The sequence below is a fragment of the Marmota flaviventris genome, chromosome 3 (assembly GCF_047511675.1).
Source record: "Marmota flaviventris isolate mMarFla1 chromosome 3, mMarFla1.hap1, whole genome shotgun sequence".
In the NCBI taxonomy this organism is placed as follows: domain Eukaryota; kingdom Metazoa; phylum Chordata; class Mammalia; order Rodentia; family Sciuridae; genus Marmota; species Marmota flaviventris.
In genome coordinates, this window is record NC_092500.1 from 127,271,457 (window position 1) to 127,343,545 (window position 72,089).

Sequence of the window (72,089 nt, forward strand, 5' to 3'; positions counted from 1 at the left end):
CCTCCCACCTGCATGAGTGTGGAGACTCATATACAGCTGCAGCCAGGGTAGGGGGAACTAGCCCCTCTAGGTAGGAGACCCCTCCCACCTTTGTGTCTGGGGGAGGTCCTTTACTGTCACAGCCAGGGTGGAGGGGACTCCCCCTCTAGGTGAGAGATCCCTCCCAACTTGGTGTTGGGTGTGGGGGCCTCTTACCCTGCTCTAGTCAAAGTAGAGGGGACTCGCCCTTACAGGCCGTAGACCACACCCACCTGGGGGTCTGGGGGAGCTCCTTTACCACAGCAGCCAGGTAAGGGAGGACTCGCCTCTCCAGGCGGGAGACTTCTCTCACCTGGGTGTCAGGGGAGCTCCTATACCTCAGCAGCCAGTGTAGAGGGGACTCACCCCTCCAGGCTGGTGACCCCTCCCACATGGGTATCGGGGAGCTCCTTTACCACCGCAGCCAGGTGGTAAAGCCAGAGGGGATTCGCCCCTCCAGGCAGGAGACCACTCCCACCTAGGTGTTGGGTGGGCGGGGTACTATACTGCCCTAGCCAGGGTAGAGGGTACTCTCCCTTCCAGGCGGGAGACCCCTTTTACCTGAATGTCAGGGGGAGCTCATATACCACCGCAGCCAGGGTAGAGGGGACTCACCCCTCCAGTTGGAAGACCCCTCCCACCTGGGTGTCTGGGGAATTCATATACTGCCACAGCTAGGATAGATGGAACTCGCCCGTCCAGGCAGGGGGCCCCTGCCTCCTGGGTGTCTGGGGGAGCTCATACACCACCACAGCCAGGGTAGAAGGGACTCTCCCCTCCAGTGGGAGATTCCTCCCACCTGGGTGTCAGGGGAGCTCCTATACCACTGCACCAGGGTAGAGGGAACTTTCCCCTCCAGGCGTGAGACCCCTCCCACCTAGTTGTTCAGGGAGCTCTTATGGGGCACCAGCCAAAGTAGAGGGAACTCGCCCCTCCAGGCGGGAGACTCCTTCCACCTGGGTGTCTGGAGGAAATTTTATAATGCCAAAGCCAGTGTAAATGGGACTTGTTGCTCCAGGCTGAAGACCCCTCTAACCTAGGTGTCAGGAGGAGCTCCTATACCACCTCAGCCAAGGGAGAGGGGAATCGCCCCTCCAGGCCAGAGCTGTCTCCCACCTGTGTGTTGGGAGAGCTCCAAACAGCCACAGACAGGGTAGAGTGGACTCGCCCCTCCAGGCAGAAGAGCCCTCCCACCTAGGTGTCAGTGGGAGCTCTTATACCTCCACATCCAGGGTAGAGGGGACTCACCCCTCCAGGCGAAAGACCCTTTCCACCTGGGTGTTGGGGGGGGAGCTTCTATACCATCCCAGCCAGGGTAGTGGGGAGTCGCCCCTCCAGGCAAGAGACCCTTCCCACCTGGGTTTCAGGGGGAGCTCCTATACCGCTGCAGGCAGGGTAGAGGGGACTCTACCCTCCAGGCGGGAGACCCCTATCTCCTAAGTGTCAGAGGGGGCTCTTATAACCCACCACCAGGGTAGAGGGGACTCGCCTCTTGGGGCGGGAGACCCCTCCCACGGGGGGGGGGGGTGTGGGGAGGAGCGCGTATACTGCTACAGGGAGGCTAGAGGAGTCTCACCTCTCCAGGCTGAAGACCCCTCCCACCTGGGTGTCTGGGGGAGCTCATATACCCCTGCAGCCATGGTAGAGGGGGAGCTCTTATAATGCTGCAGACAGGATAGAGGGGACTCTACCCTCCAGGCGGCCAACTCCTCACACTTGGTTGTCAAGGGAGCTCCTATACTGCAGCAGCCAGGTTAGAAGGGACTGGTCCCTCCAGGCAGGAGATCCCTCCCTCCTGGTTGTGGGGGATGGAGCTCATATACCACAGCAGTCAGGGTAGCAGGGACTCGCCCCTTCAGTCAGGAGACCCCTCCCACCTGGGTTCTGGGGGAGCTTGATTACCGCTGCAGCCACGGTATAGGGGACTCGCCCCTACAGGCAGAGGACCCCTCCCACCTGGGTGTCAGAGGGAACTCCCATGCTGTCACAGCCAGGGTAGAGGGGACTCGACCCTGCAGGCTGGAGATTCCTTGCACCTGGTGTGCTGGGCGCTTATATCTGGCACCAGACAAACAGAGGAGACTCCCGTTCCATGTGGGAGACCCCTCCCACCTGGGTGTCGGGTGGAGCGCCTATACCCCTGCAGCCAGTGTAGAGGGGACTCGCCCCTCCAATCAGGAGATCCGTCTAACCTGGGTGTTTGTGGAGGGGCTCCTATACCTCCACAGCCAGGGTGGAGGGGACTCGCCCCTCCAGGGTGGAAGACCCCTCCCACGTGGATTTCTTGGGGAGCTTGTATACCTCCGCAGCCAGGTAGAGGGGAATCGCCCCTGCAGGCGAAAGAACTCTTCCACCTGGTTGTAGGGCAGAGCTCCTATACAACCGCAGTCAGGGGAGAGGGGACTTCCCCCTCCTGAATGAAGACCCCCTCCTACCTGGGTATCTGTGGGAGCTTGAAACAGCCACAGATGCCCCTCCTGGCGAGAGACCCCTCTCACCTGGGTGTCCAGGGAAGCTCCTATACCACCACAGGCAGGGTAGAGGGTACACTACCCTCCATGCGGCAGACTCCTCCCACCTGGGTGTCAGGGGAGCACCTGTACTGCTGCAAACAAGGTAGAGGGAACTTGCCCCTCCAGGCGAAAGACCCCTCTCTCCTGGGCGACAGAGGGGGCTCTTATACCCCCGCAGCCAGGGTACAGGGGACTCGACCCTCCAGGCAGGAGACTCCTCCCACCTGGGTGTGGTGGGGGAGTTCCTATACCGCTGCATCCAGGGTAGAGGGGACTCGCCACTCTAGGCGGGAGACCAATCCCACCTGGGTGTCTGGGGGGAACTCTTTTACCGGTGCATCCAGGGTAGAGGGGACTCGCCCCTCCGGGTAGGAGGCCCCTCACATCTGGCTGTGTGGGAGAGCTCTCTTACCACTGCAACCAGCTTAGAGGGTACTTTTCACATCAGGCGGGAGATTCCTCCCATCAGGGTGTCAGGGGGAACTCACATACCACAGCAGCCAGGATAGAGGGGATTCGCTCCTTCAATGTGTGAGACCCCTCCCACCTGCGTATGAGAGGGGAGCTGGTATACCTCTGCAGCCAGGGTGGAGCAGACTTGCCCCTCCAGGCCGGAGAACCTTCCCATCTGGTTGTCCGGTGGGGTGGATTCTATACTGCCCTAGCCAGAGTAGAGGGGGCTCGCCATTCCAGGAGGGAGACCCCTCCCAACTGGGTGTCATGGTGAGCTCATATACTGATGCAGCCAGGGTAGAGGGACTTGTCCCTCTATGCTGGAGACTCCTCCCACCTGGGTGTCAGGGAACCTCATATATCACAGCCAGGCAGGGCACAGGGGACTCCAGTCTCCTGGTGGGAGACTCCTACAACCTGTGTGTCAGGGGAGCTCCTATAAAGCTGCAGCCAGGGTAGAGGGGACTCACCTCTTCAGGCAGGAGAGTCCTCTCACCTGGGTTTCCTGGAGAGCTCTTATAGTCTGGAAGCCAAGGAAGAGGGGACTCTCGCCTCCAGGCAAGAGACCCCTCCCACCTGGGTATCAAAGGGAGCTTTTGTACCTCTGCATCCAGGGTAGAGGGGACTTGCAGCAGTACAAAAAGACCCCTCACACCTGAGAGTCAGTGGGAGCTCTCCTGCCACTACAACCAGTTTGGGGGCTACTTTTCACTTCAGATGGGAGATCCTTCCCATCAGGGTGTCAGGGGGAACTCTTATACATCAGCAGCCACAGTAGAGGGGACTCGCTCCTCCAGGCGGGAGACCCCTTTCACCTGGGTGTCAGCTGAAACTCATATACCTCAGCAATCACGGTAGGGGGGACTTGCCCCTCTATGCGGGAGACCACTCCCACCTGGGTGTTAGGGGACCTCCTATACTGCTGCAGGCGGGGTAGAGGGAACTCAATCCTCCAGAAGGTGACAGCTTGCACCTGGGTGTCCTGGGGGGCTCCTATACCACTGCAGGCAGGGTAGAGGGGACTCTAGCCTACTGGCGGGGGACTCCTTCCACTTGAGTGTCAGGGGAACTCCTATACTGCAGCAGCCAGGGTACAGGGGACTCGCCCCTCCAGGCGGGAGACCACTCTCACCTGGGTGTCCAGGGGAGCTCTTATAATCTGGAAGCCAAGGAAGAGGGAACTCACCCCTCCAGGTGGGAGACCCCTCCCACCAGGGTGACTGGGGGAGCTCTTAAACCCTGGAAGCCAAGGAAGAGCAAACTTGCTCCTATAAGGGGGAGACCCCTTCCACCTGGGTGTCCTGGGGGGAGTCATATACCACTGCAGCCAGGGTAGCATGGACTCGCCCCTCCAGGCGGGAGGCCCCTTTTACCTGGATGTCTGGTGGAACTCATATACTTCTGCAGCCAGGGTACAGGGGACTCGCCCCTCCAAGTGGGAGACCCTCCCACCTGGGTGTCGGTGGACCTCAGATACTTCCACAGCCAGGGTAGAGGGGACTCGCCCTTCTAGGCGGAAGACCCTTCCCACCTGGGTGTCAAGGGGGAACTCCTTTACTACTGCAGCCAGGGTAGAGTGGACTCGCCCCACCAGGCAAGAGACCCCTCCCACCTGGGTGTCATGGTGGGGGCTCTTATGCCACTGCAGCCAGGATAGCATGGACTCGCCCCTCCAGGCAGGAGACCCTTACACCTGGGTGTCTGGTGGAACTCATATACCTCTGAAGCCAGGTATAAGTAGTAAGTACAGGGGACTTACCACTGCAAGTTGGAGACTCTCCCACCTGGGTGTTGTGGGAGCTCATATACCTCCGCAGCCAGGGTAGAGGTGACTCGCCCCTCTAGGCAGGAACCCCTCTCACCTGAGTGTTAGAGGGGAGCTCCTTTACTGCTGCATCCAAGGTGGACTGGACTCGCCCCTCCAGGCTAGAGACCCCTCCCACCTGGATGTCAGCTGGAACTCATATCCTGCCAGAGACAGGGTAGAGGGGACTCGCCCCTCAGGCAAGAGACCCCTCCCACCTGGGTGTTGTGGGTAGGGGCTCATATACAACTGCAGCCAGGGTAGCATGGACTCGCCCCTCCAGGCGGGAGACCCCTTTCACCTGGGTGTCTGGTGGAACTCATATAATTCTGCAGCCAGGGTATAGGGGACTCGCCCCTCCAAGTGGGAGTCCCTCCCACCTCGTGTCTGGGGAACTCATATACCACCACAGCCAGGGTAGAGTGCACTTACCCCTCCAGGCGGGAGACCCCTCCCAACTGGGTATCAGAGGAAGCTTTTGTATCGCTGCATCCAGGGTAGAGGGGACTTGCAGCAGTACAAAAAGACACCTCACACCTGAGAGTCAGTGGGAGCTCTCCTGCCACTACAACCAGCTTCGGGGCTACTTTTCACTTCAGGCGGGAGATCCTTCCCATCAGGGTGTCAGGGGGAACTCTTATACATCAGCAGCCACAGTAGAGGGAACTCGCCCCTCCAGGCGGGAGACCCCTCCCACCTGGCTGTTGAGTGGGGTGGACCTATAACACCCTAGCCAGGGTAGAGGGGACATTCCAGGCGGGAGACCCCTCCCAACTTGGTGTTGGAGGGAGCTCATATACTGCTGCAGCCAGGGTAGAAGGGACTTGCCCCTCTATGGGGGAGACTACTCACACCTGTGTGTCTGGGGACCTCCTATACTGCAGCAGGTGGGGTAGAGGGGACTCTAGCCTCCTGGTGGAAGACTCCTCCCACTTGGGTTTCAGGGGAGCTCCTATACTGCAGCAGTCAGGGTACAGGAAACTCGCCCCTCCAGGCGGGAGTCTACTCCCACCTGGGTGTCAAGGGGGAGCTCCTTTACTGCTGCTTCCAGGGTAGAGGGAACTCGCCTCTCCAGGCAGAAGACCCCTCACACCTGGGTGTCAGGGAGAGCTCGCCTACCTGGGCAACCAGCTTAGAGGGTACTTTTCACTTCAGGCTGGAGATCCCTTCCATCAGGTTGTCAGGTGGAACACATATACTGCAGCAGCCAGGTTAGAGGAGAATAGTCCCTCCATGTGTGAGTCCCCTCCAACTTGGGTATGGGGGAGGCTTCTACACCGCTGCAGCCAGGGTAGAGTGGACTCGCCTCTCCAGGTGGGAGACCCCTTTCTCCTGGTTGTCAGGAGAGCTTATATACCAACCATGGCAGGGTAGAGGAGAATCACCCCTCCAGGCTGGAGACGCCTCCCACCTGGGTATGGGGGCGGTGGGGGGAGCTCTTATACCACTTCAGCCAGGGTAGTGGGTAGCGCCCCTTCAGAAAGAAAACTCCTCCCACCTGGGGTGGGGGAGCTTATATACCACCTTAGCCAGGGTAGAGGGGACTCGCCCCTCCAGGCGGAAGACCTCTCCCTCCTAGGTGTCCGGTGTGTGTGTTGGGGGGCGCTTGCATACCGGGCTAGCCAGGGTAGAGGGGACTTGCCCTTCCAGGCGGGAGACCCCTCCACCTTGGTGTCAGGGAATGCTAGTATACCATTGCAGCCAGGGTAGAGGAGAGTTGCCCCTTGAGGCGGGAGACCCCTCTCATCAGGTTATGGGAGGGAGATCTCCTATACCACAGAAACCTGGGTAGAGGGGACTCGCACTTCCAGGCGGGAGACCCCTCCCACCTGAGTGTCAGGGGGAGCTAGTATACTGCCCAAACCAGGGTAGAGCGGGCTCGCCCCTCTAGTCGGGAGACCCCTTATTCCTGGTTGTCTGGGGGAGCTCCTATACAGCCACAGCCAGGCTAGAGGGGACTCGCCCCTCTAGGCCAGAGACACCTTTCACCTGGGTGTCAGGTGGTGCTCATATACCACCTCAGCAAGGGTAGAGGGGACTAGCCCCTCCAAGCGCGAGACCCCACTCACCTGGGTGTAGGCGGGATCTCCTATACCCGCACAGCCAGCGTAGAGGGGACTCGCCCCTCCAGGAAGGAGACTTTTCCCACCTGGGTGTTGTAGGGAGTTTGTATACCAAGTTACCCCAGGTAGAGGGGACTTCAGGTGTGAGTCCCCTCTACCCTGGCTGTGGTGGTATATGAGCTTCCCCAAAACCCAGGTGAAGGGTTCTTCCGCCTGGAGGGGCGAGTCCCCTCTACCCTGGCTGCACCAGTATAGGAGCTTCCTAGGACACTCAGGTGGGAGGGGTCTCCCACGTGATGGGAGGAGTCCCCTCTATCCTGGCTGCTGGGAGGGGTCTCTCGCCTGGAATAGTGAGTCTCCTGTACCCTGGCTGCAGTGGTATACAAGCTCTCCCTGACACCCTGGTGGGAGGGGTCTCCCGCATGGAGGGGGGTGTCCCCTCTACCCTGGCTGTGGTGGTATATGAGCTTCCCCACCAATAGCCAGGTGGGAGGGGCCTGGAGGGGCGAGTCCCCTCTCCCCTGGCTAAGGTAGTATACAAGCTCCCCAAGAATCCCAGGTGGGAGGGGTAGCGGGAACTCACCCCTTCCAGCGGGAGACCCCTCTCATCTGGGTATGGGGGGGGAGCTCATATAACGCAGCATCCAGGGTAAAGGGGACTCACCCCTTGCCGCAGTCAGGCTGCAGCAAAATAAGGGGGGGGGGGTGACGAACAACTTATGTACATTGATACAACAGGAGTGGAAGCGTTTATTGTAGGACAGGAGTGGTATATATATACATTCCACACAGCTTATCTTAATTAACATAAACTAGATACAGCAGTCAACCAATAAGGAATCTCCACACTTAATGGCTGCTGGTGCCACCTCACAAACCACTCCCCCTGGCAAAATGCCAGGCGCCATCCTGACTTGTTTACAGACTCTAACAGCCCCTCAATGCGGGATACCCTCCTACCTGGGTGCAGCGGGCGGGGGAGCTCCTATACCATTTTATAGCCAGGGTAGAGCAGACTTGCCCCTTCAGGCAGGAGACCCCTCCCACCTGGGTGTCAGGGGGAGCTCATATACAGTCCCAGACAGGATAGAGGGGACTCACCCCTAAAGGTGGGAGACAACTCCCACCTGGTTGTCTTGGCCGGGGGACTCTATACAGCTGCAGGCAGGGTAGCAGGGACTCGAAACCCATGTAGAACACCACTTTCACCTGGGTGTCTAGGGGAGTGTCTATCCTGCAGCAGCCATCATAGAGGGGACTCACCCCTCCAGGCAAGAGTCCCCTCCCACCTGATTGGGGGGGACCTCATATACTGCCCCAGCCAGGAGAGAGGAGACTCAACCATCCATGCGGGAGATCCCTCCCATCTGGGTGTCTGCGGGGAGCTTGTATACTGCCTTAGCCAGGGTGGAGGGTACTCACTCCTCCAGGCGGGAGACCCCTCCCATCTGGCTATGGTGGGGGAGCTCCTATATCCCTGCAGCCTGGATAGAGGGGACTTGCCCCACTAGGCGGGAGACCCCTCAACCCTGGTTGTCAGGGAAGCTCATATACCACCGCAGGCAGGGTAGAGGGAATTCGCCCCTTCAAGCTGGAGACCCCTACCACCTGGGTGTCAGGGGAAGCTCATATACCGCCCCAGCCAGGAGAGCTGGGACTCGCCCCTCCAGAAAGGAGACCCCTCCCATCTGGGTGTCAGGGAAATCTAGTATACCACAACAGCCAGTGTAGAGGGGACTCGCCCCTCCTTGCGGGAGACCCCTCCTACCTGGGTGTCTGGGGGGAGCTTTTACACTGCTGAAGCCAGGGTAGAGTGGACTCGCCCCTCCAGGCAGGAGACCCCTCCCACCTGGGTGTCAGGGAAAGCTCCTATACTGCAGCAGCCAGGGTACCAGGGACTCACCCCTTCAGGCAGGAGACCCCTCCCACCTGGGTGTCCTGGGGGCGGAAGTGGGAGCTCCTATGCAGCTTCAGGCAGGGTAGCAGAGACTCGTCCCCCAAGGCGGAAAACCACTTTCACCTGGGTGTCCGGGGAGCTCCTATCCTGCTACAGCCATGGGTAGATGGGACTGGCCCCTCCAGGCCAGAGCTCCCACCTGGGTGTATGGGGGAGCTCTTACACCGCTGCAGCCAGGGTGTAGGGGACTTCTTCCTCCAGGGGGAGACACATCCCACCAGGTTTTCAGGGGGAGCTCTTATGCCGCTGCAGCCAGGGTAGAGGGGACTCGCCCCTCCAGGCCACAGACCCTCCCACCTGGTGTGGGGGGAAGCTCCTTTACTGCCACAGTCAGTGTAGAGGGAACTCATCCCTCCAGGCGGGAGATTCCTCCCACCTGGGTGTCAGGGAAAGTTGGAATACCACTTCAGCCAGGGAAAAGGGGACTCGCCTCTTCAGTTGGGAGACTCCTCCCACCTGGGTGTCACAAAGAGCTTGTATAACACCTTAGCCAGGGCAGAGGTGACTTGCACCTCCAGGCGGGAGACTCCTCCCATCTTGCTAGGGTGGGAGGGATCTTGTATATCACTGCAGCCAGGAGAGAGGGGACTCACCCCACTAGGCGGGAAACCCCTAAACCCTAGTTGTCAGAAGAGCTCATATACCGCCAGAGGCAGGGAAGAGGGAACTCCTCACTCCAGGCCAGAGACCCCTCCCACCTGGGTGTCAGGGGGAGCTCCTATATCGCTGCAGCCAGGGTAGAGCGGACTCGCCCCTCCAGGCAGGAGACACATGCCACCCGGGTGTCAGGGGGAGTATTTATATCGCTGTAGCCAGGGTAGAGGGGACTGGCCCATCCAGGAGGGAAACCCCTCCCACCCGGGTATCTCAGGGAGAGTGTATACCACATTAGCTAGTGTAGAGAGGACTCGCCCGTCCTGTCGGGAGACCCCTCCATTCTGGGTGTCAGGGGGAGCTCCTATACCACTGCAGCCAGGGTAGAGGAGACACGCCCCTCCAGTAGTGAGATCCCTCTCTCCTGGGTGTCTGGGGGAGCTTGTATACCGCCTTAGCCAGGGTGGAGGGGACTTGCCTCTCTAGGCGGGAGATTCCTCCCACCTGGGTGTCAGGGGGAGCTCATATCCCCCTGCAGCCAGGGTAGTGCAGACTCGCCCCTCCAGGCGGGACACCCCTCACTCCCTGGTGTACAGGGGAGTTTGTATACCTCAGCAGCCAGGGTAGAGAGGACTCGCACCTCCATGTGGGAGACCCCTCCCACCTGGGTGTAGGGAGGAGCTCATATACCACAGCAGCCAGGGTACAGGGTACTTCCCCCACCAGGCGGGAGACACCTCCCACCAGGGTGTCAGGGGGAGCTCCTATACCTCAGCAGCCAGGGTAGAGGGGACTCGCCACTCCAGGCCGGAGACCCCTCCCACCTGGCTGTCCAGGGGAGCTTGTATAACACAGCAGCCAGGGGAGAGGGGCATAGCTCAAGCAGGCAGGAGACCCCTCAAACCTGCACGTCTGGGGAGCTTCTATACCGCCACCACCAGGGTAGTGAGGACTTGCCCCTCCAGACAGAAAACCCCTCCCATCTGGGTGTCGCGAGGGGAGCTTGTATACCACCTTAGCCAGGGTAGAGAGGACTCGCCCCTCCAGGCGTCAGACCCCTCACACCAGCTCCAGGCCAGGGGAGTGCAGGGAAGGGCAGTGCGGGAAGGCCGGGTTGCACTAGGGTACAGAGAAGCCAAGGAGAACAGCGAAGCAGCCCCACCAAGGGCGGCACAGTCAAAGCCCAGAAACTCATGGAGCAAGAAGGGCCACCAGAGGCTCAAGCTAGGAGCCAGGCCAGGGAATGGAGAGCCAAGGTCTAGGGTTGGGGCAGCAGGCTCAGGAAAGTGGACAAGGCTGGGAGAGAAGGCAGGCCATCAGACAGGGAAAAGGCAGGCTTACGTCCCAGTGCCACTGCCAGGTGTCAGGGTTATGGGTGCAGGACCAAGAGCACAGGGAGAGCAAGGGGCCCAGGCGAGTGGCAGGGCTCTGTTTCCCATAAAGTGCCCTGGCCCAGATGAAAATCCAGAACCAGGGACCCAGTAAATTGGGCCTGGATAGGGAAGGGAAACAAGAGGACTGTGATTGGAGGGCTCGGCTTCATGTTGTGGTGTGTTCTGAGAGGAATGAGAGCCAGGACCCAAGCCAAGAGCCCAGGCAAGGACCAACCCACCAGACCTAGGATGAGGAAACCAAGGAACAGGATACCCGCGAGTGCCAGGGGAAAGCATAAGTGGTAGGACAATAAGGAACTGCGTGAATATGAGAAGACAGAGAAAGGCTCAAGGGGCATCGAGGTGACCACACTAGGGAGCCCAAGCAAGGGGCCCCCAGGTCTCACGGGACATGAAGCAAAGCCATGCAATGCCATGCAACAGGAGAAGTGCTGTCAGGGGCTTAGTTGAATGGCCAGGCCCAGGAACTGGGGAGTAAAGGGTAAGGGTTAGGAGGGCTGGTTTGGGTTGGGGGCAGTATGCAACTCGAGAGGGCAGGAGAGGGAAGGGAGGGGATTGTGCAGGCCAATATCTGCACAAGACCCACATTTACTTCCAGGTGTCAGGATTCAGGCAGCGAAGGGGGCCCAGGTGAGGGGCAGTGCAGTGTTTCCCATAGGAAAACTTCAGGATGCAGAGGCCAGTCAATTCCACTCTTCTACTCCAGGTGAATTGATCCTCAGAGAGGGACCTGGAAAAAGGAGGGCCAAAGGAGGGCACTGTGAGGGGAAACCCTGGGTCCTGAAGAAGAGGCGGGGGCATCTGCATGCATGGGGAGCCAGTACCCATTAGAGAAACCCTGGATAGAAAGAAGCAGAAGGTTGGGAGTGTCCAGAAAGTGCCAGGATACCACAGCACAAGAGGAAATGAGGGGAGGCACAGGAGGGGACACGAACAAGGGCCTGATTTCAAGGGACAGGGACAGGGACAAGGTCCTGGAGTAGGGCGGCCTGGGCCTCAAGCAAGGAGCCAGGCCCAGGAATGGAGAGCCACGTGCCAGGGCCCCAGCAGGGCTGGGGAGGGAAGGCAGAAGAGAGAGGGGAGTGGGTGCCTCAGGGGAGGAAGGCTCAAGGCCCAGGTCCACTGCAGGGTGTCAGGTTTGGAGAGCAGGGTCTGGGCTGAGGGAGGCCAAAGAGCCCAGGCAAGGGGAAGGGCTACGTTTTCCCCTAGGGAGGAGGAGGGCCAAGGGGGCCAGGTCTAGTCCCCTGGCCTGGTGCACATCCTGGGAAAGGGATCAGGAAAGGGGGCCTGGCAGGGGCAGGGACAAAAGGAGGGCCAAAGAATGGCATAGGTGAAGGGTCGGAGAATGGGTGCTGGTGGGGTGGGGCCCAGGACCCCAGCAAGGAGCCCAGGCTAGTGACCTAGAGGAGGGTCCACCCCAGGGGAGACCAGGGGAGAGAGGGGCCAGTCAAGCAGATTGCACTAGTGGACTACAGTGCAGGGACACCAAGGGGAGCAGGGATGTGGCCCAAGTATGGGGCCCGTAGTAAATGCCCATGGTTTAGCTGGGCAACAAAGGCCACCAGAGGCTCAAGGGAGGAGCCAGGCCAGGGAATGGAGAGCCAAGGGCTGGGACTGGGGGAGGGGGATCAGGACAGTGGACAAGGCTCAGGAAGGAAGGCAGGGGATCCAGCAGGGTCTAGCAGGATCAAGGCCCAGGGCCACTGCCAGGTGTCTGGGTTCCAGGTGCAGTTCCAAGCACCCAGGGAAGCAAGGGGCCCAGGCGAGGGACAGGGTTCTGTTTCCCATAAGGCGCCCTGGCCCAGATGAGAATGTTGGGCCAGGGACCTGGCAAAGGGGGCCTGGCAAGGGACGGGGACCAGGAGGAGGGGACGGGAGGGCTCGGGGCAGGGTCACAGTGGGTGCAGAGAGGGGAGAGAGCCAGGACCTGAACAAGGAGCCAAGGCTAGGGACTGACCTGACCTAGGATGATGAGGGACCCAAGGAGCAAGGGGACCTTGCGAGGGGAAAGCTGGGAACAGGAGGAAGGGGTGACGTGAGGATGAGGAGACAGCAGGCGGGGCAAGGGGCACCAAGGGGAGCGTGGTAGGGGCCCCAAGCAAGGGGCACCCGGGTCCGACCCGACAGGAAGCAAAGCCACGCAACACCACACAACGCACGCACGCTACAGCATGAGACACAACAAATGTGGTTAGGGACCCAGGTGAGGAGACAGGCCCAGGGACTGGGGCGCAAAGTGTCAGGATTAGGGAGGACTGGGTTGGGGTAAGGGAAGCATGCAAGGGGAGAGGGCAGGGGAGGGAAGGGAGGGGATCTCGAAGGCCAAGGTCAGCTCAAGGCCCACAACCAAGGCCAGGTGTCTGTTTTCCGGCAGCAGAAGGGTGACCAGGTGAGGGGCAGGGCTGTGTTTCCCATAGGGAGCCTTCAGGGCGCAGAGACCAGCCAATTCCACTCCTCTGCCTCAGGTGAGTAGATCCTCAGAGTAGGACCAGGACCAAAGGAGGGCCAAAGGAGGGCACTGTGTGTGGAAACCCTGGTTCTGGAAGTGGGAGCAGGAGTGGCTGGGTGGGTTGGGAGCCAGGACCTATTGGAAGATCCATGGCTAGGGACAATCAGGGGTAGTAGAGGGTCTGAGCTGTGCCAAAATACCACAGCACAAGGGGAATAGAGGGTAGTCACAGGAGAGGGCATGAGCAAGGGGCCTGAAATCAAGTGACAGGGACAGGAACAGGGTCCTCAAGAAGGGCTCAAGTAAGAAGCCAGTCCCAGGAAAGGAGAGACACATTCCAGAGCCCTGTCAGGGCTTTGGAGAATAGGGAGGGGAGAGAGGGAGCTCATATACCACAACAACCATGGTAGAGGGAACTCGCCCCTCCAGGCTGTAGACCCCTCTTACCAGGGAGTCCGGGAGAAGTCTTATATTCTCCAAGCCAAGGAAGAGGGGTCTGGGCCCTTCAGGCTGGAGACCTTCCCACCAGGTGTCTGCTGGAGCTCTTATACCCTGGAAGCCAAGGACAAGCAAAGTCGCCCCTCCAGGCAGGAGACCCCTCCCACCTGAGTGTTGAAGGGAGCTAAAATAGCCACAGCTAAGGTAGATGGGACTAGCCCCTCAGGGCAGGAGACCCCTCCCACCTGGGTGGTGATTAGGGAGCTCCTATTATGATGCAGCCAGGGTAGCAAGGACTCACCCCTCCAGGAGGGAGACCCCTTTCATCTGGGTGTCATGGGGAGCTCATATCCTGCTGCAGCCAGGGTAGAGGAGACTCACCCCTCCAGTTGGAAGACCCCTCCCACCTGGGTGTCTTGGTGGCAGGGCTTATATACCACTGCAGCCAGGGTAGCATGGACTTGGACTTGCCCCTTCAGGCAAGAGATCCCTTTCACCTGGGTATCTGGTGGAACTCATATACCTCCATAGCCAGGGTACAGGGGACTCACCCCTTCAAGTGGGAGACCCTCCCACCTGGGTGTCAGGGGAGCTCCTTTACCGCTGCAGCCAGGGTAGAGTGGACTCGCTCCTCAAGGCGAGAGACCCCTCCCACCTGGATGTCAGAGGGAGCTTTTATACCGCTGCATCAAGGGTAGAGGGGATTCGCCCCTCCAGGCATGAGACACCTTCCACCTGGGTTCCAGGGGAACTCCTATAGAGCCTCAGGCAGCGTAGTGGGGACTTGCCTCTCCAGGCAGGAGACTCCTCACACCTGTGTGTCAGGAGAAGCTCTCCTATCGCTGCAACCAACTTACAGGCTACTTTTCTCTTCAGGCTGGAGATCCCTCACATCAGAGTGTCAGGGGGAACTCATATACCATAGCAGCCAGGGTAGAGGGGACTCTCCCCTCCATGTATGAGACCCTTCCCACTTGGGTATCCAGTGGGGAGTTCCTATACTGCTGCAGCCAGGGTAGAGCTGACTTGCCCCTCCAGGCGGGAGACCCCTTTGACCTGGGTGTCAGCGGGAGCTCATATGACACAGCAGCCATGGTAGAGGGCATCACCCCTCCAGGAGGGAGACCCCTCACACCTGGTTGTTGGGTGGGATGGATCCTATATCTCCCTAGCCAAGTTAGAGGGGACTTGCCATTCCAGGCGGAAAACCCCTCCCAACTGGGTGTTGGTGGGGGAGCTCCTATAATGCTGCAACCATGGTAAAGGGGACTTGTCTCTCTATGCGGGAGACCCTTCCTACCTGGGTGTGGGGGGACCTCCTATACCGCCGCAGTGGGGGTAGAGGGAACTCTACCCTCCAGATGGTGACCCCTTTCACTTGGGTGCTTTGGGGAGCTCCTATACAGGTGCAGGCAGGGTAGAGGGGACTCGCCTCTCCAAGCGGAAGACCCCTCTCACCAGGGTGTTGGGGGGAGCTCTTATAATCTCAAAGCCAAGGAAGAGGGTACTGGCCCCTCCAGGCGGAAGACCCCTCCCACCTGGGTGTTGAAGGGAGCTCAAAAGGGCCACAGCCAGGGTAGAGGGGACTTGCCCCTCAGGGCAGGAGACCCCTCCCACCTGGGTGCTGTGTGTGGGGGCTCCTATAAAGCTGCAGCCAGAGTAGCAGGAACTCGCCCCTCCAGGCAAGAGACCCCTTTCACCTGGGTGTCCACGGGGAGCTCATATCCCTCTGCAGCCTAGGTTGAGGGGACTCGCCCCTCCTGACAAGAGACCTCTCCCATCTGGGAGTCAGTCATGGAGAGAGAATCATATACCGCAGCAGCCAGGGTAACATGGACTCTGCCCTCCAGGTGGGAGACCCTTTCCCCTGGATGTCTGGTGGAACTCATATATAACTCCACAGCCAGGATACAGGAGGCTTGCCCCTCCACTGTAGGAGACCCTCCACTTGAGTGTCAGGGGGAGCTCTCCTACCGCTGCAACCAGCTTAGAGGGTACTTTTCACTTCAGGTGGGAGATCCCTCCCATCAGGGTGTCAGGGGGAACTCGTATACTGCAGCAGCCAGGGTACAGGGGACTGGACCCTAGATGAGTGAGACACCTCCCACTTGGTTATGGGGGGAGCTGGTATACTGCTACAGCCAGGGTAGAGGGTACTCTCCTCTCCAGGCGGGAGACCACTTTCACCTGGGTGTCAGTGGGAGCTCATATACTACAGCAGCCAAGGTAGAGGGAACTCGCCCCTCTAGGTGGGATAACAGCTTAAGTAAGACACACAAAAAGAAAGCATATTGTTGAGCACCCATGTTTTCAAATGAATCATTTTATTTAATTCTGACATAAATAATTTGTTAGACCTGCTGTTGCTGTTTAAAGATGAGAAAACCAACTAAAAAAAGTTTAAGATACATGTTGAACATCATAGTCAGTCATCAGGGGGTTGGAATTTAAACATTTGTCTATCTGAAAAAAAAAAAAAAGAGATTCTTTTCATTGAAATTTGGTAACCACAATGATGAAAGGGACATGTGATTAAATAGTAATTGTCAAGTTATAATGACATGAATTCACTTCATGCACACTTTAGAAACTTTATTTCCACACTATAGCTCACTTTATATCAATCATGTCATCTGAAAATTAATTTCTTTGTCTTTGGGAAGAAATTGTTCAATTTTTTTTCCTTGAAATGTTATCTGCTCTCAGTAAAATCACATAGCACTTGGGAAGAAATATACAATACAACAAGCCAGCAATGAAAGCCACAATTGAAAAAGTTTCCAAAGCCACCATGTTTTTGCTCTTGGTGCTCAGGTAGGTGGGTATGAAACAAACCCACACACTACAGAAGACCAGCATGCTGAATGTGATCAGTTTTGCCTCATTGAAACTATCTGGTAGTCTCCTGACCAGAAAAGCAATAATCAAGCTGAGAAGTGACAGAAAACCCAAGTAACCCAGAACACAGTAGAAGGCAGCCGTGGATCCCTCATTACACTGCATGATGATTTGGCCAAATTCTGACTGTGCATCCATGTCAGGGAAAGGGGGAGAAGTTCCCAACCAGATTGTGCAGATGCACACTTGAATGAAGGAGCCACTGAAGACTATGGCATTGGAGAATCGGGTCACCATCCACATTTGAAATTTTCTCCATGGGGTGACAGTTTTGAAGGCCACAAACACAATGAAGTCTTTGCCAAAATAGCAGAAATGGCTACAGAAAATACAACTCCAAAGAATGTTTCATTCTGTTAATTAAGCTTTCTTTTAATTTTAGAAGAATATTTAGTTATTTTCTTCACATAACTTGTTTAAATCCAAAGATCTGTAATGTTAAACACTTGGAAGAAATTTCATGACAAATACAGTGAAAGTGTCATCTATTAAGTCTTCACTTCATACAGGATGAAGGACACTTGGGTATGACCCATTTAAAATAAGAAAAAAAATACTATTTTTGCTAGGTTTATATACCACAAAAATTTTACTAAAATAGTGAAAAAAATATTGAACATTTTTATGCTGCTGAGTTTTTTTTCAGTCTGCAATTTATCCTATACCACCAGTATCCATATCACTACTAAAGAGCCAATCTAAATGTGATATCTATCCCCTTAGTGATAGGAACCAGTTGTTTTTAGGAAGAACGCATTCTTTATGATCTTCATCAAAATGTAGTAGTTTTGGTCATCAGCTCCACTCATTCTTCTCCCTCCTACTTTCTTATGTATTCTTTTAACATCTCATGTAGGCACTGGATCTTTCAAAATAAAGAACAAATAAGGTCTAACCTCAAGAGAGGGAGCAAGGAGAACTAGATTCATTAGTCTATCAAATGGTAGACTAAGTTCTAGTAAGCATATTAAAAATGATAAGCATTTAAGGAAAATCCTGTGGGCCATAAAAGAAGGCAGAATGTGTTTTCAAAGATATTTAAAGAAACCCTGTTGAATTTAAATCAGAAATACAATATCATATTCATTTTTTTTTTCATAAGATCATTTAGCTACATTGCAGTAATTTAGATTAGAAAGCTTGGAAAAAGAGAATATATTTAGACCTGTTTTTCAGAGGTAGATAAATTTTAGCCATTGAGTAAAAGCCAACAAAGCAATACAAAATGGAGGACAATGGGAAAACCTTCACATATTACTTATATTTAACTAATGAAATAGTCTTTATTAATGGATGTGGTAACAGTTCATTGAGGAATCAATGATGAGGTAAAGTAGGAGATGAAAGACAAAGATGCACACTACATCAGAGAAAAATGAGGTTGTACAATGTTGATATATGCTACATTTCCAGCTAGAGATATTTATATCTAAGTGAATCTCAGGAATTAATGCTAAGCTGAAAATTTGGAAATTATCAGCCTGAAGAAGGTGGTTGAAACCTGGAAATCAATGGGATAACCCATGAAATGCTGAATTTAAAAAAAAAAAAATGGAACCAAGAGAAAAATCCTAGAAACCCTAAATAACAATGAGATTTGTAATTTAATATGACTCTCAATTCCTCACAATTTAATTCTGCCTAAAATCAGGTATTAAGAAAGTAGAAGGAGAAAATTCAATGCTAAAATGCTTAAATACTGTGAACTCTTTCAGTTAAGGCACTGAATCTTATTCATGACTAAATGCTAGAAATGCTTCTTGAGGGAACAATATTATAAGATAATAATTAATGAATGTAATTGATTCTGGAGAATAACCTGGAATCAGAAATGAGTTTTCCTAAAGAAGTTAGAATCAGATGAATTCTTACATGGAAATTGTGATTTCCTTGATCTACTGACATCAGGAATGCGAGAGAACTTTGAGTTACCATACTTTTGCTCACAGGAACCTAAATTCTTATGCATATAAACAAACAATTGAAAACCCTCTGTTAACCTTGGTACATCAAAATTATTGAAGAGGACTTTACCCTTATACTCACTTTCCTAGTAATGAATTGTCTCATTTTCTTCCAATATTTCTTATGTAAAAAAAACACAGTTCTGCAATCTGCCTTACACCACCACTATCCATGTCACTACTGGAAAGCCAGTCTCACTATGTATATAAGTATTTCACAATAAGATGTAAGTAAAATTGCAATAACTTCTGCATTATACAACTATTCTCTTAATCTATGAAGATATGGGAAATTCTGCCATTTTTTTTACCTCTTTCAAAATTATTGTAAAGAAATTACTATCATGTTCTCTACCACTCGTTTTGTTGATAGGGTCTTACTTTTGGTGAGTGTATATAAGTCCAATTATTATATAAATTTTTAAAAACACATTTGGTCACAAAGCAAACAAATTAATTGACATGGCTTTATTGGTATTAGAGCAAGTGTTCTATCTTAACTCTGCATGATTTTTTAATTGGCTTAGGTTCAATAGCATGCAACTTATTAGTATTTTTCAAATCTTCATATTCCAGTAGTGGACATGGAAATTTGTCACCCAGAATACTTTTCATGAAAAACTTTGCTTTCCACCTACTAAGCATGCTCTCCATGGCCTGTCAGCTCATTAGGGTTTATCTGAACTGCAGAATCACCTTGCAGAGAGTGCACTCTCACTGGAACAACCCACATGGAATGACAAATTATTTGAGAGGCTCTCAAGGTTCAGACATGATGGCCCATCACCATACGTGCAGCCAAGTTCCCCACAAGGTTTGCAGAGTTTCAGTTGGATTAATCTCAATTTGATTTCCCTCTCTTGAAAAGTAGTGGAGTGGATCCCTAATATATATCCTGAATGCCAAAACTACCTAATTTTAAAACACATGCTTTACAAAAACTGAACCTATGAAAGTCATTTAATAATCAGAATCCCGCAATCCAGTTATCAAATGATTGTTTTTAGTGTAAATCTTTACAATACCATGCACTTCTTCCCCTTTCCTCTTTAGTAATGGTAATGAAACTAAAGGCCTCAGAAATGCTAGGCAAGTGCTCTCCCACTGAACTATACCCCAGCCCAAGACCCTGTCTTTCTTGAAATGATTCCAAGGTTTCACACTCTAGTATAGACAATAGGATCTTTGATGATCTGATGCATGCCCTTTATCTCTTATCACAAATAATTTTCATACTTTATGAGTAATATTTATATTTTGTTAATTAATTTCAAGAATGTTTTTCTGCCTCTGATTTTGGGCATAGGCCTGTGCTTAATCAAGAATCATTTTTCCTCAGTTTTTCAAAAGCTGGTTCTATTTCCTTGCTGAGATATCCATTTAAATATCAAGGAACAGCAAAATCTTCTCTGATTACTCTATCCAACCACTTTAGGTATCTCATGTTAATTCTCTATTGTAAGACTATTTTTCTTTTGTAGGAATATCGAATTTTTCAATTTACTATTTCATATCTTGTATAAAAATTTAGTATTTCATACTTATATCATATATTAAATATTGATTTCATTTAATGGTCAATAACATGAAGACAAAGAGGTATGTGTTTTGAAAACCAGTATGAACTCAGCATTTAACAATTACTAGTGCTAGGAAATGCCTGATGAATATTTGTTAATAAATAGTTAGATATATGATGCTGTTTGAGTTGTGTCCCCTAAGAGATATGCTGAAACCCTAAAACATGATACCTGTGAATGTGATCTTATTTGGAAATAGGGTCAATGAAAGTGCAATCAAGTTAAAATGCAATCATTGGAATGGACCCTAATCAATATATCTGGTGATCTTTTGAGAAAAGAAAATCACTCTGTGAAAATATGATACACAGGAAGAACACTATGTGAACAAGGAGGCAGAGAGTGGAGTGATACAACTATAAGACAAGGAGTCCCAAGGAGGGGTGGTCACCAACAAAAGCTACAAAGAAGAAGTTTTCCACCATAGGTTTCAGAAAAACTGTGGCTCTGCTGAAACCTCATTTTAGTTCTTCTAGAATCCAGAACTTCAAAGCAAATAAATTTCTAAATAAAGAAAGAATATTTTCTAAGAAAAATTTCAGTCAATATGACATTACAATTCCTCTAAAAATATAACAAAAAGTGGTAAAATTACCATAAAATAAATAAACTATTAAAACAAAAAGCAGAAAAACACATCCAGGTACACATACAAATTATAATATTTACAGGAAAAAAAAGAAACATAAAGTGCTAAATGGAGAAAAGATATAGACTCACTGTAGTGTTTAAACAGTGCCAAGTGTGAGCCAGTGACCTGTGTAATATGACTGAGCCTAAGAGAGCTTCACACGGGATGTGGAAAGAAAGATATGCATAAAGTCAGATCTTGCTATGCTTCTGGGTTTGGGAGTTCAAAGACACCATTTGAAGACCATGAGTGGGTCAACTGAGCTGTTGGCTCTATCCATGAATATGAAATAGCCTCAATATAATATCATCAGTATCATCTTGAGACAGAATCCCCAGTTACACTTCTATAAGACCTGGTTCTGCACCAGATGTTAGTAAGTGTTAACAAGCAATGACAACTGCAAACTCCTAGCCTCTTTATATGCAAGTGTATTTTCTGTCAGTGCATTGGAGATATTATTTTAATTAATCTTTGCCTTCCATCACTGCTATAATTGAGAATTTACAGTCAATCTTTACAGTTTGGAGGTGAGGTGTCCCCATAAAAAGTTCATGTTAGACAATGGAGAAATGTTCAGTGCTGAAATGATTAGATTATAAGATATTTTACCTTTTCAGTGGATTAATCCACTTGACTTATTAATAATTTGAATTCAATACTGGGTGGTAAAAGTAGTGCAGGTAGGTATAGCTGGAAGAAGTAGGTCACTGGGTGCCTACTTTGGGGGATTATATCTTGCACCCCAAACCTTTCTCAGTCTCTGTTTCCTGGCAGCCATGAACTCTGCAGCTTTCTTGAACTACACCCTTCTGCCCTTATGTTCAACCCCACCAAGAGCCCAGGGCAATGCAGTGAGCTAATTATGGATGGAACCTCAGAAACCCTGAAATGAGATAACCTTTTCCTGCTCTAAATTGTTCTTGTCAGATGCATCAGTGACAGGTATGAAAAGCTGATAACACACTACCCAATCATTTTTCCTTTGTATCTGCTATATCTCTTCTCTCATAGATTTAAATTTTTCTTTTTTTTTGGGGGGGGGGGTGTGGTTTCTGCATTTACCAACAATCTGTGTTGAAAAAATACTTTCTTTTACTTTTTCTCTTTCTAATGTTCTGGTTAATATATTCAAATATAAATGGAGATAATAAATTTTAGCAATTCACCAATTGTTTGAAAATATTCAGGTGTTAACCATTCAAATAATGTCTTTTCTCTTTCCTCTGTATTTTTTTCTCCTGGAACATGTATAGTCTCACTTTACTCTGTTTATTTTTAAGCTTGCCTGCATGGTAAAACATTCTGTGTAATTTATCAGATATACTTTCCCTATACTCAACCTCATTTTATTCTTCTTCTATCTACTAATAACCTATTCATTGACTTTTTTTTTTTGATACTGTGGATTGAGCCCAGGGGCACTCAACCACTGAGCCACATCCCCAGCCCTATTTTGTGTTTTATTTAGACATAAGATCTCACTGAGGGGCTGGGGATGTGGCTCAAGCGGTAGCACGCTCTCCTGGCATGTGTGTGGTCCGGGTTCGATCCTCAGCACCACATACAAACAAAGATGTTGTGTCTGCCGAAAACTAAAAAAAAAAAAAAAAAAATCTCACTGAGTTTCCTAGCACCTCACCATTGCTGAGTGCTGAGGCTGGCTTTGAACTTGCAATCCTTCTTCCTCACCCTCCCGAGAGCCTAGAATTACAGGCATGCACCACCTGCCCAACTCTATTGACTTTTTTTATCTTTTTATTATTTTATTATTATTATTATTTAATAAGTGACAACAGTGGAATTCATTACAATTCTTATTACAAATATAGAGCATAATATTTTTATCTCTGTATATAGAGTATATTCATGCCAATATATGCTTTTACATCTATACTTTGTTTTTATTTGTTTTTTTTTTTTGCATTACAATTCTTAATACACATACATACCACAATTTTTCATACCTCTGTTTGTATATAAAGTATGTTGATATCCAATTTCTGTCTTCATATATGTACTTTGTACAATAATGTACATCACATTCCACCATCCTTGCTAATCCTCTGCCCCCTCCCTTTCCCTCCCATTCCTCTGCCCTATCTAGAATTCTTCTAATCCTCCCATGCTCTCCCTCCCTACCGGACTATAAGTCAACCTCCTTTTACCAGAGAAAACATTGGGCATTAGTTTTTTGGGGATTGGCTAACTTCACTTAGCATTATCTTCTCCAATGCCATCCATTCACCTGCAAATGCCATGATTTTCTTCTTTTTAAATGCTGAGTAATATCCCATTGTGTATATATGCCACATTTATTTATCCATTCATCCACTGAAGAGCTTCTAGGTTGGCTCCACAGTTTAACTATTGTGAATTGTGCTGTTATAAACATTGATGTGGCTGTGTCCCTGTAGTATGCTGTTTTTAAGTCCTTTGGGTATAGTCCGAGGAGAGGGATAGCTGGGTCAAATGGTGGCTCCATTCCCAGATTTCCAAGGAATCTCCATAATGCTTTCCAAATTGACTGCACCAATTTTCAGTCCCTCCAGTAATGTATGAGTGTACCTCTTTCTCCACATCCTCACCAACAATTGTTGTTTGTCTTCATAATAGCTGCCATTCTGACTGGAGTGAGATGATATTTTAGATTAGTTTTGATTTGCATTTCTCGGATTGCTAGGGATGATGAGCATTTTTTTCACATATTTGTTGATTGATTGTATATTCTCTTCTGAGAAGTGTCTGTTCAGGTCCTTGGCCCATTTGTTGATTGGGTTATTTGTTTTTTCGGTGTTTAGATTTTTGAGTTCTTTATATATCTTAGAGATTAGTGTTCTGTCTGATGTGTGAGGGATAAAAATTTGATCTCAGGATGTAGGCTCTCTGTTCACCTCACAGATTATTTCTTTTGCTGAGAGAAAACTTTTTAGTTTGATTACATCCCATTTATTGATTCTTGGTTTTAATTCTTGTGGTGTAGGAGTTTTATTATGGAAGTTAGGGCCTAATCCCACATGATGAAGATTAGGGCCTACTTTTTCTTCTATTAGACGCAGAGTCTCTACTACACATTTTTATTCTTTGTTTCTAAAGGAATTTGGGGGGGGCAGTGGTACTGGGGATTAAACTGAGGGGCACTCAACCACTGAGCCACCTCTCTAGACCTTATTTGTATTTTATTTAGAAACAGGGCTTAGCACCTTGCTGTTGCTGGGGCTGGCTTTGAACTCGAGACTCTCCTGCCTCAGCTTCCAGAGCTGCTGGGATTGCAGGTGTGCACCACTGCACCTATCTTAAAGAAATTTTTTGAAATCTTTCTCAAAGATTTACTGATAATCTAATATTTCTTGCTAATTTTAATAATCTGATATTTCTTGCTTATGCTTGTTTTAATACACAGTTACTTTATATTATGTATTTGATTATTTAACATTCATTCTTGAACATTCTAAGAGTCTAATGGGAGGAAAGTTTCTTCCAGAAAAAAATGTCATCTGTTCCTGGACAGAGACAGGGGTGCTATCAACCTGAACTACTTTAGCCACCTTTCAGGCTAAGCTGCCCTATGCATCACTGAAAGGATGTTATTGTCTCTCATAGTGTTGAAGATTTATGCCTATGAAATGCTTATTACATTTATTGTTGATCCATATCTCATTGTGGACCATTTTCACTTTCAAAATAGTTTTCAGAAATCCTACCTGTTTTATTGGAAATATCTCCATCTGGACAGGGAATACAATCAAAACAACAAAATGATTTTTCCACCAAGTGTTCCCTTTCTGAAACCACGTGGACAGCTTTGACTGCAAATAGCAGAGGGAGTCTAAGAGACAAAAGAGGGAAAGCTACTAGATAAGTGACATTTGATAACAGCATACAGGTGGAAGACTACAGAACTTCTATATAGCACAAGAACTGAACCCAGAGCTACTGAACTTTTGGAAAATCTTTAATGGGGGTACTGTTTTCCTTATTCTGCCTCACCTCTCCATCACTGAAATGTTCAGGGAGAATAAAGTCTTAATGGCAATTATATACATGTTGTTATAATAGCTAAATCAAATGATAAATTATTATGTACAATCAAAGAGACTGCTTTTGTGTCCAAATAGTCACTTCATGTCTGTTATCTGAGTCATTTTCATTAAAAATGCCACAAACTTTTTAGACTTTACTACATTGATAATTTCTTATCATGTAGTAAATAGGACTATTTGATAAGTACAAGTGTAGGCAATACATTCTGCTAATACTAAATTAAATAAATGAATAGTTTTCACAGTGATTCTGAAGCTAGAAAATCCATATAACTTGGAATTACATTCAGCAAAGTACAAAATAAGGTGGCTTTCTGCCTAGTGAAATTCAGAAGCTTACCTAAATTTTACTGTTTTTATTAAATGGAATATCACTACGACACCCTCTTAAGAGAATGCTTACCTCATTGTAGTGCTTGCCCCATATTATCAATGTATCATTTAAGGAAAGACACTGATCCCTGTGAGATTCAAAAATTCAAAAATAAACTCTGCGACTTTCATGTGGGCTTTAGTACCATTTAGTAAACACTGATAATTGAAGATGTCAAGCTTGATTGTTAAAATGTTTTCATTAACAGGTTTCTCTTGACCAATGCTTCTTTCAAGTTGGCTCTTTTGCAGAAATTGATGGAGCTAAAAGTGAAAAATTATTTTCAGAACATGAGTTTGCAAAGAAATAGGAACAAACCTTATGATTCCTACTGCCTTCTTTTCCTCTAGCTAATTTTTCCAATAAACTTTCTTCATTGGTCTATTAAACATTTATATTGGGATTGATGTTTACTAGACATGAGTTCTTCTGCTTTACACATATTTACTTACATACACTTTTATAAAATTTATGTGTTAGTTACTAATAATTTTTCTATTTTACAAATTATAGAATAAAGCTTAAAGGTTGCATAGGTAATAAGAGATGAATCCAGGACTGTAAATACCAGTTCCTGATTATTAAGAAAAAAGCTGTATACTTACATAAGGACTCTTAAACTCTTTGGCTCCTCAAGAAAACAAATGTTGATATTCTTACATAAACATAAAACAATTTAAGAAGTAAAATAATAATGTCAATAAAATAGGATTTTTATTTTTTTAAGAATATAAGGTACATTTTTCTGAATACATTCTTTTTCAATTTTATATAATTAACTGATGAAAATACCAGGGATTGTTTGCTTTGAGATTATATGATAAATTGTATTCCTATCACATTGAAGATTTATAAGCTTTTCCATACAAAATTACATTTGTCAAGAAGTTTCAACTAGAAAGGAGTTTGCAGGAGTACCTGGAAAGTACTTGTTTATTGCCTACCTATTAGTTTGTGAATTGACTTATTTTTTAAATTTTAATTTCAGGACATCTTACTTAACAAAGTATTTATGTTGAAAACATGCATGCAGATTTCACACACACAAACAAAAAGATTCTAAAGTTGATATACAGATTAATGTCCACCTAAGTGAAATTAATGGAAAATAAATATCCTGAATTAGATGATGGATAGAGAGGAAGATAGCAGCATATATTATTTGTAAAAAATAAATAAAATGTAGAGATTGTATACATTGTTTTTAAAAAATAAACATTAGCTTACACACATAAACACATAAATGTATTGGAGGAAAATCAATGTTTAGATTTTGTTGTGCTTCTGCTACAACAATGAACATTTCTGTACACAATATTGTATATACTACTAATACTCAAAAGAATCAATTGAAACCATTTAAGGAACAAAAAAGAAAATAGGGAAAAACAAATGATTACAGATTTGGAATATAAAAATCAATAATGGAATTCTTATTTCTACTCCAAGATGTAAAAAATGTTCAGATCCTCTTTCTGTCCAACAGCAAGCAAAAAGCTAACCTTGCTTGAAAGCAGCAGCTATTCTTGGATGCATTGAAGAAGTAAATCACAGAGTTAACACCTGCCCTGAAAATAGATAGTTGTGTACAGAAAATGAGAGTGTACTGGAAAGAAAATTGGCTGGATCCAGAACTATAGGAAAACTTCACCATAAATGATGAAATTCTAGAGAGCAAACAAGCACTAGTTTGAGAGATGAAAAGTAGGTCTCTAGTTTTGGGGAATGCCACAGGGGTACAATTATATGAGATTAAAAAAACCCAGTGATAAAAAAAAAAAAAACAACACTGTACTCTACCAAGTTTTTGCAGTGAAAAACTCAGAGAAAAATGTGCTCTTGCTTCCAGCAAAAAAGCCAAAAGTAACTATTCTGAAACAAGCCCATAACATTTTGTTCTCTACAAGACCTCAAGGAAAACTGTACCTGAATAATCAACCTGGAGAAAGGGAAATACCAATCCAATTCAAATTTCTTCTGTCCTTTCTCTCTCACTCAAAGGAGACAGGAAGTGAAAAACATACAGAAGCACTTATGAAGGTCACAACTGGGGCTCAAATACAATGAAAGAAAGACTTAATCATCAGATCATAGTACACTTCCCCCAACCAGAGTAAATAATTACATATTATATGCTTGAAATTTTATAATAGAGTAAATTTTAAGTATTTTCATCCCAACACAAATAGAGAGAGAGAGAGAAAGAGAGAGAGAGAGTGAGAGAAGTAACTGGGTGAAGTGATGGATATGCTAATTAGCTGTGGTAATCATTCCACAATGTTATCCATATATTAAAATATTATATTGTACAGCAGAAATATACACAATCTTCATTCGTTCACTATTTGCCAATAAAACTGGAAAAAAAGGAAAAAAAAATGTAGAAAAATTTTCCTTAAACATCCATGTAATTTGAATCCAACATAAAAAAAGTTAATGTCATGACAAATGTACTTCATTCCAGGAATGCAAGAATAGGTGGACATTATTTAGATCAGTCAATCAATGCACTTTATTTTGTTAATAAAAATAAAATTAAATATATGATTATCTCAATAGATGTACTGACCTTTTGTCAAACTTGAACAAAAATTTATATTTTAAAATTCTTCAAAAATTTGGAGTATAAGGAATATTTCTTATCAAGCAGAGAATATCAACAAATTTTTAAAAATCATCAAATGGGGAAAATCTTAATTTTTTTTTTTTTTTTTTTTTCCTTAAGGGTGTGAACAGAATGTTTTTCAGCTATTGCCTCTTCTCTTAAACTTTTACCAAAATGCTTAGCTAGTTAATTAAGGCAAAAGAGAAATAAAATCCTAAGACTAGATATAAGTAAATAAACTTTTTTGGTTTTGAATATGATTATGTACTTATAACATCTACAAGCATCTGCAAATTATAAAGTACAAGATAAAAACAAAAATATTAATTTTATCTTTTTTAATATTTGGGGTACCAGGGGTTGAACCCAGGGACACTGAACCACTGAGCCACATCGTGAGCCTTATTTTGAATTTCATTTAGAGATGAGGTGTCACTGAGTTGCTTAGAGCCTTGCTTTTGCTGAGGCTGGCTTTAAACTCTTTCCTCAGCCTCCCAAGCTGCTGGGATTACAGGCATGCACCACTGCACCTGACTCAATTTCATTTTTGAAATCAGCCAAAAAAAATGAAAACAAAACATAAAGACCTATTACAAAATTAATAAGACAGTGCAAAATTTCTTCAGGACAGGAAACTGCCTAATGGAGCAAAATAAAGATTTCAGAAATAGAAATATGTATGCAAACACCTCATTTAAAAAATGAAAATACAACCCATTTGAGAGAGTATATGTTTTCCCACAAATTGTGCTGAATCAGTTGAATTACCATAGTAGAAAAATTATCTTAATTCCCCTATCTTATATCACACACAGACATAAATTTCAACTATATAACTTATTTAAATATGAAATATAAAGGAATAAAATGTTTAGAAGAGGTCTTGATGGCTCTGTATACATTGTCCGGCAGCAGCATCTAGAGGTTGGAGCTGGGCTGCGTGCCGAGCCCTGTCCTCCGAAGGCTGGATTGCAGCCTCGAGCACCTCGGTGGCCTGTTCACCGCTGCACCTTCGGGCAGAGCCTGCTCTGGGGTCGTTCTGCACCCCCCTGCCAGGGGACCCGTGCTCCGGAGGAGGGGGACCGAGAGCCGCGGCGGCAGCCGCTTGGGCCCCAGGGGCCGGGCTCTGGGCTGAAGAGCTGCAGAGGCCAGGGCGGCTCTGCTACGGTCACAGACGAGCGCGGTGCTCTTGAACGCGGCCCAGAGAAGGAGGTGATGGCGGCAGGGTTTCATTTCTAGAAATCTGGACTGGAAACAGAAGCAGCAGTTTGTATAATCCCAAGAACTTGCTTATGCCAGGAAGCTGTAAGGGCAACATGAATATCATTGAGGAGATCTAACATGGTGGCAGGCGCAGAGAGATCAAGTCTCTGACATCTTCAACTGCGCGGGCATAGGGAGCCTTAAACTGTCTAAATGCTGTTTGCTCAGGATCACTAGGCAATGCTGAGCTGACATGGAGCTGGGGTGTACAGGCTGGGCCCCTCAGAACACACACACAGAGCCCGAATCGGAGGCAATTAAGCTCCGGTTCGCCTGCTTCCTGTGACTCAGCAGTAACGATCCCGCTGAAATAATTGGCCGGCCCTTAGGAACTTACAGAGGTAAAAGCCAACCGAGCCTTCATAGGCAGTGGCCACAGGACTGAAACGGGGATTGGGAGAGACAGTCAGGACCCATCCGTTGCATTGGTCACCCGGCAAAGGGAACGAATGGTCACCATTTGCGTGGGATACCACCATGGCAGAGAAATGGCATCACAGGCGGAGGAGATAACTGCATTGACACCAGCGTGACAGGTGTGTAATCCCCTAGTCATCTCTCTCCACACAGCGGGGAAACCTTAAGGGCCACTCCCAGCTCTCCTGTGAACGCAATAACCAGACCGAGGGAATCAGGAGTGGCGCGGGACCCGCGGCGCGGAACTCCCGGCTACAGCTCCCACCAGTGCTGACAACTGAGGTCTCTTGCACCAGCTACCGGGGGCGTGGCTACAGGAGGGCAAGCAAATTTGCTGGGGGATCTCAGCCCCAAGCTCTACAAACTTAGGGTCTGAGGGAGGCAAACAGGGAGAGTGAGCCCAGGTGTTCATGAAAACAGGGCTCCCAGGAGCAGCAGACCTGGCATGTAGCCAGTATGGTGGTGAGCGCCACAGGTGAGCACGGCCTGGCTTGAGGAAACACAAGACAAGGCCCTAGACACTCAGGATTGGAGACCCGCCCAGTCTAGGAGAAAGAGCTGCTGCACAGTGAATGGTTCCCACCCTTTGAGAGGAGAAGCTTGGCCCAGTGGGCACAGCTCCACCTACTGGAAGAGAAGTTAATAGAACTCTAGGACTGCATTTATTATTATTATTATTATTATTATTATTATTATTATTATTATCATTTTTTTCTTTTCTTTTTTTTCTTTCTTCTTTTTCTTTCATTTTCAATTTTTATTTGTTGTTGTTCTTTAACTTTTTTTCAATGTTTCTAATTTTTTTAATTTTTTTTTATTTTATTATTATTATTATTTTTTAAATTTTAATTTTCATTTTTTATTATCATTATTATTCTTGTTAAAATATTTTTTCGTCTTTTCTTTCTTTCTTTATTATCTAATCTTTGTTATTTTTGTTTCTTTTCTCTTTTCATTTCTTTTCAATTTTCTTATTCCCCCTTCCTTGAATTCTACCTGCCTACTCTCATTCTCTTTAGTGACTTCTTCCCTTCCCTTCTAATATCTTTCCTCCCAAGCATCAAATAAATCTATAAGAGTAAACAGTAACTCAGCAGTCAAACAGAACAAGAAGTAACATGAGCAGCATAAAAAAGCAAGGAAGAAAAGGAGTACAAACAATGAAGGACAGCCTAAATATTCAGGAGGACCTAGAGTCAGCAGAAAAATGGTCATATAAAGAACTCAAGGAATACCTTAGACAGATGGAATGGAACCTTAAAGAAGATACGAGACAGCAAATCCAAACAGTGAAAGAACACTTTGAAAATGAATTACATAAACAGATAAAAGAAGAAGTTAAGCATCTTTATCCGAGATAGAGACTATTAAAAAAAACAAACAAACAATAATTCTAGAAATGAAGGAAACGATAAACCAAATTAAAAACTCAATTGAGAGTATCACCAACAGAGTGGAGCAAGTAGAAGCCAGAACATCAGATAATGAAGACAAAATATATCATCTTGAAAAGAGCATAGCCAACTCAGAAAGGCTGGTTAAAAACCACGAGAAAAACATCCAAGAGATATGGGATAACATAAAAAAACCAAACCTACGAGTCATCGGGATAGAAGAAGGTACAGAGATTCAAACCAAAGGAATGAGTAGCCTGCTGAATGAAATAATTACAGAAAACTTTCCAGAAATAAAAAAAGGAAACGGATATACAAATTGTAGATGCATACAGGACACCGAGCACACAAAATCACAGTAGACCAATGCCAAGACACATTGTTATGAAGATATCCAATATACAGAACAAAGAGAAAATATTAAAAGCTACAAGAGAAAGGAGGCAGATTACATTCAGGGGTAAACCAATAATGTTAACAACGGATTTTTCATCACAGACGCTGAAAGCAAGAAGATCCTGGAACAACGTATTTCAAACACTGAAAGACAATGGATGCCAACCAAGAATTCTATATCCAGCAAAATTAAGCTTCAAGTATGATAACGAAATAAAAATCTTTCATGATAAACAAAAGCTAAAAGAATTTGCAGCCAGAAAACCAGCATTGCAAAGCATCTTGAGCAAAACACTACAAGAGGAAGAAATGAAAAACAATAACCAAAACCAACAGTGGGAAGTGCCTCGATAAAGACAGAGGGCAGGGGGAAAGCTAACCATGGAGAAACAAACTAAATTTAAAAAAAAAAAAGAAGATAAATAATCAAACATGTCTCGAAGTACAAACCATATATCAATAGTAACTCTAAACATTAATGGCTTAAACTCTCCAATAAAGCGACATAGGCTGGTAACATGGATTAAAAAAACAAATCCAACAATATGCTGTCTCCAGGAGACACATCTGATTGGAAAAGATATACACAGGCTGAAGGTGAAAGGTTGGAAAAAATATACCACGCACACGGTCCTCGTAAGCAAGCAGGGGTGGCCATCCTCATATCGAATAAAATTGACTTCAAGACTAAATTAATCAAAAGGGATAAGGAAGGACATTATATACTGTTAAAAGGAACCATTCACCAACAAGACATAACAATTATCAATATTTATGCACCAAATAATGGTGCTGCGATGTTCATAAAACAAATTCTCCTCAAGTTCAAGAATCAAATAGACCACAACACAATAATTATGGGTGACTTCAACACACCTCTCTCACAATTGGACAGATCCTCCAAACAAAGGCTGAATAAAGAAACTATAGAACTCAATATCACAATCAACAACCTAGACTTAACTGACATGTATAGAATGTATCAACCATCATCAAGTGGATATACTTTTTTCTCAGCAGCACATGGATCCTCCTCAAAAATAGACCATATATTATGCCATAGGGCAACCCTCAGTAAATATACAGGGGTGGAGATAATACCATGCATTTTATCTGATCATAATGGAATGAAACTGGAAATCAATGATAAAAGAAGGAAGGAAAAATCCTACATCACATGGAAAATGAACAATATGTTACTGAATGATCAATGGGTTACAGAAGACATAAAGGAGGAAATCAAAAAATTCTTAGAGATAAATGAAAATACAGACACAACATATCGGAATCTATGGGACACAATGAAAGCAGTTTTAAGAGGGAAATTCATCGCGTGGAGGTCATTCCTCAAAAAAAGCAAAAACCAACAAATAAATGAGCTCACACTTCATCTCAAAGCCCTAGAAAAGGAAGAGCAAAACATCAGCAAATGTAGCAGAAGGCAAGAAATAATTAAAATCAGAGCGGAAATGAACGAAATTGAAACAAAAGAAACTATTGAAAAAATTAACAAAAATAAAAGTTGGTTCTTTGAAAAAATAAATAAGATCAACAGACCCTTAGCCATGCTAACGAAGAGAAGAAGAGAGAGAACTCAAATTACTAACATATGGGATGAAAAAGGCAATATCACAACAGACACTACAGAAATACAGAAGACAATTAGAAATTATTTTGAAAACCTATATTCCAATAAAATAGAAGATAGTGAAGACATCAATAAATTCCTTAAGTCATATGATTTGCCCAGACTGAGTCAGGAGGATACTCACAACTTAAACAGACCAATAACAATAGATGAAATAGAAGAAGCAATCAAAAGACTTCCAACCAAGAAAAGTCCAGGACCGGATGAGTATACAGCAGAGTTTTACAAAACCTTTAAGGAAGAATTAATACCAATACTTTTCAAGTTATTTCAGGAAATAGAAAAAGAAGGAGCTCTGCCAAATTCATTCTATGAGGCCAACATCACCCTGATTCTGAAACCAGACAAAGACACCTCAAAGAAAGAAAACTACAGACCAATATCTCTGATGAACCTAGATGCAAAAATCCTCAATAAAATTCTGGCGAATCGGATACAAAGGCACATCAAAAAAATTGTGTACCATGATCAAGTAGGATTCATCCCTGGGATGCAAGGATGGTTCAATATACGGAAATCAATAAATGTTATTCACCACATCAATAGACTTAAAAATAAGAACCATATGATCATCTCAATAGATGCAGAAAATGCATTCGACAAAGTACAGCATCCCTTTATATTCAAAACATTAGAAAAACTAGGGATAACAGGAACTTACCTCGACATTGTAAAAGCTATCTATGCTAAGCCTCAGGCTAGCATCATTCTGAATGGAGAAAAATTGAAGGCATTCCCCCTAAAATCTGGAACAAGACAGGGATGCCCTCTATCACAACTTCTATTCAATATAGTTCTCGAAACACTGGCCAGAGCAATTAGACAGACAAAAGAAATTAAAGGCATAAAAATAGGAAAGGAAGAACTTAAATTATCACTATTTGCAGATGACATGATTCTATACCTAGAAGACCCAAAAGGGTCTACAAACAAACTACTAGAACTAATAAATGAATTCAGCAAAGTGGCAGGATATAAAATCAACATGCATAAATCAAAGGCATTTCTGTATATCAGCGACAAAACTTCTGAAACGGAAATGAGGAAAAACACTCCATTCACAATATCCTCAAAAAAAAATAAAATACTTGGGAATCAACCTAACAAAAGAGGTGAAAGATTTATATAATGAAAACTACAAAACCCTAAAAAGAGAAGTAGAAGAAGATCTTAGAAGATGGAAAAATATACCCTGTTCATGGATAGGCAGAACTAACATCATCAAAATGGCGATATTACCAAAAGTTCTCTATAGGTTTAATGCAATGCCAATCAAAATCCCAATGCCATTTCTTGTAGAAATGGATAAAGCAATCATGAAATTCATATGGAAAAATAAAAGACCCAGAATAGCAAAAGCAATTCTAAGCAGGAAGTGCAAATCAGGCGGTATAGCGATACCAGACTTAAAACTATATTACAGAGCAATAGTAAAAAAACAGCAAGGTACTGGTACCAAAACAGGAGGGTGGAACAATGGTACAGAATAGAGGACACAGAGACTAATCCACAAAGCTACAACTATCTTATATTTGATAAAGGAGCTAAAAGCATGCAATGGAGGGAGGATAGCATCTTCAACAAATGGTGCTGGGAATACTGGAAATCCATATGCAACAAAATGAAACTGAATCCCCTCCTCTCGCCATGCACAAAAGTTAACTCAAAGTGGATCAAAGAGCTAGATATCAAATCAGAGACTCTGCGTCTGATAGAAGAAAAAGTTGGCTCCGATCTACATATTGTAGGGTCGGGCTCCAAATTCCTTAATAGGACACCCATAGCACAAAAGTTGATAACAAAAATCAACAAATGGGACTTACTTAAACTGAAAAGTTTTCTCTCAGCAAGAGAAACAATAAAAGAGGTAAATAGGGAGCCTACATCATGGGAACAAATTTTTACTCCTCACACTTCAGATAGAGCCCTAATATCCAGAGTATACAAAGAACTCAAAAAATTAAACAATAAGAAAACAAATAACCCAATCAACAAATGGGCCAAGGACCTGAACAGAAACTTTTCAGAGGAGGACATACAATCAATCAACAAGTACATGAAAAAATGCTCACCATCTCTAGCAGTCAGAGAAATGCAAATCAAAACCACCCTAAGATACCATCTCACTCCAGTAAGATTGGCAGCCATTATGAAGTCAAACAACAACAAGTGCTGGAGAGGATGTGGGGAAAAGGGTACTCTTGTACATTGCTGGTGGGACTGCAAACTGGTGCGGCCAATCTGGAAAGCAGTATGGAGATTCCTGGGAAAGCTGGGAGTGGAACCACCATTTGACCCAGCTATTGCCCTTCTTGGACTATTCCCTGAAGACCTTAAAAGAGCGTACTACAGGGATACTGCTACATCGATGTTCATATCAGCACAATTCACAATTGCTAGACTGTGGAACCAACCCAGATGCCCTTCAATAGATGAATGGATAAAAAAAACTATGGCATTTATACACCATGGAGTATTACGCAGCACTAAAAAATGACAAAATCATAGAATTTGCAGGGAAATGGATGGCACTAGAGCAGATTATGCTTAGTGAAGCTAGCCAATCCCTAAAACACAAATACCAAATGTCTTCTTTGATATAATGAGAGCAACTAAGAACAGAGCAGGGAGGAAGAGCAGGAAGAAAAGATTAACATTAAACAGATACATGAGGTGGGATGGAAAGGGAGAGAAAAGGGAAATTGCATGGTAATGGAGGGAGACCCTCATTGTTATACAAAATTACATATAAGAGGTTATGAGGGGAATGGGAAAATAAACAAGGAGAGAAATGAATTACAGTGGATGGGGTAGAGAGAGAAGATGGGAGGGGAGGGAGGGGGGATAGTAGAGGATAGGAAAGGTAGCAGAATACAACAGTTACTAATAGGGCATTATGTAAAAATGTGGATGTGTAACCGATGTGATTCTGCAATCTGTATTTGGGGTAAAATTGGGAGTTCATAACCAACTTGAATCTAATGTATGAAATATGATATGTCAAGAGCTTTATAATGTTTTGAACAACCAATAAAAATAAATAAATAAAAAATAAAACTAAGGGAAACATGAAATTGATTTCCATGAAGTGTAAAATACTCCAAAGTGATGCTTTTGGGTTTTTTTAAAACATTTCTTAAGAAACTTGCATAAACTCAAGGAATAATACAAGACCATTGTAGGAAATTTGGGAATACAGAAAAGAGATATTAAAAAAAAGTTTCATTATATTTTATAAAGATGAAATGCTGCTGTGTATATAATTTCATATTTTTTTGAAATTAAACATTGGTATATATCATAGATACTTGGCCCTATCATTTAAATGGCTGCATTGAGTAGTTATTTTATGACTTATTCTAACCACTCTGTTATTGGTGGGAATCTAGCTATTTTCCCGTTCTTTTTTCTATTACAAATTATGTTGCAGTGAACATCATTGGGCATAAACATATATGTATTAGGGGTAATAATGAGTGTAATGCATTCCACTATTGTGTATTTAAAAAAAACTATAATTTAAAATAAATATATATATTGGTGCCCAGGACCTTATGCATACAAGGCAAGCACTTGAACAATTGAGCTATATCCCCAGTCCTAGGCATAAATATTTGACTGCAGTTTGGAACATTTATTAAGATTTCAAGAAATGCAATTACTGGATCACTTAGAATAAACAGTTTTAAGACTTCTGTTATGTATTTATGCTTTCTGAAAATATTATTCCAATTAACATTTATTCAAACCAACATAGTGTAAAAATGCTCATTTATCCTGACCTTATTATTGCTGAATATTCTCATTTCACTTTTAATCATTATTAATTTTTGAGAATAGTTTTGTGTTTTATTATTAGGTAGATTGATATTTTTCAGATATTTGTGGGCATTTATGTTAACTTTTAAAAATGGTAAATTTATTGAGGTGAAATTTACAAACTTTAAAATATATCTGTTTAATAAATGTACAATTCAGTGATTTAAAAAAAATGTTTAGAAGAAAGCTAGAAAATACTTTTCACTATTTTGATGTAATCAGACTTCTCAAAAAGAATAAAACCATAAACTATAAAAAACAAATAATAAATTAGACTAGGTTGAAGTTAAGAACTCTTGTAACTCAAAATAGAAAATAAAAGTCAATTCACAGAGGAGAAACAGTCTCAATACATATATTTAAAGGTCTATGTTCAAAACTTCTATAAATAAGTCTGATGCAGTTGCTGAACAAAAGATGGTTACCAATTCAAAAAGCAGATATCCAAATGACAAATTAACACACAAACAGAAGTTGACTAATTGGCAAATAAATGAATGATAGCTTAAATAAATTGCCAGCCCTACCTATAGTGAAAAATACCACACCACAATGAAGAAAATGAGAAATCTTTTTATGTACTGCTATGTGACAATGTTTATAATATAGTACAAAGTAGGTTATTATTGCTTCTTAAATGCAAAATAAATGGGTATCTATCCATGCTTGCCAATTTGTGCCCAGGTATGGATTATCTCCAGGAGAATATGTGAGAATTTCAACTTTTTGAAATTAGTTATCTCTAGGAAAATGACTCATTGACAATTTATTGACAGATCAACTAGAATGAAGATGCTATATGCTTAGATATAAATGAGGAAAGTTTAGAATGCACTACTAATTCTTAAAGCAGAAAAGAGGTAGGACATGAGCTATTTGAATAAATTAGAATGTACACAAAAAATGAAAAATACTCTTCAATAAATGGTACTATTTTTATTAATCTATTAATTCACAAAATAAAGGGATTGAAATTCCTTCATGAATTCAGAAGCAATTTAAGATTTATATTGATAAATCTCATGTCAAACTATCAGGAGGAAAATAATTATATAACATGTAGTGAATATGCTTTGGACATGATTTGATTCTATTTTGCATAGCTTAGTAAAAAGGACCAGATATTGAGAGAGAAATGGATTTAATGGAAAAAGCATATATACAATATGAATAATGTTAATTGAGATCATGCTACACTATTTAGTCCAGTTTCATTTTAAAGAAGCAATTGATATTTTAAGGACTCATTTAACAGAACAAAACAAAACAAAGATCTGTAAAAGAAGTCATTTGGGTCACATGTACCTAGAAGTCCCATCAGTGATCCATATTTATGCTTGTTAAAATCCTTTGAGTTAAATATTCTAATTTTCTCACAAAATAACAAAAAATAAATGGGAAAAGTTGTCTAATCTCTAAAGGGTATAAATAGCATTCTTGGAGCATGCTAAGAATCTCATAAATATTATTATTTATTCATAATGTATTATGATTTGTTTCATAATGGAAATATTAAATTATCAAGGAGTGCATAAGGGATGCTCTTAAATGTATTATGATTTTACAAAATTATTTTAGACTTGAGCACTGTGATATACACCTGAATCTAAAAATTTGGAGGTGAGGCCAGTAGGCTCACAAGTTTGCGGTCAGACTTGGCAAATCAGAGAGGACCCTATCACCATACAAAATAAAAAATGGCTGGGGATGTAGCTCAGCAATAAACCATCTCTGGACTCAATCCCAGTATTACAAAAATAAATGTTTTCAAAAGCATCCTCATTTAACATATAATTGTGAAAACATAATGAATCAAAAGATATAAAAGACAATTCATGACCCAGTGCCCTAGAAAAATACTAGAATAAGCTGTTGCACCTGCCATGGATGAAGAGTCACACTTTAACCTTTATCAAGTGTTTCTTCCTTCAACGTGAGTGGCAGTTCTTCCTAAAGAGCCTTGGAAATGACATGCACAGCACCATAGACATTGTAACTCTGGGGTGAGGTATTCATATCCCAAACATGCAAAGCTCAAGTTTCAAGGGTACCATTTTGTTCACATTTACTCAATATCCTGATTCCCTGTTGATCCAAATATGGACATTCAAATATTATAGACCACACATCCTGGATAAAAATGTCATGGGGAAATATTACAGGTGAACATTTCTGAGAAAATCTTGAAAACCAGGAACCTCATCAGTGTGTTCTGAAAATGATAATGCTCCACCAAAATACACATAGCTTTGACTTTGTCCAAAGGGTAATATAGTAATATCCCAGTTAGAAGTTGTTACTCAGATATTTCTAGATGGACTATAGCAATATATCTTCAGAACAAATCTAAGAAGAGAATATGTGTCACCAAATACAATATTGACATTTGAAAATGTAAATCTTTCCATAAAAAGTTGCTCCTTAATAGTGTCCTTAACAAGAATCTCTTGGGATCTTTTTGGCAAATGCAACACAGAGGCCATTGTTGGTCATTTCTTGTGTCATGTCCCTGAGGAACATTTCTCCCCTGATGTCATCTGGAACTACAAGGCCAACCCAGATCCAACCAAAATACAGCATTAGTTGAACAATTCCCTGATACAAATCTGTAGGGTTCATGGGAAACTGGTAAAGAGACTGGAACAGGGCCTTGTCCCTGAGGCTTTAGTCAAATCGACCATAGGTGATCTAAACAGAATAGAATGTTCTACTTAGACAAAATTTTGATTTTTATTCACAAAGTATTTAACTTTACCTACCTCTTTCATGCAAAAAAGTCATTGAATAAATAAGTTTGCTAAGAAATATAATTAATCTATAATATTATATTTTATATACTTTTTCATTTATTCTTTTAAAAAATATATCTAAAGAAAGTCACAAAAGTTTTCATCTCCTGATCTCAGTTAAAGTACTATAACTCAGCAGTTTATCTGTAAATCCAGTATTTTCAATACTGAGCTCTACACTTTTTGGATCACAGAAAGACTGAAATGTTAACACTCTATTTTTTTTTCCTGAAGTCATAAATATCTAATCAAATTTACTGAGAAAGAGAAATGTGTTAAGTATTTTAAAATTAAAAAAAGAAAGAAAAAGAAACCTACATATACTTAGGTGTCCTTATGCCTTATTGTAAAATACCTATATACACAGTCCACTATGCCAAAATGAAGAAAAAAGCTTCATTGTTTTCCCATCACTTTTCAGAAAATCTTTCTGTGTCTAGTACCCTCCAGCTCTCCCCACGTTTTCGCCCTTCATAGAAAACTCATCAGTTAAGTTGTTTATACTGCCATTCCTATTTGTTTCTTTACTTTTCTCTTATACCTTCTCTATCAGGAATGCTGACCACACTCCATATTTGAAAAATAAAGTCACTAATTACCTCATTTCTAAATCAATTAACAAATTGTTAGAACTTATTTTATTTAATCAACTCCTTATGTAAAACATTTGATCACACTCTTTTCCTTGAAACATGGTTCTTAATTATTTTCCATAATTCTCTTTCCATAATTAATTTCTAGGTTATAACCCACATTATCAATCTACTTTATTGAATCTTCCACACTCCTCAAACTCAGAATATGAGAGGATGTCATGGCAAACACTAGAATCTTTACCCTTTTTTAACAAAAAAACACGTTTTAAGTGATCCCCAAAACTAGCATGTCCACCATAGAATTTAACTCAAAGCCTAGATCCCTATATTCACATGCATCCCAGACAAGCAAAATTCAGGTTTTAACAGACACTTTCAAAACAATAATTTTTCAACATAGATATTCATTAAATGATTATCACCAACCTGGATGGATGAATAAATGCCTTAAACATTTTTGAAAAATGAAAAAAAAAAATATGAAAGCATAAAATAGATGAACATTTTCTTTAGGGAAGAAAGCAAAAAGTCTTAAGAAACCAATATTTAATAGATGCATAAAATAAACAATTTTAATAGATGAAATAAGATAATAAGATTATCTTTTTTAAACATGAAGGTGAGTACATGATCCTAATGAAGCTAGTATATTTTTATTTATTTTTTCCAATAATTTACTGAAAAACATTTAAATTATTAATTAGATACATATATACTTTATGTGACAAAAAGACTTTCATTCTTTAATACAGTTTGAAAGATTAAATTTGTTTCTAAGGAAGGAAAAGGGTTAAAATCAAAGAGAAAAAAAAATATAGAAATACCTTACCACCATCACACAACAAAGGAAAGATTGAAAATATGTAAAACAAGAAATAAAATAAACTCATAAGCATAAGGAATGAAAATTAAAACCGGGAAAAATACATAATTCCTTCAACAAAGATTGTAAAAATTATTCCAAGGATGTTATCAGATAAGTACACTGGGATTTTCATGCATTATAGCAGGTAAACTGGTGTGTGTGTGTGTGTGTGTGTGTGTGTGTGTGTGTTTTGAATGACAATTTCTAATTCTGTCACAACCTTTAGAGTTGTATACATTTGACTCTGAGTTCATGGCAGGCATGAGTACATTTGACTCTGAACTATCACTGTTAGAAAACCATTTAAAGAAAGTTATCAATATTCAATGTAAAGATTTTAAAAACTGTTACAGGGATTGAAATAATCATTGTAATAGTGGTAAATTAGAAATAATCTGGCCCCCACGCACCTGCAAGGTAGGCGGACCTGCGACCCACCGGCAGAACAGGACCAGCGGCCTGCTGAGGGGCAGAGCCACCCCCTCCCCCCGCGCCTGCAAAGTAGGCGGAACTGTGACCACCCACATAACAGGCCCAGCAGCCCCAAACGTGCCTGCAAGGTAGGCGGACCTGCGACCCACTGGCAGAACAGGCTCAGCAACCCACGGAGGGACAGAGCTGCCCCACGCGCCTGCAAGGTAGGCGGACCCGCTACCAACCGGAAGAACAGGCCCAGCGGCCTGCCGGCGTGGTAGGCACATTGCCCAAATTGGAGGAGGGGCAGAGCCGCTGCCCGCGCCTGCAAGGGAGACTTTGCAACTATACAAGAGCAATACAAATATATAGGGGGAAAATTCAATAACACAACAGTTTTACCAAGCAGAAAGAAACGCGAACAGTATGAAGACACAAGGAAAGAAAGGACCACAAGCAATGCAGGTCAACTCAACGTTAGAAGAGGTGATAGCTGCAGCAGATGGAATGTCAGATAAAGAATTCACGATATACATGCTTCATATGATCTGGAGTCTCAAGGAAGACATTAGACAGCAAAATCAGACAATGAAAGATCACTTCAACAATGAATTACATAAACAAATCCAAGAAGCAAAAGATCAACTATACAGGGAGATAGAGGTTATAAAAAACAAACAAACAGAATTCCTAGAAATGCAGGAAGCAATAAACCAACTTAAAAACTCAATTGAGAATACTACCAGCGGAGTAGAACACTTAGAAGATAGAACATCAGACAATGAAGACAAAGTATTTCAACTTGAAAAGAACATAGACAGCTCAGCAAGACTGTTAAGAAACCATGAGCAGAACATCCAAGAAATATGGGATAACATAAAGAGACCAAACTTAATAGTCATTGGGATACAGGAAGGTATAGAACTCCAAACCAAAGAAATGAGCAATCTATTCAATGAAATAATAAGAGAAAACTTCCCAGACTTGAAGAATGAGACAGAATCCCAAATCCTAGAAGCCTACAGGACGCCGAATGTGCAAAATCATAAGATATCCACACCTAGACACATTATAAAGAAGATGCCCAACATACAGAATAAGGAGAGAATTTTAAAAGCTACAAGAGAAAGAAAGCAGATTACATTTAGGGGTAAACCAATCAGGATAACAGCTGATCTTTCAACACAGACTCTGAAAGCTAGAAGATCCTGGAATAACATATTTCAAACACTGAGAGAAAATGGGTTCCAACAAAGAATTGTGTATCCAGTGAAATTAAGCTTCAGGATGGAAGATGAAATTAAAACCTTCCACGATAAACAAAAGTTAAAAGAATTTGCAGCTAGAAAACCATCTCTTCAAAAATCCTCAGCAAAACATTACAAGAAGAGGAAATAGAAAATAACAATGAAAACCAACAGTGGGAGGTAGTACAGTAAAGGGGGGAAAATAATCAAAGAGGAAAACAAACCATGTTTAGTAACATAAATAAACAAATATGGCTGGAAGAACAACCCATATCTCAATAATAACCCTAAATGTTAATGGCTTAAACTCACCAATTAAGAGACACAGGCTAGTAGAATGGATCACAAAACATGACCCAACAATATGCTGCCTACAGGAGACGCATTTGATAGGAAAAGACATACATAGACTGAAGGTGAAAGGTTGGGAAAAATCATATCACTCATATGGACTTCAGAAACAAGCAGGAGTGTCCATACTCATATCAAATAAAATAGATTTCAAGCTAAAGTTAATCAAAAGGGATAAAGAGGGACACTACATACTGCTCAAGGGAACCATACACCAACAAGACATAACAATCATAAATATATATGCCCCAAACAATGGTGCAGCTATGTTCATCAAACAAACTCTTCTCAAGTTCAAGAGTCTAATAGACCACCATACAATAATCATGGGAGACTTCAACACACCTCTCTCACCACTGAACAGATCTTCCAAACAAAAGTTGAATAAGGAAACTATAAAACTAAATAACATAATTAATAACCTAGACTTAATCGACATATATAGAATATACCACCCAACATCAAGCAGTTACACTTTTTTCTCAGCAGCACATGGATCCTTCACAAAAATAGATCATATATTATGTCACAGGGCAACTCTTAGACAATATAAAGGAGTAGAGATAATTACATGCATCTTATCTGATCATAATGGAATGAAACTGAAAATCAACAATAAAAGAAGGAAGGAAAAATCATGCATCATTTGGAGAATGAACAATAGGTTACTGAATGATCAATGGGTTATAGAAGACATCAAGGAGGAAATTAAAAAAAATCTTAGAGAAAAATGAAAACACAGACACAACATATCGGAATCTATGGGACACATTTAAATCAGTTCTAAGAGGAAAATTCATTGTTTGGAGTTCATTCCTTAAAAAAAGAAAAAACCAACAAATAAATGATCTCATACTTCATCTCAAAATCCTAGAAAAAGAAGAGCAAAACAACAGCAAAAGAAGTAGAAGGCAAGAAATAATTAAAATCAGAGCTGAAATTAATGAAATCGAAACTAAAGAAACAATTGAAAAAATTGATAAAACTAAAAGTTGGTTCTTTGAAAAAATAAATAAAATCGACAGACCTTAGCCATGCTAACGAAGAGAAGAAGAGAGAGAACTCAAATTACTAGCATACAGGATGAAAAAGGCAATATCACAACAGACACTTCAGAAATACAGAAGATAATCAGAAATTACTTTGAATCCTTATACTCCAATAAAATAGAAGATAGTGAAGGCATCGATAAATTTCTTAAGTCATATGATCTGCCCAGATTGAGTCAGGAGGATATAGACAACCTAAACAGACCAATATCAATTGAGGAAATAGAAGAAACCATCAAAAGACTACCAACTAAGAAAAGCCCAGGACCGGATGGGTATACAGCAGAGTTTTACAAAACCTTTAAAGAGGAACCAATACCAATACTTTTCAAGCTATTTCAGGAAATAGAAAAAGAGAGAGAACTTCCAAATTCATTCTACGAGGCCAACATCACACTGATTCCTAAACCAGACAAAGACACTCAAAGAAAGAAAACTACAGACCAATATCTCTAATGAACCTAGATGCAAAAATCCTCAATAAAATTCTGGCGAATCAGATACAAAAACATATCAAAAAAAATTGTGCATCATGATCAAGTAGGATTCATCCCTGGGATGCAAGGCTGGTTCAATATACGGAAATCAATAAATGTTATTCACCACATCAATAGACTTAAAGATAAGAACCATATGATCATCTTGATAGGTGCAGAAAAAGCATTCCACAAAGTACAGCATCCCTTTATGTTCAAAACTCTAGAAAAACTAGGGATAACAGGAACATACCTCAATATTGTAAAAGCAATCTATGCTAAGCCTCAGGCTAGCATCATTCTGAATGGAGAAAAATTGAAGGCATTCCCTCTAAAATCTGGAACAAGACAGGGATGCCCTCTCTCACCAATTCTGTTCAACATAGTTCGCAAACACTGGCCAGAGCAATTAGACAGACGAAAGAAATTAAAGGCATAAAAATAGGAAAAGAAGAACTTAAATAATCACTATTTGCAGGTGACATGATTCTATACCTAGCAGACACAAAAGGGTCTACAAAGAAACTACTAGAGCTAATAAATGAATTCAGCAAAGTGGCAGGATATAAAATCAACACGCATAAATCAAAGGCATTCCTCTATATCAGCGACAAATCCTCTGAAATGGAAATGAGGACAACCACTCCATTCACAATATCCTCAAAAAAAATAAAATACTTGGGAATCAACCTAACAAAAGAGGTGAAAGACTTATACAAGGAAAACTACAGAACCCTAAAGAGAGAAATAGAAGAAGATCTTAGAAGATGGAAAAATGTACCCTGTTCATGGATAGGCAGAACTAACATCATCAAAATGGCGATATTACCAAAAGTTCTCTATAGGTTTAATGCAATGCCAATCAAAATCCCAACGGCATTTCTTGTAGAAATAGATAAAGCAATTATGAAATTCATATGGAAAAATAAAAGACCCAGAATAGCAAAAACAACTCTAAGCAGGAAGTGTGAATCAGGCGGTATAGCGATACCAGACCTCAAACTATACTACAGAACAATAGTAACAAAAACAGCATGGTACTGGTACCAAAACAGGCGGGTGGACCAATGGTACAAAATAGAGGACACAGAAACCAATCCACAAAACTAAAACTATCTTATATTTGATAAAGGGGCTAAAAGCCATGAAATGGAGGAGGGATAGCATCTTCAACAAATGGTGCTGGGGAAACTGGAAATCCATATGCAACAAAATGAAACTGAATCCCTTTCTCTCGCCATTCACAAAAGTTAACTCAAAATGGATCAAGGAGCTTGATATCAAATCAGAGACACAGCGTCCGATACAAGAAAAAGTTGGCTACGATCTACATACTGTGGGTTCAGGCTCCAAATTCCTCAATAGGACACCCATAGCACAAGAGTTAATAACTAGAATCAACAAATGGGACTTACTCAAACTAAAAAGTTTTTTCTCAGCAAAAGAAACAATAAGAGAAGTAAATAGGGAGCCTACATCCTGGGAACAAATCTTTACTCCTCACACTTCAGATAGAGCCCTAATATCCAGAGTATACAAAGAACTCAAAAAATTAAACAATAAGAGAACAAATAACCCAATCAACAAATGGGCCAAGGACCTGAACAGACACTTCTCAGAGGAGGACATACAATCAATCAACAAGTACATGAAAAAATGCTCACCATCTCTAGCAGTCAGAGAAATGCAAATCAAAACCACCCTAAGATACCATCTCACTCCAGTAAGATTGGCAGCCATTATGAAGTCAAACAACAACAAGTGCTGGTAAGGATGTGGGGAAAAGGGTACACTTGTACATTGCTGGTGGGACTGCAAATTGGTGCAGCCAATTTGGAAAGCAGTATGGAGATTTCTTGGAAAGCTGGGAATGGAACCACCATTTGACCCAGCTATTCCCCTTTTCAGTCTATTCCCTAAAGACCTAAAAAGAGCATGCTACAGGGACACTGCTACATCGATGTTCATAGCAGCACAATTCACAATAGCAAGACTGTGGAACCAACTTAGATGCCCTTCAATAGACGAATGGATAAAAAAAATGTGGCAGTTATACACAATGGAGTATTACTCTGCATTAGAAAATGACAAAGTCATAGAATTTGCAGGGAAATGGATGGCATTAGAACAGATTATGCTAAGTGAAGCTAGCCAATCCCTAAAAAACAAATGCCAAATATTTTCTTTCATATAAGGAGAGTAACTAAGAACAGAGTTGGGAGGAAGAGCATGAGAAGAAAATTAACATTAAACAGGGGTGAGAGGTGGGAGGGAAAAGTAAAGAGAAGGGAAATTGCATGGAAATGGAAGGAGACCCTCATGGTTATACAAAATTACATACAAGAGGAAGTGAGGGGAAAGGGGAAAAAAACAAGGGGGAGGAATGATTTACAGTAGATGGAGTAGAGAGAGAAGATGGGAGGGGAGGGGATGGGGGATAGTAGAGGATAGTAAAGGCAGCAGAATACAACAGACACTAGTATAGCAATATGTAAATCAGTGGATGTGTAACCGATGTGATGCTGCAATCTGTATCCGGGGTAAAAAATGGGAGTTCATAACCCACTTGAATCAAAGTGTGAAATATGATTTGTCAAGAACTATGTAATGTTTTGAACAACCAACAATAAAAATTAAAGAAAAAAAAAAGAAATATTCTAAAGATCTCAACATAGTAAATCAGTTAAATAACTTTTGTAGAATGAAATGTTAGGGTGCAATTTGAACTGATATTAAACAAAAGTAATTGATCATAAGTGAAATATATTCAAAGTATTAGTACAATGAAAAAAAATTTTTAAAAAGCATGTGAATAGAAGTGCTATGAACCCAATATATTTATTATGTTTTAAATTCCATAGGAAAAAAAGTTGTTATAATAAGGGAAAAATATTTTATTTTCTCTAGCTGTTAAGATTTATTATTATTTTATATATAAATATGAATGTTTATATATTTGTGTATACTTTCCTACATTTTGATGATTTCAAAGTAAATTTTATTATACAAACACAATTTTTTCTTTATGAAGACATATTTTAGAGAAAAATGAATAAAGAGTACTTTGTTAAGAAATCTCATACCTTTTCTGTAAGCATAAATTAAATTTTTGTTATTTATTTCTATATTTAAACCCCAAAGGCAGAATTGTTTATTTACCTGGAGGACATTGTAAAGAATGAGTACTTGGAAACTCTGAGTCGATATCCCTGTTGAAACACCTCCTACCACAGCCACCAGCTTGTTTCTCTTCTCAGACCTACAGTCATAATTAGGGACTGGAGGACTCTTTCCTGAAAGTAAAGACATAGAACTCTCTATGGCCTTTTTCTCAATAAAGTCAACATTGAAGAGATGGAATCCCAGAGACATATTGAACAACATATTCAGGCCCTTGTTGATTTTCTCTACAGCAAAAACCATGGCCAGCAGGCACTGATAATGCTTAGTAAGATCCCTAGAAATAAAAGGTGAAAAGACAATCTCAAAAATTTTGTTTTCTAAGAAAGATGAGTTATAAAAGAATGCACATGATAACCCCCCAAATAAATAAGATATCTTATTCTGAAAACATTCAGAAATTTGGTGCCTCAAAAAAATCAGACTGACAGTCTAATGATTTACAGTCAAATTTATAATATTGACTTTTTAAGGCATCTTAAGACTGAGAAAATGTCAGGGAATGAAATAAATAGAAAATGCAAGGCATGGGGCTAGGGTTGTGGCTCAGTGGTAGATTGCTTGCCTAGCACGTACAAGGCCCTGGGTTAGATCCTCAGCACCACATAAAAATAAATAAATGAAAAATAAAGGTATTGTGTTCAACTACAATTAAAAAATAAATATTAAAAAAGAAAATGGCAGGCATTAAATTAGAATTTAGTTACCCTGCCTTGGATAACATGTTGTGATTCAGAAAATAATATTTTGCTAGATTAAATAGGGGAATACACCACAGTAGTGTCAAAGAAATCAATTCAATTATATCAATGCATATAAGTTGAAAGTTCTCAACATCATATCCTGCACCTTTATATAAAGAAAAATGATCCTCCCTATAGAGAATTTATACACTTAGGAAAATGGATACACTTACACATAAACATAATCAGGCATATAGAATTTATCTGTAACGCCAAATTTACTTTTGGTGTCACCAGCCATCACTCTCAGGGAAAAGAGTCCACCAATAATGAAATCCCCATCTTGATAGTAGCTAGGAGAAGCAGATAAATATAGTGAAAGAATAGAATCTGGTTCCTGTGATGAAAAGAGGACAGCATCCGGCAGAGGAAAAACAAAAGATAATTTCATATCAACATTGATAACATGAAGATATTAGTAAAGTTTTAAAACTCAGAAATAAAATCTGTTCAGAAATTTGTCAATCGAGGCTGAGAGTATTTGAATAGATTGTGATGAAAACATGCCTCTCTAATTAATGTGTGACAAATTTATAAAGGAAGTCAATTAATTTGTCTTGGCTTAAGGCAAAATGGTAATGTGTAAGCATTCCTTTGTTTTCCAGGAGTATGTTCGAATTACATCTGCTTAGCCCCAATTCACATCCCTTTCATTGAATTAGTGCAAGTCCCTAAGGGGTCACAAATGTCTTAACTTTGCAGATGGTGTCCTGATTCTCAGAACAAAAACATTTGATTAAAAACAACTTTAAGCCATAACAAACATGCAAGAATTTTATTAACTTGGTGGGTTTAGGGTAACTAGAGATAACAGATGTAAAACAAACAATACACTGGAATTATGTTGCCATTAGATAAGAAGCTTTGTCAAAACGATGTCTTCATTATTATCAAACAATTAAATACTTAATGGGCTACCAAGTAACACATATTAGGAAAGGGGGTATCAAAGGTATAGTATAGTCAAGTAAAGATGCTTCGTTGGTATTTGGTTATTTAACACTTGCATAAACTCAGAGGAAGGATGAATTATTCAGTACACATTTCTACAAAAACAAGACGAAGCATTTTCTTTAGACAATATCATTTTTAATTATTTCACAGAGGCATTTATTTAAGTGATGGATTTTTAGCTTTTAAATTGTACTTACTTACTATGTACAATACAGTACTTTGCTATGTCTACCCCATGGATTGATGGACTTTTCAACTCTTACTATAGCATTTTCTCAAGCAGGGAAATTATTTCAAAATTATTTAATTCACAGAGAAGAAATAGAGAGAATGTTAACAGCTAAGAAGTGTCTATGATTTGTATGTGTAACCATAAACTCAAATGTTTGGAAATAATGACAGTGATTGTATTTCAAATAAACTTAAATCCATTTTCAAATCTCATCCACTGGCTAGCAGGAAACCTCATTTCATGTACTACCAGAAATAAGGTAATGACCCTGCAGAATTACATACATATTTCATTGTTTAGAATATTAAGAAGAGCACACCTCATCTTTTTTTTTTTTTTTTATCTTGGCTTTTGCCAATCATCATCCAAACTAGGTGCTTGCTGATCTCTGAAGGATGGCTCTGCTGATTGTGATTCAAATTCCAGTAGAAGCATCTGTTGATGCTGACATTTCCACTACCAAAACTCCAGCTTTTCCAAGTTCACCCCCAAGTTTCCAGGGCTACATGTTAAAGTGTGGACAAGTGATAACACACTCAGCACTTTATTGATGCAGAAAGAGTATCTACTATGTTCTCAAGTGTATTCATGTTCTTGACACTTCTCAGAAATTTGATATCTTGGCTATGAGAGTAAAATGTGTATAGTCATATATGTAAATTTAGTAAACAAAACTATCAATGGTGAAAAATTAGTTCATAGGTGCTCTTGAAATAATTTCAAAATTACTTGATGATCTTAAATGATCCTTCTTATAGTTTAAATGTTTACTTCTAATTCTGCCACCAAATCATCTTTCTGATCATATTAATAGCCATAAGAAATACTGAGCACCTTGTAATAAAAATTTCAATCCTTTGTATGTTCCCATAGAGATAAAAAATTAATATTAATATTGTCACTGTTTAATCGCAGTGAACTTACAGAAAAAAAAAAAAACTCACTGTTTTCTATGTGTGTGTTTATTTTGCTTCCCTTGAGGATATTTTAATTCTTTAAGTGTTACAGTGGTCTGCTTCATGCTTTGAATATATAGCTCTTGCTGCTCTGCTGCTGCCATATATTTTTAAAATGGACAAATTTCTTTCTCTTCCTTTCCTTCTTCATTTCACTTCACTTCTCTAATATCTCTCCATCCCAATCTTCCCCTCCTTAATCTCAAGGGAAACAGGAATACTTTTCTTCCCCATCCTAGGCAGAGTTTATCTGTCCTTGAGCACCTACCTACCACAGGAACAGGAAAGAGTAATTCAAACTTTGGGGATGGCACCAGAAGATCTAAGAAATGACCATCTCCCAAATTAACAAGTGAATTGCAACAGAGAACACCTGGGATTTAGCCTTTGAATCATCTCTTTAAAAACCCCTTGCCCCCAACCTCATGGGCAGAATCACAGACTCTGGAACAGGAGTCCCATGTGTTTCTCTTTTGTTAGGAGAAGTTTTTTAGTTTTGCTTTTTCTCAAAACCGTGTTCTTATTATTGGATTGGCATCAGAGCAAGGGCCTAACTTTTGGTAATATAATGATAGATTGTACAATTTATAATAGAGATGAGTATCCCTAAGATTACACTAATTTGTATGGAGTAACTATAATTAGTATATAGATTATAACATGATATTCTTTGTCCTCATAAGATCTATATTTTATTTTAAATACTGTAGAAGCAGAGATGAATGGGGTAATTACTTCCTAATGTACTATATAGAAACAAATATTGTGTGATCTTAACTAGGTAATTCACATAACTCACTGCTAGATAATTTCTCTTTTTATTAGTCAAAAGCTCTTTGCTAATAATACACATATTAAATATGTGCATATCCCATTGTCATATACATGTATGACAATATGTTATTATATTGATGGAAAACTATATCAAACTAATATAAGGAAGAAGTATTACATTCTAATAGCTAATTGAAATTGCTTCTCTTGATATTCAAAACAATTTCTCGTAATATAGTCTACAATAAGGAGCTACAATTCCCAAGTATATCAGGGTAATATAATTAAAATATGCATTATTCTTTGAAGCCTCTGAAACTGTGTGATGTCACATTTTGAGTGGAATTTCAAAGAAGTCATGTTACATGAGGTTGTTGAAATTAGGTAGACTTATTAAATAACCTACTGCTTAACACTTTCATGAAAGTGTAAGGGGACAGATAGATGGGAATGGTGGGAACACAAGGTTAAGAGAATAATTCTATAAAATGAGCCCACTGTGCTAACCCTCACTAACATACATGCATTCTTTGCCTACAGCAATCTGCTTGCAGCACCACTTTGCTTAAGCACCAGCGAAGGTCAGTGAGTGAGTATATACAATTATTTTTTTCTAAACTCTTTTAAAAATTGTATTTATTCTAAATCATTATACATGACAGCATAATGCATTTCAATTCATTGTACACATATGGGGCACAACTCTTAATTTCTCTGGTTGTACACAATGTAGAGTCACACCATTAGTGCAATCATACCTGCATCTTTCCTACCCCTATGCCTCCTCCCCTTCCTTCATTCCCCTCTGCCCAATCTAAAGTTCCTCCATTCTTCCCATGGCCCCCACCCCATAAATGGATCAGCATCCACATATCAGAGAAAACATTTGTCCTTGGGTTTTTTGGGAATGGCTTATTTGATGTAGCATGACATTCTCAAACTCCATCCATTTACCTGCAAATGCCATAGTTTTATTTTCTTTTAATGCTGAGTTATATTCCATTTTGTATATTTGTATTTTTAATTTCCTTATCTTTATTCTGGCTTCCTTAGATTTTTTTTTAAAAAAGGATAAAAACAAAACAGCATCTATTTTTTTTTATTTAATTGAATATATTTCTGAGGCCATGTTAGCTTTTTTAAATTATATTAAATTAGTTGAATAATTTTGAAAATTTCAGTGCTACATGATATAACTTTGTCACTTCAATTCATTCAGTTTTTAAACCTTAAAGATTAAGGTTTTCATAGAATTTGGTGAAAGGAAAGTGACCACAACACTCGGAGCGACCAAGAGATCTTTATTACAGCAGTGCAAAAGAGAAGAGAGAGAGAGAGAGAGAGAGAGAGAGAGAGAGAGAGAGAGAGAGAGAGAAGAAAAAGCAAGGGAGAGCAAAAGCAAGAAAAGAAAGAGAGAGCAAGAACAAGAGAGAGAGAGAGAGAGAGAGAGAGAGAGAGAGAGAGAGAGCAAGAGAGCAAGAGCAAGAGAGAAGGGCCCAGCAGGAGGGAGTTTTTATAGCCAAAATCTAATGGGGCCTCTGGGTCTGCAAGCTGCTTTGTTGGTGTACAATGATTGGATCACATAGTAGTTGCTAAGGGTGTCATCTTCTGCCTTCAGGCAGATGGGGCAGGGGTCAGATGTGGGTTTCTGTTGCACCAGACTGGTAGGGGTCGAGTGTTCAGCCTTGAGTTGGGTTGAGTATTCAGACTTGACACAAACAGATGATAAAGGATCAGACAGAGTGGGGCTTGAGTTTGTGGGTTATCCTGCAGCTAACATTCATTCATCCTACCCTGTAGACAACATAGTTCAGCCTGTCCTGCACCTAACATTTGGGATCTGGGGAAGACAGGTTAGTATAACTTTCATTTGCAGATCAAGACTTGGAGGTCAAGAGAAAGTTAAACAATTTATACAAAATTAAGCAGCTCATTAGTGGCAGTGTCAGAAGTGGAAAATCCACACCTGGTTTTCTGTCTGTTGTACTTCCTATAACACGACTGCATCTCCTTTTAAGTGTCATTTATGTCCAAATGACATCAGCATTTCATAATTTTTATATTATATACATTATTTCTCTCTTTCCCTCCCTGCAGTGTTTGTACTTGGAACCCCCACAAAAGGAAATCTTCCAATAAAATTGAGAAACAGTCTCCCTCCTTCAATGTCCCTGAAGGTCCCTCAAAATTTTTCCAGTGGATTGGGCAATAAAAGTCCCTGGGTTTTATTTTCAGTTCTTCTACTGATTTGGTGTACAACTTTGGGGATATTTGCCCCTTGGGCCCTCCTAATGTGTTGAATTCTAGCTAGAGACAGACTCTGTGAAAGAGCCTTATCTAAGATAATCAAAACGAGATGAGTAGGATCATTTAGGACATGGGATTTGGAGAAGTACAATTATTTTTGATCCAGAAATTTGATTCTCATGCCTCTCAAGCTAGTTAGGAGTACATTTCTAAACCTCTCTTACTAATCCCTAAGCCTAGGATTTGGGGTACTTTAGACTTTTATTAAACTGTTTTGGTGAAATTGGAAAAGGAAGTGCTGATAAAAAAGGCTTACATCTGTTATGCAACTTTTCTCTACTTGGTGGGATGTGGCCATGGCCAATCTCTGAGATCAAGTCCTGCTAATGCCTCATGAATGGTCTAAGGTCATGGGAATTTGCTTGTCTCCAGGAAAACTGAGTTGAGAGCTGTGGTCCTGAGCCATCTTTAGGATACCATTAGAAGAAGTGGCCTGCTTCATCTCTCCAGAAGAAGTTTGAGTAGCCTTCCTGATTAAGTGAAACATGTTTTTTTTTTAATCTTAGTAAGTACCTGCTTGGCTGCAAGTACCTGAAACCAAGTTGATTCTGCTCAAGCAAGAAAGACAAATCTACACTCAGGATGTGGCCTGTGTAATATAGCTCAGGGAAGACACAAGGCTAGCCCAAGAAGATGTAGATCAGTGCCTACCAAATCCCTGGGAGGGAACCCAAAAGGGATTATCTTCACCGCTGGCTACTTTGCTACAAGAATCAGCAAGAATAAGCTTCAGGTTCTCCAGCATATAAGTTCATGCAGAGGTCCTAAGGTTACAGGCCACATAGAAGTCCCCATTCTCCGTTTTGATTCCAAATTTCCTAGGAAGAGAGTCCTATGTGAGTCTGGTGCCCATCCACTAAAGCTTACAATAAATGGAGGGGAAATGAAGTTAAATGCACATGAGTTTTTCTATGACTCTATTCTCATCAAAGAATAAATGTGCAAAGGGGCATAACACACAGACCCATACCTTCACATATTCTCATATAGTCTAAGACACACTCCCAAAGTTTTAAATGATTATGGCATATTTTGTTTTCAAGGTGATGCTCAGTGGTAGGATTCTCAGGCAACTCATAAGTAAAATTCACTGATTCATGCAAGAGAATACAAAATAGGGGAAAGCAGGAAGAAATCTATCATTTAAATGAATTATTTCTTTAACTCAGTCAGAAAACAGTGGCTTTGGAATAGCTGATGTAAGCCTTATGAAGAATCAAGGGACCTGCTCAAACTATGAAAATAACCATTTCTAATTAGAAAATAAATAAATAAAGCAAGAAAAATGCCCACTGAAGTGGGTTGGACACTCATTATGTCACTTTATAAAATTACAGAAATGATTATAAATGAACTTTTGTTTTAAAATCAAGGGACTTAAATACACAAGGAAAAGAGAGTGGGGGAGAAGAGGAGAAGTAAACAAAGTTTGGAAGCTGGAAAGCAGAAGACTGTGTGCATGGCCACACACCTGGCTGAAGCTGAAGGCCAAGTACCTCTGGTGGGCCAGTGGCAGGAGCAACCTGAGGACCCTTAATAATGGGAATCACCATGCCTTGCTGAAGGCAGGGATGAGGGTAATAGTGAGATCAGGGATCCATCTCTAAATATGGCAGTCTTATTTTTTCTGGTCCTTTATGCCAAAACCCGGCAATTTTTTATCCACCCTAAACCTTATGTGCAGTTCAACAGCAAACTCTGTTGGCTCAATTTCAAAACCATCTTCAAAGTCTGCCTATTTCTATAACCTCCATTATTACCAATGTAGACCCAAACTGCCATTACCTCTCACTGGGATCTGTCCACTTCCTCTTCTTTCATTTCTATTGTCAATCAAGCTTTTGTTACCACTTCTCTGCAGAACTAACCCAATAGTGACCTCCACATTGTCAAGTCCAGTGTTAGTCTCTTTATTAGAAACACTCCTCTCTTCTGTTTTTCAGAGTTCTACAATATTTTCCTTTTTTTGTGAGTGCCAGGGACTGAACCAAGGGGTACTTATGAACAGATCTTCTAAAAACATTGTATCTAGTGAATGGGTCTCACTGAGTTGCTTAGAGCCTCGCTAAGTTGCTGAGGCTGGTTTTGAATTTCTGATCCTGATTCTTCAGTTCCCTGAGCCACTGCAATTACAGACAAGCACCACTGTGCCCAGATTCCCTCTTTTTTTTCTTTTTTACATTGACATCGCATGCTTCTGAGCTTCCTTTGCTGGTTCTCCATCAACTTGATAGCATCTATGTATCAGAGTGTTCCACACCTCAGTCATCAATGGTTTCTTCTCTACTTATTCTCTAATTGATTATATCCAAACAAATAGTTTTAATCATAAACTAAGAACTCTAAAATGTATATCCCTATCTTGGACATCTCCCCAGACTCTCCAAACATCTAACTGCTTATTTAATATTTACTTGTATATCTCATGGATATCTCAAACTTAACATGAGTAAAGCAGAATTCCTCATTTCCACCCCATTCCTAACATGCTGTTCCCTAATTCTTCCCCATCTGGCTGCCACAGGGATTCCTTTTAAAAGCAAGTCATATTAGACATCACGTCTCTGTTCAAAACCCATTGATGGCTCTATCATACTTAACATAAAAGAGCCAGTGAATGATATAAATGACTTTCTGCCAGTCTGCTCCCCCAACTCTGACATCATCTCCAATCATTCTGGTCCTTGTCACTGTTTTGTAGCTTCATTGTTCTTAAATATTCAGGTGCCGCAGTCTGGCTGGGCACAAATCACGAGCCACTCAAGGAGGAACAAACTTTATTTCCGAACTCATGGAAACGCCACCCACATGGCCCTTCCAGGCACACCACACACCAACCGGATCTCCCTCCATGGGAACTTCTCCAAACAACGTGAACTCTCTGGGAATCCCCGCGAGAGCTCAACCGGAACTCAATGGGAACTCCTCAGCAAGAACTCAAAAGTAGCGGGCACCTGAGGCAGCAGGAGCCTCCCTATTGCTGGACAGCAGGGGTATAATATACAATTGAATACACAGCCTGCTTCAATCCAGCATCATCCAGTCACAGCAATTATACACAGCTTAACTTAATTATCATCATCTTAATGGCTTGCTGGCGTCACCTCTCAACCATTACTTCTGGCAAAATGCCAGGGGCCATTCCAACTCAGCTGTGGCTCTCAACATCCAGGCATATTTCCACCTTAGGGTCTTTGACCTCACAGTCTCCTGTGCCTAGAAGGTGCTTCTTTGAGAGACCTGCAAGGAATTTTTCCAACATTAAGGGGCTCCCATTGGCAAATCTGAGGCAATTTTTACACCACAAAGAATTATAGTTGACTGCAGGATTGTAATAAGTGAAAATCTATGCCTCTATTAGAACTTTCAAGAAAATGAAGAAAGAATAATGAGGGAAATAAAAAGCCTATTTACTATCATTGGAGGTGTTGAGAGCCACAGACGAAGGGGCCCCAGCAAACTTCCAGCTGCCAGCAAACTTCCAGCTGCCAGCTGATGATTGGCTCACAGCGGCCCCAGCAACTTCTAGCTGATTGGCTCCTCTGCGGTGATGCTCATTGGGGTGTTTCCCCGCCCTTTCAGACTACAGAGCTGGTCATTGGGGGACTTTTTTTGGCTCCGCCCACATGACCCAGCCAATCTGCCTCAAGAGCAGGAGGAGTGGGGGGAGGTTGAGAGGCTTGTGGGAAGCCAGTGGTGGCAGTTGGGCTCTGAGGGTTTTTCCTGAGGAGCTGTGTGGTGTGGTGTGTGGTTCTAAAAATAAAGTTTGTTTCTTTTGACAAGTGGTTCCTGAATTGTGCCCAGCCAGACTGCGACATTTGGTGGCCCATATGGGGAACGAACCCGCGACCTTGGCGTTATCAGCACCAAGCTCTAACCAACTGATATCCAGTTTGGCTATTCTTACATCTGCAACAGAACCAGGATGCTTTTTTCAATATTTATTTTATTATTACTCTTTCCCACATCATGAAGTTCTATTTTGTTTTTTGAGCTCATACAGACCTAGGTTAATGTTTTACTGATCAGTTCTATTTTTTGACTATAGAGTTTTTAAACATTGCAATGTAGATTTCACCTGTAAAAAGTTGTAAGGCCTTTACTATTATGTTATGTGTTGTATGTATTATATTATGTGTGCACACTTGTGTTTTGTGTTATATGTTTGAATGTATGTATGTCCATATATCATATATGATGAGCGCTCATGAAAAAATGGATCCATATGAGCAAGCGAATCGTTGGTGTAGAGAAGTCATTAGACCATGGAAACATGAAGATTTAAACACATATATTAAATTATGTAGAGACATTAATGAACAAGGGCAAGTCATGGCAGCTGCAGTACAACAGGTTTTAGATGCCAGACACATTAATGAACAAGGGCAAATCGTGGCAGCTGCAGTAAAACAGGCTTTAGATGCCAGAGACATTAATGAACAAGGGCAAATTGTGGCAGCTGCAGTAAAACAGGCTTTAGATGCCAGGCCAAGAACATGCTACAATTGTGAACAAACAGGACATTTTAAAAGGAATTGCTGCATAGGAGGAGGGTTTAACAAAACTAGGTATCAAAGGAGTAGAATACCGGGTATTTGCCCACGATGCCGTAGAGGGAGACATTGGGATAATGAATGCCATTCTCAAACCACCATAGAGGGTACTCCATAATAAAAAAATTGAACAAGGACCAGGTGTTTATCCATGATATCGTGGAGAAAGGCATCGGGCTCCATTGCCAAAAAAATGGACAGGGGAGCCCAATGCTCCGGGGCCCAAAACCACAAATATACAGAGCACTGGAGGAACCCAGCAACCCCATCAGGGTAGTGCCCAGGACACATTGTCCATTAGATCCTTCATCAGACAAACCAGAGGGAGCACAGGGTTGGACATCTGCGCCTCTGCCAGATCAGTACTAACTCCAGAGATGGGAGTTCAAATAATTCCCACAGGGGTAAAAGGACCTCTTCCCAAAGGAACAGTAGGCTTATTATTGGGACACAGCTCTTCTACTCTAAAAGGACTTATGATAAGTCTTGGGGTAATTGATCCCAATTATGAAGGTGAAATAAAAATTATAGCCAGTTCTCCAAAGGGTATATCAGTAATTTCACCAGGAGATAGAATAGCACAGTTATTAATAATACCCAGCCTACATGATAAATTTTCCAGTCATACTGTAGAAAGAGGTTCCAAGGGATTAGGCTCCACAGGTGTAGATTGGGCTATGCTTTCTTTAAATTTAGATTCTCGCCCCATGCTAAAACTAAATATTCAAGGACATGAATTTAATGGGCTACTGGATACAGGTGCAGACCTTAGCATCATCTCTCATCAAGAATGGCCAAAACATTGGCCATTACAACAAGCCACTCAAACGCTTCGAGGCCTAGGAGTGGCGACTAATCCCCATAGAAGTGCAATGGTATTAGACTGGAAGGATCCTGAAGGATGTGAAGGAACTATACAGCCATATGTATTGCATCATCTTCCCGTAAACTTATGGGGACGAGATGTCCTAGATCAATTGGGTTTGACATTAATAAATAACATCAACCAAAATTCACCCACTATTATGACTAGACAAGGTTTTAGGAAAGGAAAAAGATTAGAAAAACAAGAACAAGGTATAGCAGCACCAATACAAATAGATCAAGGAACAGACAGACATGGGTTGGATTTTCAGAAAGGGCCACTGAGACAATAAAAATTACTTGGAAATCAGAAAGACCAGTATGGGTTCCTCAGTGGCCCCTGACTAAAGAAAAGATACAAGCAGCCCATGACCTGGTCAAACAACAATGAGTGGAAGGACAAATACAACCTTCTGTATCTCCCCATAATACTCCCATTTTTGTCGTCAAAAAGAAATCTGGTAAATGGAGATTATTGCAAGATTTAAGAGCCATTAATAATGACATGGTTATTATGGGACCTGCTCAATCGGGGATTCCTCAACTGTCTGCTTTGCCAAAAACTTGGTATGTTTTAGTTATAGATATTAAAGATTGTTTTTTGTTTGTTTTTTTTTTTTTTTTTTTTGTTTGTTTGTTTCAATTCCAATTCATCCTGAGGATAGTCCACGTTTTGCATTTACTATCCCTGCACTGAATCATGAAGGTCCTGATCAGAGATATGAGTGGAAAGTACTCCCACAAGGGATGGCTAACAGCCCAACTATGTGTCAAATTTATGTTAACAAAGTAATCCAGCCACTTAGAAATCAAAATCCTGAACTACAAATATTTCACTATATGAATGATGTATTATTAGCACACAAAGATAAAAACAAATTGCTAGAATGTTATGCCACACTTACAAACTTATTAAAAAATTACAATCTAGAGATAGCAATAGATAAAGTACAATTAAATTTTCCAATTAATTATTTAGGAGTTCTATTATCCTCAACCATGGTCCGTCCACCAAAAATTCAAATATGAGTAGATCAACTCAAATCACTTAACGACTTTCAAAAGTTATTAGGAGACATAAATTGGATAAGGCCTTATCTAGGTATACCAACAGGAGAGTTGGGACATTTATTTGATATCCTAAAAGGTCCATCAGATCCAAATTCACCCCGCATGTTAATGCCTGAAACAAGAAAAGCATTAAAAATCATTGAAACATATATGGAAAATATGTATTTGGATAGAATTGATATAAGTTTGCCTTTATTATTTATTGTACTACCAACAAAAAATATTCCTACAGGAGTGTTTTGGCAAGAAGGTCCATTATTATGGATACATTTATCTTATTCTCCTAACACTTTTCTTACTAGGTATCCTGAGGCTGTAGGACAATTAAAACTCAAAGGAATAAAAGCAGCAAAGGGAGTGTTTGGAATTCCTCCCAATAAAATTATTACTCCATATACTATGAATCAAATAGATGAGTTAGCTAATGAGTTAAATACTTGGGCAATAATCATGTGCAAATCTAATGTTTCATTTGATAACCACTTACCATCTAATCCTTTATTGTCTTTTTGGTCATTGCATCCTGTAATTTTTCCAAAATTGACAAGAAAAACACCTATCATGAATGCTCCAAATATATTCACTGATGGATCAAATAATGGTACAGCAGCAATAGTTACAACTGATCAAACTTTTACATTTTTAGTGCCCAAACAATCAGCTCAAAAGGTAGAGCTTAATGCAGTATTACAAGCTTTTGTGATGTTAAAGATTCTGTATTTAATTTATTTTCTGATACTCAGTATATAGTTAATGCTATAGTATCCCTTGAAGATGCTGGTAGGATTTCCCCTTCCTCTACTGTTTTTTCTTTGCTTTCCACTATACAAAGTCTAATCTGGGACAGAAAAGATCTGTTCTTTATAGGACATATCAGGGCACATACAGGATTGCCTGGAGCCCTTAGTTTGGGCAATGATTTAGCAGATAAAACTACACATGACATACATATGTTCTCTACACTAGAAGAAGCTACAAATTTTCATAAAAATTTCCATGTCAATGCTAATACTTTACAAAAGCATTTTAAAATAACTAAAGAACAAGCTAGACAAATAATAAAACAATGCCAAATTTTGTGACCTTTTTATCACAAGTTAATCTTGGAATCAATCCTAGAGGACTGATACCTAACTATATTTGGCAGATGGACGTCACACACTTGCCAGAATTTGGAAAATTAAAATATTTGCATGTTACAGTTGATACTTCTTCAGGATTTTTGATGGGCTCGGCTCCTTTCATCCCGGAGAAAAAACTAAAGATGTTATAGCTCATTGCTTACAAAATTTTGCCACTGTGGGCGTTCCAAAACAGTTAAAAACAGATAATGCCCCTGGTTATACTTCTACCTCTTTTAAACAATTTTGCTCATCATTTGGCATTACTCATATAACAGGAATTCCATACAATCCACAGGGACAAGGCATAGTTGAAAGAGCTCAACAAACTATTAAAATGTACTTATTAAACAAAAAGAAGGAATTGGGAATGGGTATATATTCCCCAAAGATAAACTTAAAATAACACTTTTTACTCTAAACTTTTTAAATTTGGATTCATCAGGACTTAGTGCTGCGGAAAGGCATATGTGTCCAAAAAATGTGCATAAGCCCAAGGTACGTTGGAAGGATATTCTAACAGGACAATGGAAAGGTCCTGACCCAGTGATTGTCTGGAGTCGGGGGTCTGTTTGTGTGTTTCCACAGGGAGAACAGCAGCTGATTTGGATTCCAGAAAGATTAACTAAAGTGATTTCTACAGACCAAAAAGAAGATGATTTGGCTCAAATCCATAACAACTGATATCCAAAACTCCAGTTTGGCTATTCTTACATCTGCAACAGAACCAGGATGCTTTTTTTCAATATCTATTTTATTATTACCCTTTCCAACATCATGAAGTTCTATTTTGTTTTTTGAGTTCATACAGACCTAGGTTAACGTTTTACTGATCAGTTATATTTTTTGACTATAGAGTTTTTAAACATTGCAATGTAGATTTCACCTGTAAAAAGTTGTAAGGCCTTTACTATTATGTGTTGTATGTATTATATTATGAGATGGCAAAAGACAGAATATTTTGGAGCAGACAAAAAATAAAACCTCAGGAAAATTGTTCATACCAAGGGCTCTAGTGTTTGTATACATCTAAACATAACTTAATTCTGTACTTTTCATATTCAGTTTTTTGATCTGGAGAGCAAGGTGGTGTCTTCCCTCCTTACTAGTAGAATCTTCTTACTAATTTTCCCAGAAGTGCAGATTATACCCTTCTGTGTTTTACAAGGGTACTACCAGGGTCAGTTAGTTCAACATTTATTTCTTGCTTGAGAAAATACAGAGAAAAAAATCTTTAACACAAATAATAGTAAACAAAATTGAAACTGAAGTAACAACGATGCAGTTTCTGTAGAGTTCACAGGTTATTTTTCAATTTCAAAATCAAATTTTGCCATTTCTTTTTTTAGATTTTTTTAAAATTGTAGATGGACACAATACTTTTATTTATTTATGTGGTGCTGAGGATCAAACCTAGTGCCTCACACACACTGGAGACAAGTGCTCTACCACTGAGCCACAACCCCAGCCCAAGTCTTGCTCTTGCCATTTCTTAATTGATGGAAATAATTCCATTTAGAGATAGAAATTTTTAAGCCTCATAATGAAGAATGTGTTGTACTGGTTTTCTGTGGCATCTCAGCACATGACCTCCTGGTGTTGCAGTTGGCAAGCAGTTGTGAGCCTACTGAAATTACACCATTTGTTTTAAATTGTGGCATCTCAAAAAAGCATGCAATCTGAATTTGCTAGGTTAGAAAAAGAATACTGAAGTTGAAGGTTTATAGCATGGCAAGGAAAAAAGGGGAAAAGTAACAAACCATATTTGAATATTCTCTCTCTCACCAGTAATTAAGTCCCAGGCTTGCAAATCAGTTTTCACAAAAAAAAAAGAAAGAAATCCATTGTTTCTGAAGTACTCAAAAACTCTTTTGAAATATTTTAGGTAAATAAATGAGGAAAAAAAAATATTAAGCCTTTGGAAGGAATGTTGGCTTTATTTGGGGGCATTAAGACAGTAAAGATTATTGTTAACAATGTAGGGCCTCCCATTGAAAAACCACTGCATTGAATGGTGACTGAGGGATGGCGGGGATGGGAGGTGGTCCTTGTGGTATGCTTGATTTTTGCTGGAAGGTCCTCATTAGAATTGTATTTAAGCATACATGACTAGGATATTATTTTTTTAAAACTATTTAATGGAAACTTGCTTCCCGTGTAACCCAGGTGCTGCATGTGAGAAGAAATAGCTGTTGGAGGTTTACACACATACAGGTGCAATGCGGAACTGCACTCAAAAAACTGGAAATGGTCAGTGGGCCCTCCTGGTACTGGCATGATCCCTCAACCCTAGTAGTGCCTTGTGCATTCCCTCTAACCCATGTGGCCAAGGATTCTCCAAGCTCACTAATATGGGCAAGTGTCTGTTCATATATGGCCCTTTTTCCACTAGATGTCACTGCAAATCAATTACTAGTGCTGGATCCTATACTTTTCTTTTTTTCACTTTTTTTTTTTTTTGTTTTGTTTTTATTTTATTTTTCTAGTTACTAGTGGAGTTGAGTATTTCCTTGTATTGTTTTTTTTTTTTTTTTTTTTTTTTTTTGCTTGTTACTTGAAATTTCCCTTTTATTTTGAATTTCCAATGCATTACCTTTTCCATTTTACCTGAGTTTCCTATTTCTATTTTGATTAGCAATGTTTCCTGAAAATTCGAATATTCTCACACAGAGCCAGGCAGTGGGGGTGGAACTAGCTGGCTGCTGGCCAAGGGGCTGGCACAGCAGGATGCCCATACAGCGAGAGCACTGCCACCACGCGCACCTCAGGCAGGCCGCTACCGCCACCGCCAGCGGCCCCAAGGAGTCTCGTGTCCATTGCACCCCTCCCCACCCAACCGCCAGCTAGGGAGTCGCTCACCTTCCACGTTGCCCCAGACCACCATGCCCAAGCCTGGCCAACTGCTCCGGACTTGCAGGGTCCAGAGCCAATGCCAAGTGCCCTTGCCGGCCTGGAAGGAGCAGGGGACCTACGCATGGCGGCCCAGGGTCCCCCACAGTAACGTCTACCGGACTCCCACGAGTCGCGTCGACTGCGTCCCTCCCCCTCCAGCACTCTCTGCGCGCTAGTTCCACTGAGACTCCTTGGGGCCACTGGCGACGGCGGCAGCGGCCTGCCTGAGGTGCGCGTGGTGGCAGTGCTCTCACTGCATGGGCGTCCTGCAGCACCGGCCCCTTGGCCAGCAGCCAGTGTAATGCGTGACCTCCCCTTTCCTCTCACTCGGGGCCCTTCCATCCTCTCTAGCCATGAACGCCTCTGGCCATCTGGCACAGTAACCTCCTAGGTCAGGTGCAGGCCCCTTGACTGGCCATTGAGTCCCCGGCCACTCCTTCGTGCGCCTTTGGGTGTCCACTCTGCAAGCACTGGCAGAAGATTGGCGAGCGCCAGGGTTCTCCGCCAGGCCTCTTGTCCACAGCTTGTCCCCACACATCCCAGATCCCCGCAATCCCTTTGGGAGAATACCAAGGCAATTTTTGTCACTCCTGTTTCCTTGTTACTTATCTGCCACCTAAATATGAAGCGCACTTTTCCCCAAATGTCCTTAAAAGTGTCCCTTTCACACGTGCATACACTGTTGAAATGACTCAGCCCCGTGTGGATGGAAAGTGGCATTTCTGTGTGTTTCACTGCTCTTCCTACATATTCCCAGTTTGAAAAGCAATAATCTTAACTTAGCATAGCTCCTTAATTGAGCCCCCTCTTGTTTAATCAAAAAGTGACACGTGTTATAGGTCCAACTCTTATCTTTATCTCCACATCCTTTCAGGTCATGTACTAGTATAAATGGTATGTAGATGAAACTAGTGTAGTCTGGCATGCCATAAAAAGCGCTTGGAACTGTAAACTATTAGGACTTCATGTAACAAGTCTTAATTCTGTGTATCTGCCTGGCCTCTCTGGCTCCTTTAGTCTCCAACAACAGCCCATTTGCTCCCTTGGTAGGGTAAGACATACCATGGCCTTGGTTCTTGCTGTGGAGTACCCAGTAACTTATCCTTTGTTGTTGTTGTTTTTAAGAGCAAATTATATTCCGTGATTTTATTTTATTTATTTTTATTTATATATGACAGCGGAAAGCATTATAATTGTTATTAAACATATAGAGCACATTTTTTCATATCTCTGGTTGTATACATAGTATATTCACACCAATTCATGTCTTCATACTTGTACTTTGGATAATAATGATCATCACATTCCACCATCATTCATAACCCCATGCCCCCTCCCTTTCCCTCCAACAGCTCTGCCCTATCTAGAGTTTGTCTATTCCTCCCATGCTCCCTCTCGCTATCCTTATATCAAAGAAAACATTTGGCATTTGTTTTTTGGGGGATTGGCTAATTTCACTTAGCATTATCTTCTCCAATGCCATCCATTTACCTACAAATGCCATGATTTTATTATTGCTGAATAATATTCCATTGTGTATATATGCCACATTTTTTTATCCATTCATCTATTGAAGGGCTTCTATGTTGGTTCCACAGATTAGCTATTGTGAATTGTGCTACTATAAACATTTATGTGGCTGTGTCCCTGTAGTATGCTGTTTTTAAATCCTTTGGGTAGAGACCAAGGAAATTTAACTGGGTCAAATTGTGGTTTCATTCCCAATTTTCCAAGAAATCTCCATACTGCTTTCCATATTGGCTGTAGTTTAACTGCTTTCCAAACTTAGGTCTGCGATTTCTTATTGCATTGGCTTTGCCCTTGCAAATTTTGCTAGCATGATGTTACCTAATCTTAAGACTTCTGTGCTGGAAACTTGGAAGCTCACTTAAAGTCCCTCTTCCAAAGATCCAGTCTAAAAAGCTATCTTCCCTTCAGTGGTTAGGATACTTGCTATTTGTCAAGTATTGTGATTATCTATTTACCCCATCCTCTTTTTCTTTGTTTTGTAGGTCCTTTAAGGCCAGACTGTACCAAACACTTAGAATTTAACCCTAATTTTATAGTAAATAGTATGTATCTGTTAAGATATTTTTAAGAGATGGAAATCGCACTTTTAGGATTAATTTCCATGCAATCTCAACCATAAAATATAACTTTTTTATAAAAATGTAAAACTCCATTTCCCTTATTCACAACTCAAAACTCAAATTCTACGTAAGAGAATTAAAGAAACCATATCTGGGAGATCCAACATGGTGGCGGGTGGAGAGGCAGCGCTTTCAATACTCCCCAGTGATGGGGTCATAAAGACGCATAGATAACTCTTAGATTCTACCAACGGAGAATCTCCTAGCAAAATTCCACTGAAGAGAGACCAGCTGGGAGCTACTAGGATTTTTTAAAGCGACAGTATTCCCCAGAGGAGCGAATCCCTGCAACGAGATGCAGAGGTCCAGATCCGATAGCCACAGTCCGCGCGCCGCAGCGCGGCTGCCGGCTTGTCCGCCCGCAGCCAACATGACTGGGTCCCACTAGCCTCCGAGACACAGCTTGGCAGGAAGAAGTCTTTAGCCAAGCCTTCATGAAATAGCGAGCCGGGAGCTGAGGCCAACCGGGGACGGACCAGTCCCACCCCTCCCTTCGGACACTCCGGCAAGGATCCTGGGGCCCGCCATAGCAGAGAGGTGACGTCATCGGAGTTCGGCCAATCGAATTCCTTCCCAGCAGAATCCACTTTAGCAGGTGTGTGACTCCCTCCCCATCCAGATACAAGCAGCCAGGAAACTTCAGGGACCTCTCAGGGGTCATGTCTGGTGGGAAGCAGAGGGGATCCCCGACCCCCAACCCCCCATATCACCAGCGGTGACTCCCAAGGTCTTAGCTGCCAGTTTACCACAGCACTGGGGCTTAAATGGGACACGTGGTGGGGCTGCAAGTTTAACTAGATCTCTGGGGAACTGCTTCTGGTGAACAGGACCTGGCTGGCTGGCTAACAGGAGGAAGGGGGGGAAGGGCTGGAGAAGTGAAACGGCTCTGGACTGACAAGTCTGAGATACTCCCAGGAGATGCCTTACAGGGATTGCTATTGGCAGGTAGAGGGCAGAAGCTCCGCTCGGAGGGCACAGCTCCGCCTACTGGAAGAGAAGAAAGTGGATCTCTAAGACTTCAATATTTTTTTCTTCTTCTCTCTCTGTTCCTTTCTCCCCTTTTCCTTCTCTCTTTCTTTCCCATTTCAAGTTTTATTGTTCTTTTCATTCTCCTCTAATCATCTATCTCTCTCTCCTTCTTTCTTTTTAAGAGCACCTTCATTCCCCTACCCGCCAACTTTCATCCCAAGCATTATGTCTTCCATTATGTGTAATTGTCTAAATGCAAATAGGTGAATGTCTCGAGGCTGTCTATAGGGCTCCTAAATACCTAGCTACTACCAACACCCTGATCCAATTGCCTGTTAGTCTCCACCTTCAGTAGAGCAAACTTCTAGTAGCCAAGACATACTAACCCTCATACCATCATAGCACCTAACGTAAACATATAATCCTAAGAACAAACAACAAATCACTATATGCATACAGAACCTGGAAGCCTTTTATGAATTGAATGAATCATCTTTAAAGTACAATAAAGCCCAACATTTCTAGGCATAATCTCCCACCACAAAGGAGAGACAACAGAGATATACAAAGCCAAAACAAATGTATAGGAGAAAGCAGTTACAAAGCAGTCAAACAGAGCTGGAAAATAAAGGGAAAAACATGAAAAAACAAGGGAAAAAGGATTACAAACAATGCAGGACAACTTAAATCTACAGGAGGACCTAGAAGCATCAGAAACATGGACAGGGAAAGAAATCAAGGCATACCTAACTCAAATGGAACGGAATATTAGAGAAGACATGAGACAGCAAGTCCAAGCAATGAAAGTATATTTTGAAAACGAACTAAACAAACAAATTCAAACTGCAAAGAACGAGCTTTACCAGGAGATAGAGATTAAAAAAAAAAAAAAAAAACAGTAATCCTAGAAATGCAAGAAACCATAAACCAGATTAAAAAATCTAATGAGAATATTACAAATAGACTAGATCAAGTAGAAGTCAGAACATCAGATAATGAAGACAAAGTTTATCAACTTGAAAAGAATATAGTCAACATAGATAAGATGCTTAACTCTCATGAGCAATCTATCCAAGAGATATGGGATCTCATGAAAAAAACAAATTTGAGAGTCATTGGGATAGAAGAAGGCACAGAGGTTCAAACCAAAGGAATGGACAACTTCTTAAATGAAATAATCCTAGAAAACTTCCCAGAGATGAAAGATGGAATGGATTGCCAAATCCTGGAAGCCTACAGGACCCCAAACATCCAAAACCATAATAGAACAACTCCAAGACATATAATTATGAAGATAGCTAACATACAGAACAAGGAGAGAATATTAAAAGCTACGAGAGAAAGGAGGCAGATTACATTCAGGGGTAAACCAATTAGCTTAATGACTGATTTTTCATCACAGACTTTGAAAGCGAGAAGATCCTGGAACAACGTATTTCAAACGCTGAAAACTAATGGATTCCAACCAAGAATACTGTATCCAGCAAAATTAAGCTTCAGATTTGACAATGAAATTAAAATATTTCACGATAAACAAAAGCTAAAAGAATTCACAGCCAGAAAACCAGCACTACAAAGCATTTTGAGCAAAATACTACAAGAAGAGGAATTGAAAAATAGTGCCCAAAACTAACAGTGGGAGGTATCTCAGAAAAGGGGGAGAAAAATAACCAAAGAGGAAAAACTAGCCAAACTAAAATAAATAAATAAATAAATAAATAAATAAATAAACATGACTGGAAGTACAAACCATATTTCAATTGTAACCTTAAATGTTAATGGCTTAAATTCACCGATCAAGAGACATAGGCTAGTAACCTGGATTAAAAAAACAAATCCAACAATATGCTGCCTTCAGGAGATTCATGATCGGAAAAGACATACACAGGCTGAAGGTGAAAGGCTGGGAAAAATCATACCACTTACATGACCCTTGGAAGCAAGCAGGAGTGGCCATACTCATATCGAATAAAATCAACTTCAAACCTAAGTTAATCAAAAGGGATAAAGAAGGACACCATATACTGTTAAAAGGAGCCATCCACCATCAAGACATAACAATTATCAATTTGTATGCACCAAACAACGGTGCTGCAATGTTCATAAAACAAACTCTCCTCAAGTTCAAGAGTCAAATAGACCACAGCACAATAATTATGGGGGACTTCAACACACTGCTCTCACCATTGGACAGATCCTCTAGACAAAAGCTGAACAAAGAAACTATAAAACTCAATAACACAATCAATAACCTAGACTTAACCAACATATAGAGAATATATCAACCATCATCAAGTGGATACACGTTCTTCTCAGCAGCACATGGATCCTACTCAAAGATAGACCATATATTATGCCATAGGGCGACTCTCAGTAAATATAAAGGTGTGGAGATAATACCATGCACCATATCTGATCATAATGGAATGAAACTGGAAATCAATGATAAAAGAAGGAAGAAAAAATCCTGCATCACCTGGAAAATGAACAATATGTCACTGAATGATCAATGGGTTACATAAGACATAAAGGAGGAAATCAAAAAATTCTTAGAGATAAACGACAATACAGACACAACATATAGGAATCTATGGGACACAATGAAACCAGTTTTAAGAGGGAAATTCATTTCCTGGAGTTCATTCCTAAAAAAAAAAGAAAAAAAAAAACAACAAATAAATGAACTCACACTACATCTTAAAACCCTAGAAAAGGAAGAGCAAAACAACAGCAAATGTAGTAGAAGACAATAAATAATTAAAATCAGAGGAGAAATCAATGAAATTGAAACAAAAAAACATTGAAAAAATTGATAAAACTAAAAGTTGGTTCTTTGAAAAAATAAATAATATCGACAGACCCTTAGCCATGCTAATGAAGAGAAGAAGAGAGAGAACTCAAATAACTAATATACGGGATGAAAAAGGCAATATCACAACAGACACTACAGAAATACAGAAGATAATTAGAAAGTATTATATTCCAATAAAATAGAAGATAGTGAAGATATCGATAAATTTCTTAAGTCATATGATCTGCCCAGATTGAGTCAGGAAGACACACACAATTTAAACAGACCAATAACAAAGGAAGAAATTGAAGAGGCCATCAAAAGAATACCAACCAAGAAAAGCCCTGGACCGGATGGGTATACAGCAGAGTTTTACAAAACCTTCAAAAAAGAATTAATACCAATACTTTTCAAGCTATTTCAAGAAATAGAAAAAGAAGGAGCTCTTCCAATTTCATTCTATGAAGCCAACATCACCCTGATCCCGAAACCAGACAAAGACACTTCAAAGAAAGAAAACTACAGACCAATATCTCTAATGAATTTAGATGCAAAAATTTTCAATAAAATCCTGGTGAATCGAATACAAAAGCATATCAAAAAAATTGTGCACCATGATCAAGTAGGATTCATCCCTGGGATGCAAGGCTGGTTCAATATACGGAAATCAATAAATGTTATTCACCACATCAATAGACTTAAAGATAAGAACCATATGATCATCTCGATAGATACAGAAAAAGCATTTGACAAAGTACAGCATCCCTTTATGTTCAAAACACTAGAAAAACTAGGGATAACAGGAACTTACCTCAACATTGTAAAAGCTATCTATGCTAAGCCTCAGGCTAGCATCATTCTAAATGGAGAAAAACTGAAGGCATTCCCTCTAAAATCTGGAACTAGACAGGGATGCCCTCTCTCACCACTTCTATTCAATTTAGTTCTTGAAATACTAGCCAGAGCAGTTAGACAGACAAAAGAAATTAAAGGCATAAAAATAGGAAAAGAACTTAAATTATCACTATTTGTGGATGATATGATAATATATCTAACAGACCCAAAAGGGTCTACAAAGAAACTGCCTGAGTTAATAAATGAATTCAGCAAAGTGGCAGTATATAAAATCAACACGCATAAATCAAAGGCATTCCTGTATATCAGCAACAAAACTTCTGAAATGGAAATGAGGAAAACCACTCCATTCACAATATCCTCAAAAAATAAAATAAAATACTTGGAAATCAACCTAACAAAAGAGGTGAAAGATTTATACAATGAAAACTACAGAACCCTAAAGAGAGAGATAGAAGAAGATCTTAGAAGATGGAAAAATGTACCCTGTTCATGGATAGGCAGAACTAACATCATCAAAATGGTGATATTACCCAAAGTTCTCTACAGGTTTTATGCGATGCCAATCAAAATCCCAATGGCATTTCTTGTAGAAATTGACAAAGCAATCATGAAATTCATATGGAAAAACAAAAGACCCAGAATAGCAAAAGGAATTCTATGCAGGAAGTGTGAATCTGGAGGTATAGCTATACCAGATTTCAAACTGTACTACAGAGCAATAGTAACAAAAACAGCATGGTACTGGTACCAAAACAGGCAGGTGGACCAATGGTACAGAATAGAGGACACAGAGACCAATTCACAAAATTACAACTTTCTTATATTTGATAAAGGGGCTAAAAGCATGAAATGGAGGAAGGATAGCATCTTCAACAAATGGTGCTGGGAAAACTGGAAATCCATATGCAACAAAATGAAGCTGAACCCCTTTCTCTCGCCATGAACAAAAGTTAACTCAAAATGGATCAAAGAGCTTGATATCAAATCAGAGACCCTGCACCTGATAGAAGAAAAAGTTGGCTCCGATCTACATATTGTGGGGTCCAGCTCCAAATTCCTTAATAGGACGCCCATAGCCCAAGAGTTAATAACAAGAATAAACAAATGGGACTTACTTAAACTAAAAAGTTTTTTCTCAGCAAGAGAAACAATAAGAGAAGTAAATAGGGAGCC

At 41.5% G+C, this 72,089-nt stretch overlaps 1 pseudogene; it reads right to left on the bottom strand.

The window, feature by feature from the left end:
• Positions 1-16,353: 16,353 nt before the first annotated feature.
• LOC114080741 (vomeronasal type-2 receptor 26-like) lies at positions 16,354-52,104 on the bottom strand (annotated as a pseudogene).
• Positions 52,105-72,089: the final 19,985 nt, after the last annotated feature.